The sequence below is a fragment of the Odocoileus virginianus genome, chromosome 29, assembly GCF_023699985.2.
Source record: "Odocoileus virginianus isolate 20LAN1187 ecotype Illinois chromosome 29, Ovbor_1.2, whole genome shotgun sequence".
NCBI lineage: Eukaryota > Metazoa > Chordata > Mammalia > Artiodactyla > Cervidae > Odocoileus > Odocoileus virginianus.
In genome coordinates, this window is record NC_069702.1 from 23837158 (window position 1) to 23909246 (window position 72089).

Below are 72089 nucleotides of genomic sequence, written 5' to 3' on the forward strand. Positions count from 1 at the left end.
GGCAGGCAGGTTCTTAACACTAGCACCACTAATCCTTCCCTATTATGGCCCCAACTTTGGTGCAGGATTATTTTTTTTTCTAACTATTTATTTGGTTGTCCTGGGTCTTAGTTGTGGCACACGGGATTTTCCATCTTTGTGGCGGCACGTAGAATCTTTAAGTTGTGGCTCAAGAACTCTCAGTTGTGGCATGTGGGCTCTAGTTCCCGGATCAGGGATTGAACCCCGGCCCCCTGCATTGGGAGCATGGAGTCTTAGCCACTGGACCACCAAGGAAGTCCCTGATATAAGATTCTTGACTAGGCAGGAATTCAAATTTTTCCAAAGCGCTGCTTCTGATAAAATTAACTCCTGTGTTTGATCTTCAGCTATAGTTGCAAGACTAGGCTGAGGCAAATGAAGCTCCTATGGTACAATTTAAGGAGGTGCTCATACTCAAGGTCATGCAAGTACTGATGAACGACCTTGAGTGTAAATTTTGTGCTCTGTGGACCTCTATCACCACCCTGGCCTGGACCCTGTTCAGCTGTATCTGCCGTTCAGCTGCAGAAGATATGGGTCTTTTTAAATGTTGTTGAGGAGGCCATCTGACTCTTGAACCTTGCCTTAAAATCACTGATGAATATATCCAAGTCTGTCTGTCTGTCTTTTTCTTTCTCTTTCTTTTAGTTGCTAAGTTGTGTCCGACTCTTGCGACCCCATGGATGGTAGCCTGCCAGGCTCCTCTGTCCATGGGATTCTCCAGGCAAGAATACTGGATTGGGTTGCCATTTCCTTCTCCAGGGGATCTTCCCAATCCAGGAACTGAACCTGGGTCTCCTGCATTGCAGGCAGATTCTTTATGGACTGAGCTATGTGGAATGAGTGTTTGTTGCTGTCTCTACCATACCCCTCAAACACCCAAGGCATTGTGCCAACTGGAGCATCCCCTTCCATCTCTACCTTATTCCAGTTAGTTTTAGCAATCCTATAGCTCCAGCATGCCAGGAACTATTACCATGTCACATACTCAGTGCCATACAGACAGTGAGCAATCCAACTTCAGAATCTCATCCTTAGGGTCTGCTTCCTCTACCAACTGTTTTAGTCTGAGTTCCTTAGAAGCAGATCTATGGTGGGGATTCTTAAATGATTAATTGGGTGAGTATTCTTAAGAAAAAGAGAATGAGGGAAGCAAGATAGAGCAGATGAAAAAGCTAAGCAAGAATGCGATTTCACTGGAGTGTCACTTAAGCACAATCCTACAGGAATGCTGAAGCACAAATTGCACCATAAAACTGGTTGCACCTCAAGGCAAGCTGCTGCTGCTACTACTAAGTCACATCAGTCATGTCCAACTCTGTGCGACCCCAAAGACAGCAGCCCACCAGGCTCCTCTGTCCCTGGGATTCTCCAGGCAAGAATACTGGAGTGGGTTGCCATTTCCTCTCCAATGCTTGAAAGTGTAAAGTGAAAGTGAAGTCGCTCAGTCGTGTCTGACTCTTCTTGACTCCATGGACTGCAGCCTACCAGGCTCCTCCGTCCACGTCCATGAGATTTTCCAGGCAAGAGTACTGGAGTGAGTTGCCATTGCCTTCTCCACCTCAAGGCAAGGGGACTGGCCTTTTATGCCCTGAGCTTTTCTTTGGTTAAGGTCTGGCCCAGGTGAGGGGCTGGAAAGAGGGACAAGGGGTAGTGTAGCCTCCTGTGGGTTTCTGTTTGTCCAGAAGCAATTCTCTGGGGAAGGAGCAGCCATGAACTTCACTGGCCAACATTTGAAGCATCTAGAGAATGGGTGCACCAGCCAGTAAAGGAACAGAGCGCCAAGAGGATCAAGAACACTATCCGCCTTAGAAAAATGATCTGTTTGACTGAAACAGAGGGCTTCTGTTATACCTGAGCTTCCCTGGTAGCTCAGAGAGTACAAAATTTGCGTGCAATGCAGGAGATCTGAGTTTGATCCCTCATTGGGAAGATTCCCTGGAAAAGGGAATGGTTACCCATGCCAGTATTCTTACCTGGAGAATTCCATGGACAGAGGAGCCTGGCAGGCTACAGTCCATGGAATCACAGAGTTGGACATGACTGAGTGACTAACACATCAGTACAAGTATACCTGGACTGCCAGAAACAGTACTAGTCACAGGACTTATTTCAGGCTTAACACTGCCATTAGCTAGCTGGAGGACCGCTTTGGCCATGTTGTTTGACCTCAGTTTCTAAATCCTTCAAAATTAAAAAGAAAATACAGCAGACTCAGAGTTTTGCTGTGGTTTCTAACCTCATTGCTTGTGGTGAATGGGATGGCTGTGCTATAGCATCACAGTCACTAAGACTCTCATCTGTGGCCCCCCGGGCAGGGTTACAAGTAAGAGGGGATGCTCTGGCTCATGCAATGGACAGAGATATCAGGACAATGATAAGTTTAGGGACCATGGAACCTGATGGTTAAGTGACACTGATGCTCTCAAGGAAGAAAATGACAGATTCAGTTCAGCTAACTACCAACTTAGTCTGAAAGCTAAAGGGTCTCCCCAGGCAGCCTTTAAAGAAAGATCATTTCCTGCAGTTTGAGAGTAGACTGTGATGAAAACCAGACCCAACATCTGGTTATACAAGAGCAGAATTATAAACTTGTTAGGCAGAGTACTATTCGCCACACAATAGGCCACTTATCAAGAGGTGAGTTGTTGGGATAAGAAATAACGACTTTATCTGGAAAGGCAGCAAACTTTCTTTGGGGGCTTGTGCCCCCAAAGAACCATCTTGCCTGGGTTAGAATTCAGACTCCTTTCGTACTAAAAAGGGAGGGAGTAAAATCAAACATTTCCTGGTACCCATTGGCCTCTGGAGGGCACATGTTAGTTTCTTCTGCCCACAGTGATCACAGGTGGGCCTGGTTTAATGCTCATTACCTGGGAAGCAAGTTTCCCAGAAATGGGCTATTATGTATCATTTAAGTTTAGAGGCAACATCCCTTTAGCGATTAACTGGTAGCAGAACACAAAGGGTTCTTCTCTATTACAAACTTACAGTCCCAGAAAATTGCAAATGCTAAAGTCGGATACTATGAGAAAGGAATGAGTAAAGATCTGTGATAGGAACATCTAGAGGGATGCATTTAAGAACTCCAGTGCCCACATTCCCCTGAACACTCTGGGGATTTGCCCCATGGATCCCTGATGGAGCATATAGGACCCCCACTAGCTGGAGACAGCAAAGGGTTCACCTGAGGCAGATGCCTTACAAGATAATGCTTGTCCTAAATGTTGATCCCATCTCTCCTCATGGCTTCTAGACCAATAATGAGGATCAAGAGCCAGCGTGGCCCAATTAAGGAGGTACTACCCAGGCTTCAGGAGCCAGAGCAAGAGAAGGCTCTGTAGCAAATTCAGATTTGGCTCTTCAGCCCATTGCCATGGGAATAGGTTGGTTGTAACATGGGGACAGGTAAAAGTACCAAAGAGTCAACATTCCCAGCAGTGGTCCTCAATCAGTGAGGAACAGGAGCAGATGGGTGAATACCCCCAGTTTTCTTGTCTCTCAGTAGACAGTGCATCCCATGCACTTTGAGGGTCTCCAGTGGGACTCAACCCCAGTTGCCCACAATAGTAACCCAATTGCTAAAGCACCTTTTATTTGTTTGTTTTACTCACTTCCCTGTCTCATCTTTTCTTTCTTCACTGTGCTCACTGGGATCCCTTCCAAAATAAACCAGAGCTTTCAAATCCTTGTCCTGGCCTCTGCTTTCAGGAACACTCAGTCTAAGACAAAGCTCGCGGTGTCTAGAATTCAATGAGGGAGGGGAAATGGGATGAGGTAAAGTGAAGAAGCAGGTAGGATTGTTCAGGGTTTTATAGTACTCTATTTTATTTTTTATTTGATTTACAGTGTTGTGCCAATTTCTGCTATACAGAAAAATGACTCAGTTATACACATACACATTCTTTTTGTAGTACTCTAAAAGCTTGCATTTAATTCTAAGAGCAATGGGAAGTCAGGATATGTTTAGACAGATAACATGAATAAATTTAAGTTTCTAAAATAAGATTATGCTGGCAGCTTTGAGGAGAATTGTTTCAATGGAACAATAGTGGATGCTGGAGGGCCAGTTACGGAGAAATGACGATGCTTAAGTGAGAAAAGTGGCAGTAGAAAGAAAAGAATGAGCTGATCCTAAATACCTTCGAGTTAAATTCTGCAGGACTTGCTGATGGGCTGGTTATGAGGATCAAGGGAAAAAGACTGAGCCATTCATTGAAATGAAGAAGATGGGACAAGGTACGCTTCAGATTAAATATTTCTTCTCTATTCTTTAACTTTTCTGCCTAAAGAAGTCCAGAATCCAGGAACTTCTGGCCAGATTGAGTAGGGTGGGGTGTAAGAAGTCAATGGGCCTCCCTGGTAAGAATTCGCCTGCCAATGCAGGAGACAGAAGAGATGAAGTTTTGGTCCCTGGGTCAGGAAGATCCTCTGGAGAAGGGAATGGCAACCCACTCCAGTGTTCTTGCCTTGAGAATTCCATAGACAGACGAGACTGGCAGCCTACAGTCCATGGGGTTGCAAAGAGTCTGACACCACTGAGTTACTAACACAACAACAGCGGTAGCAAGAGTTCAGTGGACACTGCCTGAACTTCTTTCACAAGATGGAGAGTTAAGTGGGCTGCAGATACCTGTGTTAACATTTTTTTTTCTGCCCTACTTACTTCCTAGGTATAATGATAAGACACAGTTGCCTTCCCCAAGTTCATATTATTATATAATTACAATTTCTTCAGGACAAAAATAGTTGCAAACTTTAACTTGACTCTTAGCCAGGTTCTTCAGCACAGACTACTGGAAGTACATATTCTAAGAATGGGAAAATAATTACAAATTGCCCATGTTCTCTTCATGCAGGAAGAGGAACAGTCAGCTTCCTGGACAGCACAGATGGCTTGTAAATTATTAACTCTACAGGGCAGAAGGACACTGGAAAACGGTCCAGAAACCACTGCTTTCTAGACAAAACATAGAAGTACTTCAAGCAGTCTGCCTCCCCAACCAGCTGTTTAAGCCTCCCTCTCCGCTAGATCCATGATATTCTGACTTCACAAGAAAGACATAATTCCCTTTTCAACGCTAGGGAAGATAACAGTCCTGTTGGCATCAGCTATAGGCCGACAATCACTAAATGCTTATATTTCAATCACTAGAGATGTGGATTAAATGGATAGAAATTCTAGAGGCTTAGACATAGGAGTGGTAGGCCATGCAAGAAGCTCAGCTTCTGGAAACTTGTAGGCATTCACACGTGTAACTTTCACTTTGGTGGATCACACCACCCGTGGAGAGGTTGGGGAGGGGAGGGCTGCTTCAGGACAACCCCCAGTGAGCTGAGCCCTTCAGGTTCAGTCCCTTTCAGGATTTCTTTGCTGCGTGGTGTAGAATGGCTAACACTGAACTACTAGATGACTAGGAAGAGGCCAAACACCTCCCAAAGTCAAATGTGCGTTCTTACAGAGTAGAATAAACATCCCTCAGTTTAATTCAGTTCAGTTCAGTCGCTCAGTCGTGTCTGACTCTTTGCGACCCTATGAATTGCAGCACGCCAGGCCTCCCTGTCCGTCACCAACTCCCGGAGTTTACTCAAACTCATGTCCATTGAGTTGCTGATGCCATCCAGCCATCTCATCCTCTGTCATCCCCTTCTCCTCCTGTCCCCAATCACTCCCAGCATCAGGGTCTTTTCCAATGAGTCCACTCTTCGCATGAGGTGGCCAAAGTACTGGAGTTTCAGCTTTAGCATCAGTCCTTCCAGTGAACACCCAGGACTGATCTCCTTGAGGATGGATTGGTTGGATCTCCTTGCAGTCCAAGGGACTCTCAAGGGTCTTCTCCAACACCACAGTTCAAAAGCATCAATTTTTTGGTGCTCAGCTTTCTTTATGGTCCAACTCCCACATCCATGCATGACCACTGGAAAAACCATAGCCTTGACTAGACAGACCTTTGTTGGCAAAGTAATGTCTGCTTTTAAATATGCTATCTAGGTTGGTCATAACTTTCCTTCCAAGGAGTAAGCGTCTTTTAATTTCATGGCTGCAATCACCATCTGCAGTGATTTGAGAGCCCCAAAATCACTATAGATGGTGATTGCAGCCATGAAATTATGGAGAATCAAAGATTGTCCTCAATGCAGCCTGAGCGGAGTAGGTGGAGGCAGTGTTGCACATTGGAGGAGGAGGACTGCCCTGAGCAGTCTCCTTTCACAAGTACCCCAGCAGGCAGAGGTCCACAGCTCTGAGCAAGAGCTATCTTGAGGACAGTGACCCTCCATGACCTCTGTCCTATGGGAAAGTGGCAAAAGATCATTTCAGACAAAGATCCTCATCTCTAAAGGAATGGTTTAAATATGGCTTTAGTTGTTTCTCAACCTCCTCCAGAGAGAGTGTCCCTTCCGTAATAGAAGAATAGATTCAAGAGGGGCTGGTGGAGCAGAAGGCTGGCTCTGTCATTGAAATGGGAAACTGGAGTGGAGCTGTCCATGTAATAACTTACACATCCAGTAATGAACTTGGTTAGGGCAGCATCCTGTGTGGATGGCAGCTTCCCTGCTATCTTCTATTCTTACCATTCAACCCAGTTCCCATTTGAATGGTGTCCCATAGCTTTAGTATTTTCACAGTATCCCCCTTAATCTGCTTGGCTGCAATAACATTTTATCACTACTCAGTCTCTGCTTGAGAGAGTTGCCAGGGAGATGTTGTTCCTCCCCCTCAGCTGTCCATGCACACAAAGACAGAGACATTCATCTTGTTCCAACCTAGGTTCCACCTTCCCCATCTTATCATGAGCAGAAACTCTTGGCCACATGTTTCTTGTTACCTGATCATGTCCTGTGTAAAATTCAGATGCCTTGAGTTTGAATCTCCTCTGTTCCTTCTGTACCATCTTTGTTCTTGAATCGATGGAACAATTTATGGAGAAGCAAGATCATCAACATCACTTGAATGTCATCTTAGTGTGACCACTGCATGTTCATGTTCAAAGCAGAACAACCATAAATAGAATATCTGAGGATTCTTGTTTCCGAGTTCATGGAGTATAGATCTATTCAATTTATTTAGATTTTGAATAATTTTAACCTGACATACTATTCCTAAACAGGAGCAAAAGTTATTGCAGTATCTCTTGTGTTCTCTAGGCCAGGCCCTTAACTTGGGGTCTCCCAAAGCAGACCATGGAGGCTAGAATGCAAGTCATTTAAGAGGTAGACAGAACCATGACAGGACCATGGGGAAGGGAAACAGGGAAGAAAAGTAACCAATGAAGGGCACATATCAAGCCAGGTACCACTGAGGGCAACTGGAGAGTAATGCCAAGCAGAAATCTTGTGCCATAGGGGCCACCATAGTTTATAGTGCCCTGGGACCTTTTCTGTATTATTAGGCAAGAGTGCTCCTACTCTGGAGACCAGGAGTTCTGAAATAGTGGAGCGATGAGAAGATGAGATTTGTGAGGATGAGATGCATCATGTTCCCTAGTGAGATATCGGAGTAAAGCCATTTCTGCTTCCAATTCTTGGCTCCTGGTCCAAATGTGCTCCCTGTTGGAGTCACCGTGCCATCTAGAGCTCTCCCGATAGTATGTGCAGTGTATTCTGGAGAAAAGTATCTCCTCTGAGCTGGAGCCTCAGTTCTGCCTTCAGTAAGCCTTTCCAAAGCTCTCTGAGAGAGGCTGATTCTGGGTGGTGCAATGTCGTGTGCCTAGGGAATCCCGTGATCAAGGCTCACTTCGGTATCTCCTTCACTGTAATGGGAGACCTTAGTCAGATACTGTGTTGTGGGGATCAGGAACTCTGTGATACTCTGGATAGTGATGTGGAATGAGGTTCTGAGGGTAAGAAAAGCAAAGCCACAGCAGGAGTGTCTATTCCTATGAGAGTGATTCACACGTTTTTCTGAGATGGGAGAGTTGAAGTGTAATTGATTTGCCTCCAAATGGCTGGCTGGTCTCCTTGAGAAGAGATCTATCTCAGGGACTCGGTGTTGGTCTGTGTTGGCAGCAGGTTGGACATTCAGAAGCAGCAATATCAGCAATGGCCTTATTGAGTGAGAATCCATGTTGCTGGGTCCACTCTTAGCCTCCTTGCCACTGTGGGCCCTCTGTCTGTATGCCCATCATGCTGTTTCTGGGTTGGCAGATGACAACAGCTAACAAACATCAACCAACTGGCAGAGTCATTTTGGCTCGATCTGGGGACAGGGCAAGCAATTATGACTTTTTATTGAGGTAACCACTCTCAGCTTTCTTATCCATTTGTTTGTTCTTCTTATACGTAGTGACCAGTGCCCTGCTTTATTTGCGTGTATATTGCTTCTATGAATGCCTTGTTCTGTCATGCATCTCAGAACTCTCAAGGTCATTTCTGCATGGCTGTCATTGCCTGGCTTTGTAATAATCATGGCACCCTGACTTTTACTGGTTGAGGGCTGCCACCTAGCCTCCTTTGCTTCAGGAGCCCCACCATTCCATTATCGGAAATGAACCAAGACCTTTCAATGCACTGCCTACTCTCTGTAACTGGCTTTCAGAAGAGAGTGACTGTGGGACTTTTTACTGAGGCTGGTGCCCCTCTTGCCAGTAAACTACTAACGACCTTGGTGAAAGAGGGTGTTTTGGGCTGTTCCATGGAACATCATTCCATGTTTCCATGTAGGTCTTTTATCATCACAAAATATATTTAATCCAGTATGCCCATGGGCTGTCCTTAAGCTTTTTTAGTTCCTTCTTTTACTGTCTGTCATTGCAGTTAAGGTGTTTCAGCTTGACTCTGCATGGGTCCTTGCGTTTTCCAAGCTGCTAGAAGCCACCACAGAAGTAAGTTCACCACCCTCTGAAGCCCTTATGAGGCTGTTAAATCCAGTATCAGTGGTAGTGCCACCAAATCAACAACAACAACAAAAACTCTCCCTTATCTTGTCTAATGACCTGGTTCTCTAGATCAAACACTCTCAAGCTTAAATCTAAATCCACGGTGCTCTCCTGACCCCTGCCAGTTCTTGGCTAATTTGTGTAGGCCCATTATCTACCTGGTTGTGTTTTGCTTAATCCCAGGTATCTGCCTGGCTGCCAGAGGAAAATGATAGCACATCTCTGTTGCCTTACGGAGGGTGGGGATGGGCTTGGGATAAGAGTTAACTCTCTTTATAGGAAAGTGAAGGGTGGGCTAGCCACAGTCTGAAGTCTCTAAAGAATTCATGGGATATGAGGAGTAACAAAGTTCCATCCCATACTAATGGTCTCAAGTGCACACAGCCAGGTCTTGACCTTGGTATAGGAGAACGGCCTCTGTTGAACATTCCGTCAACGTTGTACCTCTGTGCTCAGTCGTGTCTGACTCTTTGCGACCCCATGGACTCTAGCCCACCAGGCTCCTCTCTCCATGGGGATTCTCCAGGCAAGAATACTGGAGTGGGTAGCCATTTCCTTCTTCAGGGAATCTTCTTGACCCAAGGATCAAACCCACATCTCCTGCACTGCAGGCAGATCATTAACCGCTGAGCCACCAGGCTTCTCAGCAACTCTAACTATGAAATCCAGAGTTTGGTCATCCACTTCTTTTGCTCTAAGGGCTGTTGGAAGGCACTAAGGGCCTTTGGATGCTTCTGAAGTTCTCTGGACTCAGTCTCACAATTGATTTTTTTAATGGGTTGTTCCCCCATTAAACCATTTAATGGTTGTTTAATGGGTTGACAAGCCTCAGCTTGTCACTCTCTCTGTCTAGTGGCTCACTGTGACTTAGCACCAACCAGACAGTGTTACTGTTGTTTTCATTTTCTTTCATATCTACCCATGCCTGCTTCTCAAATGGTTGGACGATTTCTCTGGCTAGGAGAAATGCCACTAGAGCATTCCACCGAGTCAACTCGGAGAGAACGTCAGCAATTGGGCTGCCTTGCGCACAGACAGGAGTCAGCAGGCTCCCAGTCAAGGGCTAGATGGTAAGGACTTCGGGGTTTTTTGAAAACCAAGCAGTATCTGCAACTCTCTTGTTGTAGTGCAAAAGTAGACAATACGGAAATAAATGCACATGGCCGAGAGCCAATACAACATTAAAAAGCAGAAAACAGGTGGTTATATCATTCCAACTCTATGACTCTGGTAAAGGCAACAGTATGGAGACCGTAAAAAGATCAGTGGTTGCCAGGAATTTGGGGATGAATAGAAGAAGCACATGGGATTTTTAGGGCAGTGAGACTATTCTGCCTGATACTATAATAGTGAATACATGTCATTATGCCTTAGTCGAAAGACATTGAACAGGCTGCAGAAAAAGTAAACCATATTAGAAACTATGGCCTATCTTTAATAAGATTGAGCCAATATTGCCGCATCAGTTGTAACAAATGCACTGCCTTGATGCAAGATGTTAACAATGGGGTCAAGTTCGGGGGAGACGTGAGAGGATTCTGCTCGATTTTTCTGTATACCTAAAACTGTACCTTAAAAAGTCTATTAATTTTTTTTTAAAAAGCCTATTAATTTAAAAATACCTGAAGTTAAATTAAAGATTTTTGCATACAGATTAAAACAACAAAACAGGTGGCAGGTGGAATCTGGCCCTTGGGACTACAGTTTGCCCAACCCCCTCAAGCCCACTCCCACACACACCCCCCATAGGTTACCCATGTGTGTGACGTAACAACCAGCATAAGGTTTGCATTGCCAGCAGGGAAATGAAGGATCCAGTTCCCACCACCTATCTTGCTTTCTCAGACCATCCTTGGTACTATGTCAGTTCAGATACCCTGGGAAAGAGACGCTGAGATGGAATTTGCAGTGTAAGAGGCTTGTGGGGGGGCAGTAACACCTATGAGAAATGAAGGGAGAGGAAGCAGGATTGGCAGGGAAGGTTTTTGCACCACATTACATAGCCAGAGAGATACTGGGCAACTCGAGGGGACTCTGGAGCAAAGATTACCTCCAGAGGAGGTGGCTGGTCATAAATGGCCAGGCAGGCCCTTGTGTTTGCCTTGTACTGATCCACTGGCTGGGACCTACTTCAATATGGGGTTAGATCCCAAAGCACTGCAAAGAGACTGTCAGCAACTGCTCTCCTCAGAGCTCCTTGGGAAGCTTTCTTGAAAGGTCTGAGAGGGCATCCCCAGGATTCGTTTCTCTCTTTTTTTTCTTCCAATATCATTGAGATATAATTGACATGTAACACTGTACTACTTTAAGGCACACAACATAATGATTTGATATGAGTGTCTATTGGAAAACGATTACTGCAATCAGGATTATGTAATATCCATCCTTTTGCACAATTACAAAATTTTTTCTTGTTATAAAAACTTTTATGATCTACTCTCATAGCAGTTTTCAAATATATAACACCGCAGTGCTAACTGTAGTCACCATGCAGTGTATTACATCCTCAGGAGTTAATAATCTTATAAATAACTGAAAGTTTATGCCTTTTTGACAACTTTCACACATTTTGCCCATGCCCTGCCACACCCCCTCCTGTCTGGCAACCACACATCTGTTGTTTCTATTAGGTTTTTTTTTTAACATTCCACATAGAAGTAATATCATACAGTATTTGTCTTTCTGTTTGTCTTTATTTTACTTAGTATAATGCCCTCAGGTCAATCCAGGTTGTCACAAAAGCCAAGATTTCCTTCTTTTTCATGGCTGAATAACAAATGACCCTTGAAAACATGGGTCTGGACTGTGCTGATCTACTTATATGTGGATTTTTTCAATAAATATGTACCATAGTACCACACAATCCATAAATTGGTTGAAGCCTTGGATGGAAAGCCGTGAACAGAGAGGGCTGTTATACACAGCTTTTTTGAAATTAATTTATTTTTTAATTGAAGGATAATTGCTTTACAGAATTGTGTTGATTTCTGCCAAACATCAACATGAATCAGCCATCAGTGTATATATGTCCCCTTCCTCTTGAACCTCCCACCCCATCCCACCCTCTAGGTTGTTAGAGAACCCCTGTTTGAGTTCCCTGAGTCACACACCAAATGCCCATTGGCTATTTATTTTAAATATGGTCGTGTAAGTTTCCATGTTACTCTCTCCATACATCCCACCCTCTCCTTCCTCCCCAACCCTGCCCCCGTGTCCACAGGTTTGGTCTCTATGTCTGTGTCCCCATTGTTGCCCTGCAAGTAATTTCATCAGCACCATCTTTCTAGATGCCATGTATATGCGTTAGTATATGATATTTGTTTTTCTCTTTCTGAGTTACTTCACTCTGTATAATGCACTCTAGATTCATCCACCTCTTTAGAACTGACTCAAATGCATTCCTTTTTATGGCTAGTAATATTCCATTGTATATATGCTTCTTTATCATTCATCTGTCAGTGGACACCTAGGTTGCCTCCATATTGTAGCTATTGTAAATAGTGCTGCAATGAACATTGGAGTACATCTGTGTTTTTCAATTTTGGTTTCCTCAGGGTATATGCCTAGTAATGGGGTTGTTGAGTCACAAGGTGGTTTTATTCCTAGTTTTTTAAGAAATCTCCATACCGTCTTCCATAGTGGCTCTATCAATTTATATTCTCACCAACAGTGAAGGAGGGTTCCCTTTTCTCTACACACTCTCCAGCATTTATTGTTTGTGGACTTTTTGATGATGGCCATTCTGACTAGTGTATACACAGAGTTTTGACTGCAGGAGGTTGACACCTCTAACCCCCATGTTGTTCAAGGGTCAACTGTATTCCATTGTGTGTGTTTCCACTTGCTCTTTACCCATTCTTCTGTCCATGGACATTTCCGTTGTTTCCATGGCTTGGCTACTGTGAATAATAATACAGTGAATATGGGCATGCAGATATTTCTTTGACATAGGAATATCATTTTTTTTCACATATATACCCAGACATCAAATTTCTGGATCATAGAGTAGTTTTTCTTTTTAAATCTCACGTATTTTATTTAAGTCTCTGTGTGATCTTATATCTGAAGTGAGTCTCTTATAGGCAGCATAATTGGATCTTTTCAGAAACTTATTTAGCCATGCTATGTCATTTGACTAGAGAATTTACTTCATTTACATTTAAAGATGTTTTCAATAGGAATGGACTTACTATCAACAGTTTGTTCATTGTAATGTCTTCCTTCTTATTCTTTTTCTCTTCCTTTGTAATTTAATAATTTTTCTGTAGTGGTATGCTTGGATCCCTTTTTCTTTATCTTTTGTGTATTTGTTATTGATTTTACTTGTGGTACCATAAAACTTATATAAAATATATTTGTAACAGTATATTTTAAGCCAATAACAACTTAAGTTTGAACACATAGTATAGCTCTGTAATTTTACTTTTCCCCCCTCCATGTTTTATGTTTTTGATAGTATAATTTATATCATTTAGCCTTACATTTCCATTAACAAATTACTATGGTTAGAGTTACTTTTACTACTTTTTAAGTTTTAATCTTCATACTAGATTTATAAGTGATTTACTCTAACTGTTACAACATCAGAATATTCTAAACTTAACTATATATTTACTTTTGTTTCATATGTTTTTCAGTTACTAGTGTCCTTTAATTTCAGCTCAAAGATGCCCTTTGAATATTGTGTAGGGTGGGTTTAGTGCTGGTCTAGAAAACTATCTTACCTTCAGTTCTGAAGCACAGGTTTTCCATGAAAGGTATTCTCAGTCGCCAATTTTTCCTCGCACTTTGATTATATCATGCCCCCTTCCAGCCTGCAAAGTTTCTGCTGAAAAGATCAGCTGATAGTTTTGTGAGGTTCCTATAATGGACATGGGTTTGGGTGGACTCCGGGAGTTGGTGATGGACAGGGAGGCCTGGCGTGCTGTGGTTCATAGGGTCGCAAAGAGTCAGACAGGACTGAGCAACTGAACTGAACTGAACTGATATATGTAACCAATTGTTTTTCTCTTTCTGCTCTTAAGATTCTCTCCTTGTCTTAACTTTAGTCATTTTAATCATAACATTTCTTAGCAGAGTCTCTTTGTGTTTTCTTATTTTAAATTCTCTGGCTTCCTGGATCTAGATGTCTGTTTCCTTCCCCAGGTTAGGGAAGTTTTCAACCATTATTCTTCAGGTAAGTTTTCTGACCCTTTCTCTCTCTATTCTTCTTCTGGGATCCCTATAACGCAAATGTTGATCCACTTGGTGTTGTCCTATAGGTTTCTTAAACTGTATTCATTCTCTTTATTATTCTTTTTTCTGCCTGTTGATGAGATGAATTCCTCTACCCTATATTCATGTTTGTTGATCCTTTCTTCTACTTTATCTAGTCTATGGTCAAATTGCCTCTATTAAATTTTTCAGTTCAATTATTATATTCTTCAGCTCTGCGATTTCCAGTTGGTACTTTCTTATATTTTCTCTCTCTCTTGAAATTCTCACTTTGTTCATGCATTGTTCTCCTGACATGGTGAGCATCTTTATAACCATTTTTTGGGGACTCTTTATCAAGTAAATCACCTTTGTTTCATTAAGGTCTGTTTCTGGAGTTTTATCTTTTGTTTTGAATGTGTTCCTGTTTATTCATTTTCCTTGACACTTTGTGTTGGTTTTCTCACTTTAAAAGAAACAGCTACTTCTCCCAGTCCGACAGGAATGGGCTCATGTAGAAGATAAACTTTATTAGCCCTAGTTCTTGATTATTTCTCAAATATCTGTGGTTGTTCAAGCTGCCTCCTTTGTTTTAGTGGCTCCCAATATTCTTGAGTGTGCCAAGACCTGTCAGTGTCCCAGACGGAGGATCTCAGGCATCACCTACATGCTGGTTGATTGGAAGTTGGAACCTCAGGCAGCAGTTTCTAAAGTGTGCAAGTAGACCTGTTTCAGAGAAAGACTGGGAGCTGGATGTTTTTGCCTGCTCCCACTGCACTGAGTCCTAGGGAAGATAGCAGGCTAAAAGCTGGTTCTCGCTGGCTACTGTCCGGTGGGACCTGTGAACAGAAGCCCCTCTGGTTACCATAGCCATGTGATCAAAGAGTGCATCTTCCGGCCAAGAGACAGAAAAGTCAGTGCTCCAGACATATGCAAACGCATCTTTCAGGGAGATATTAGTGACCTGTAACAGGGCAGAGAAAGGATCCAGAGATGGCTCCCAGTGGCCTCCCTGGTCTCCAGACAGAATCTCAGTCACCCTAGATGTGTGCTAAATTAGGAGATCAACCCTCAGGCTGTACTGTTTAAGAATGCAAATAGGCCTCTTTCAGGAAAACACTGTGGGATGGGCATTTCTAATTGCTGCCTCTGTACTGAGCCCTGATGGGATGTCCACAGGGAGTCCTCAGGGGCCTGCTAAGAACTGTTTGTTTGCTATCATCTGGTGCACCTCATGGATGCAAGCCCCATTAGCTTCCTGAGCTAGGTATTCAGGGGGCCTCTATAGGACTTCCCTGGTGGCTCAGCTGGTAAAGAATCTGCCTGCAACGCGGGAGACCTGGGTTCAATCCCTGGGTTGGGAAGATTCCCTGAAGAAGGGCATGGCAACCCACTCCAGTATTCTGGCTGGGAGAATCCTGTGGATAGAGGAGCCTGGCAGGCTACAGTCCATGGGGTCACAAAGAGTCGGGCATGACTGAGCGACTTTCACTTTCATCTCCCAGGTGGAAATCTTAAAAGTTGGGGCACTTGATGGGTGTCTAAACCCTTCCACCTCAGGGAGAAACTGAAAGTTGGGAGCTCCCTTCTGATTGCAGGGTGGTATGGTGGGTGTGTTTCAGCCTGTCCTTTTTGATGTAGGGTTTTTTCCTTATTCACCTAATGTGTAGGAGCCACTCAGTTTCTGGATGTTTTTTTCAGAGGGAATTGTTCCATGTGTCTGTGGAAGACGTGAGTTCAGGAGCTTCTGATGTCACCATCTTGGATTGGAACTGTCTACTAAAAATAGTCACAATCTGAAAGTAGAGAGTTTTTATTTTATTTGGTGGGAATGTTAAGGACTCCAAGCCCAGGAGACAGCATCTCAGTAGCTCTGAAAAAAACTGCTCTGAGGAGGCAGGAGAGGGAGTCTGGCTATATAACAGTTTGCAACAAAGGGAGCAGGCAATCTGAACATCAAAGATTATTCTTAAGTAGTGAGAGCTGGACCATAAAGAAGGCAGAATGCCAAAGAATTGATGCCTTCAAACTGTGGTGCTGGAGAAGACTCCTGAGAATCCCTTGGACAGCAAGGAGATCAAACCAGCCGATCTTAAAGAAGATAAACCCTAAATATTCACTGGAAGAACTGCTTGCTGAAGCTGAAGTTCCAGTATTTTTGGTCATCTGATGTGAACAGACAACTCATTGGAAAAGTCCCTGATGCTGGGAAAGACTGAGGGCAGGAGGAAGAGAGGGCATCAGAGGATGAGATGGCTGGACGACATTACTGATGCAATGAACATGAACTTGGGCAAACTCTGGGAGATGTGGTAAGGAACAGGGAGGCCTGGTTGTGCTGCAGTCCATGGGGTCGCAAAGAGTCAGACACAACTGGGGGACTGGACAACAACAGTAAGGAAAACCGGGTATCAAGCTAAGGAATTTAGCATTCTTCTATGTATGGGAAGACGCAAGCCTCTGGCTCACTGAATTTGTTCCTTTCGTACGCACTTCAGCTATCTGGGGCCAAATCCTGTTTCCTGCCACCGCAAAGGGTGGCAGGTGTGGGTCTGCTTCCTGCATCTGCTCACCAGCTCCTCAGCAATCATGGTGAGGGTGGCAGTATCTGCTGGATCGCAGGCATTGTGTTCCCTTTGGGGAGCCCTCATTCACATTGAGAGGCCAGACATCACTGATAGCTGTCACATTTCTTCTGGAGTGGGTTGCCGTTTCCTTCTCCAGGGGATCTTCCCAACCCAGGGATCGAACCCGGATCTCCCACACTGTAGACAGATGCTTTACCATCTGAGCCACCAGGCAAGTCCACCGATATGGCAGGAAATAATTCATTTCACAGAACCCTCTGCACACGACACCAGTTTCTTAAGACAGTCTCCCTCAGCCTCTCAACCAGAATCAACATATAATCCTAGATCTACCTTATAATTGAGGCAAAAACTACCCTTTAAAAGAATGAGAGAAGAGCAGATTGCAGAGAGCAGCAAAGACAGGGTAGACACCAGAATTCACCATTTTTTTCTATTCTTTTACTAATGGAGGAAGCTTAAAACACTGAACGGAGGTTCCCTGAAGTCAAGAATTATCCTCATCTCTAGTCCCTTCTTTCATCACTGAATGATGCCTTACTGGTTTTATAGCTCATGATGTACTTTTCCCTCACCCACTTTTTAAAATTTTAGGCTGTCTTTTCTCCTGAGTGATCCAAATTTCCTGAAGCTGGGGCCTGAGTCTTAGTTTGGGTTTCCCTAAAAGCAGAACCTGAGATAAGAATTTGGGATGACATCCTGTATAAACTGCCCCACACCTGGAAAACAGGAGTGTATAAAGGGAAGCATCAGATAAGGACAAAGGAAGCGCCACCATGAGATGCAGTATCGAAGTCCACGATACAGCTTGTCACCTTTCTGCAAAGGTAGGCTTCTCAATTGTTCCTGAAAAACAACTTAGGTCTTCCAAGCTGCACATAGAAAAGAGTCTGGACTGGCAAAAGCCAAGCCCCTCAGAAGAAGTCCGGGGTGAGCCTGGGGAGCACAGCGCCAGCGTGAATAAGACATAAACAGCTCCTCAGGTCTAAAGTCTTAAGTGGCTGAGGGCGTGTACCACGGGCATCTGGAAATCGCTGTGGCCTACTTGCCTAAACTGTAAATATTCAAAATAGGTCATTCCTTTGGTTTAAAGCTGTTTTGTTGAAACAGAACATAATGGTGCATGTAAAGAATGCCACATTGTCTGGATGTGAGCTGCTCCAGTGGCTTAAGGAATCAGTTCAACAGCTTGGCAAGTTAAGGTAGATGTGGGGACAGGGTATTCTGAAAGCAAAGCACGAGAGACCCTTGATGTATGTTTTATTCAGATCTGACCCCATGACGGGGCTTTCTGAAGTTACTACCAGGATACCCCCAAAGACCCCTGGAGTCACTGATTCCACGGCCAGTTAAAATTTCCCTGTGTCCTCGGGCGCTGACTATTTTGCTTCATTGTCTGGCTCCCTGCCTGGTGCTGGATCCTCCCCCAGGGGCTTTTCCATTTGCCTGACAACCATCTGACTCTGAAACACAAATATCTAAGAAGGTCAAGATCTGGTCTTCCATCTTGACATGAAGAGAGAACAGTACCCACAATGGGCATTGCAGTATTTTGGAGAGGTCTCAAGAAAGATTGATGATCTATAGTTGGGTGTCTGGATTGACACCCCATGAAGAACAGCCAGGCTAGGAGTGGGAGATGGAGCACCAGTTTCTTCAGCTCCATTGCCCTGAGCACAGTTCCGTGTGGACACAACAGTGCAGGTTTATTCACCTAGGTTTCCTGATCACCATCAGGCACCTTCTCACTCAGGAGTGTTACAGAGAGTTTACTTATGATCAAAACCTCTACAGCTTAATGTGTGAACCCATGGGACCTGAAAGAGCATATGGGTGCAGTTTCTGCCTGCATAAAGTAGACTGTAACACGGTGTATGAACAAAGCTCACTGGACTGAATCAGGAGTTCTGGGACCCAGGGCAAGGCCAGCTCTCAGAGATGACTTACTTTGGACAAGTCGTTTACTCAGATGCTCCAGATGAGGTTGTCAGTGTTAGAACATGCCAGCAAGTCACTGATTACCAAATGGAGCTAAATAAAACCAGTTAATAAGTATAAACCACTATTTTTAATAAGTATTGAGACTTCCTTGGTGGTCAGTGGTTAAGACTCTGCACTCCCAATGGAGGAGGTCTGGGTTCCATCCCTAGTCAGGGAAGTAGATCTCACATGCCACAACTAGAGATCCCACATACCACAACAAAGATGGAAGATTCTGTGTGCCATCACCGAGATCCAGTGCAACCAAATATAAATACTAAAAATATATATATTGATATTATATTAATATGAAATGAAAGTGAAAGTATTAGCCTCTCAGTAATGTCCAACTCTTTGCGACTCCCATGGACTGCAGCCTGCCAGGCCCCTCTGTCCATAGAATTCTCTAGGCAAGAACACTGGAGTAGGTAGCCATTCTCTTCTCCAAGGGATCTTCCCGACCCAGTGACCAAACCCAGGTCTCCTGCATTGCAGGCAGATTCTTTACTGTCTGAGCCACCAGGAAATAATTGGCACCCAAGGCCATTAAGTATTAGTTTTTAATAAGTAAAAGCATATTTAATAAGTATTTTAAAACCACTGTTTCATAATTATAAACCACCATTCTAAGTTATTTTCTTAGACTTATTTCTTAGATAGTTTAGTTTCAAACAAAGTTGTTTTCTTAGTTTAGTTTCTAGGTGAATCACCTAAAAGTTCACTGGGTTTATATTTTAGAACCAAAGTTGATATGATATAGTAGGTTGTTTTCTTTCTGTATAACATAGTATCTCTTATCTCATTAAAGTCCTCCCCACCATCACCACCATTTCCATTTTAGTAGACTCCCAAAGCAGTGCATATAAGCCAGGGACCATCATGCTTTTGGCAAGACAGCACCTCCAAAGAAGAGGGACCCATACTGGTAAGATTGCTGAACCACAGTAAGCAATACCCCTCCCAAGACAAGTAAAAGAGGTCACATGCCTTAACCAGAAAACAGAGACCCAAGAGGGTAGGGACAGTCTATGTCTTACCCACCTGTTTCTAGCTATGCTCATTCAGTATATGTTTGGGGCATAATCTATTTTGCAAAAATTATTATTCTTCTTCAGTTGCTAAGTTGTATCTGAGTCTTTATGACCCCATGGACTGCAGCATGCCAGGCTCCCCTGTCCTTTACTCTTTCCCAGAGCTTGCTCAAATTCATGTCCATTGAGTTTGCAATGCCATCCAAGCATCTCATTCTTTGTCACCCCCTTCTCCTTCTGCCCTCAATCTTTCCCAGCATCAGGATATTTTCCAATGAGTTGGCTCTTCACATAGGGTGGCCAAAGTATGGAGCTTCAGCATCAGTCCTTCCAATGAATATTCAGGATTGATTTCCTTTAGGATTGACAGGTTTGATCTCCTTACTGTCCAAGGGACTCTCAACAGTCTTCTCCAGCACCACAGTTCAAAAGCATCAGTTCTTCAGTGCTCAGCCTTCTTTATGGTTCAACTCTCACATCTGTATACAGCTACTGGAAAAACCATAGCTTTGACTATACAAACCTTTGTTGGTAAAGAGATATCTCTGCTTTTTAATATGCTGTCTAGATTTGTCACAGCTTTCTTTCCAAGGAGCAAGTATCTTTAATTTCATGGCTGCAGTCACCATCTGCAGTGATTTTGGAATCCAAGAAAAGAAAATTTGCCACGACTTCCACCTTTTCCCCTTCTATTTGCCATGAAGCGATGGGACCAGATGTCATGATCTTCATTTTTTGAATGTAGAGTTTGAAGCCAGCTTTTTCACTCTCTTCTTTCACCCTCATCAAGAGGCTCTTGAGTTCCTCTTCACTTTCTGCCGTAAGAGTGATGTCATCTGAGAATCTGAGGTTATTTCTCCTGGCAGTCTTGATTCTAGCTTGTGCTTCATCCAGTCCAGCATTTCACATGATGTACTCTGCATGTAAGTTAAATAAGCAGGGTGACAATATATAGCCTTGATGTACTCCTTTCTCAATTTGGAACCAGTCCATTGTCCAAATCCTGTTCTAACTGTTGCTTCATGACGTGCATACAGGTTTCTCAGGATGCAGGTAAGGTGGTCTGGTATTCCCATCTCTTTGAGAATTTTCCACAATTTGTTGTGATCCACACAGTCAAAGGTTTTAGTGTAGTCAGTGAAGTAGACGTATATATTTTTCTGGAATTCCCTTGCTTTTTCTAGGATCTGATGGATGTTGGCAATTTGATCTCTGGTTCCTCTGCCTTTTCTAAACCCAGTTTATGCATCTGCAAGTTCTCAATTCACATACAGCTGAAGCCTCGGTTGAAAGATTTTGAGCATAACCTTACTAACATGTGAAATGAGTGCAACTGTACGGTAGTTTGAACATTTTTTGGCATTGCCCTTCTTTGGGATTGGAGTGAAAGGGGAGCTCAACAAAACCATGTATGCTGGCGCTTTGAAATGTGGTCCCCTCCACATTGCCATTGACAGAACCAGTCTTTCCTCTGGCCCCCCTGGGATTCATACTCTTCTGAGACCTACACCTGTTAGTCAACTCTTGCCTCTTCTCTGGTTTATGTTTTCTCTGCTTTCGCCTTTCAGCCTCTCCTCCCCTTCTTGGGGTCCTCTGTTAATCAGCCTCTGATTGGGCCGATTAGGTTAAAGTGGCCCTTCTCCTCCCAAGAACTCTGTATCTTCACCCATAGTTGTGGGACCCCAGATGTCCTAAGACTGCATGAATCAGTCACATGCTGGTCCTTTCTTCCCAGGAAGCCCTCTCAGAAGCTACCAGTTGCAGCTGCATCCAGTCAGGGCGTCTCAGGGCTCCGTGAGCTCTGCTGTGTGGAGAGACACTGCCATCTCCTGGTCGAAGCCCTGAACCTGGGCCCGGCTGGTGTGTCCCAGCAGTTCACCCTTGGGCTTGTTCCATGCTTCCTGTCCACACTGCTAGCCAGGGTTGCAGAGATACTCCTGACGCCACCTCCCCACATCTTATAAACCTTCCAACTTAGCGAATTAACTGCTGGTATTGCCCTGTGTTGTTGTTGTTCAGTCACTAAGCTGTGTCCAACTCTTCGCAACTCCATGGGCTGCAGCATGCCAGGCTCCCCTGTCCTTCACTATCTCCTGGAGTTTGCTCAAACCCATGTCCGTGGAATTGGTGATGCTAACCATCCCATCCTCTGTCACCCCCTTCTCCTCCTGCCCTCAATCCTTCCCAGCACCAGGGTCTTTTCCAATGAGTCAACTCTGCATCAGGTGGCCAAAGTATTGGAACTTCAGCTTCAGCATCAGTCCTTCCAATGAATATTCAGGGTTGATTTCTCTTAGGATTGACTGGTTTGATCTCCTTGTTATCCAAGGGACTGTGAAGAGTCTTCTCCAGCACCACAGTTTGAAAGCATCAGTTCTTCGACACTCAGCCTTCTTTGTGGTCCAACTCTCACATCTGTACATGACTACTGGAAAGACCATAGCTTTGACTATACAGACCTTTGTCAGCAAAGTGATTGCTTTTTAATACACTGTCTAAGTTTGTCCTAGCTTTCCTTCCAAGGAGTAAATGTCTTTTAATTTCAGGCAGTGACTGGCAGCAGTCACCATCTGCGGTGATTTTGGACCCCAAGGAAAGAAAATCTGTCACTGCTTCTACTTTTCCCTCTTCTATTTGCCATGAAGTGAAGGGACCAGATGCCCCATGGACCCATCTAAAGTCCATATCTCCCTCAGAGTCCAAGTACATCGTCCCCATAGAGGGACATCGACTTTGGACCCTAGACCTCATTGTTTTATCATCAACTGAGCTGGTCAAGTGAGTCATCTGAAAGGGATCTTGAAATGCACAGTTTTCATTTGGCTGTATACTTTGTCTTCATGTGGATTTCTAAACAGTCTCTATTAGTAACCAGGGTTAGATCGGGTTTTTATATAGTAGCTTTTGGAGTTAGATTTCTGATGGATGATTCCATATGAATAGAAAACAATCTCTTGTTAAGTTGTTAATCTGTTTAGTAGATAAACTCCAGCAGGCATAAAAAGCCTACTTTGCCAAAAGAGAAACTGGCTAAATGAGATATTCAACATCTCTATTGAAGATAAGGAGCTGAGACCAAATGTGCTAAATATCCTCTGTCATCTAAACTCTTTGGCCAACTGAACCTGTAGATACCATCCTCTCTCATTCTTCATTCCTAGACTTTCTTGGCACAGGGGACCCTCAAGGGTGGAGCTAGCTCTTTCCTGGCTTCCCTGGTGGCTCAGGCAGTAAAGAATTTTCCTGCAATGAGGGAGACCCGGGTTCGATTCCTGGGTCCGGAATATCCCCAGAGAAGGAACTAGCAACCCACTCCAGTATTCTTGCCTGGAAAATCCCATGGACAGAGGAGCCTGGCAGGCTACAGTCTATGGGGTCGCAAAGAGTCAGACACAACTGATAAACTAATACTCACTCACATGGAATCACCAGCTCTACTTCAGGATGGTAATAGGGAAAGATTTCTGCTCCTTTGGTCAGAAATAACCAGATACCCAAGGGCAGATATAGTCCCTGAAACCAAGCAGGCTCTCAGGAATTAAAAAAAAACTGCCAGACAAATGTGTCTAGAACTGAGTAAAATGAGCCTTTAGCCTAAAGGTCTAAAAGTATAGGAAGTTCTTTCCAGCTTAGAACAAATTATTGAGTAGACTTGGGACATTAAAACTTTGCTTTAGCCTGTGTGAACCTCCAAGTCTATCCCAAACAAAAGAAAGATGGGGATTCATCTAAATCAGAGGCTTTAGTTAATCTGCTTAGTTACCACGATGTTGGATATTAACTTTACCCCATGCTCATTTGATTCTTTAAAGGATTGGATAAACTTTGAACAAGTAAAGCAATTCTCCTCTGCACCCTTAATAGAGATTAATTTCAACTTATCTGCTTCCACTTTCCAAAAGACTAATTGAGAAAAGTGATATTTGTGAAGAAATGATTAGTGGTCAGGCAGCACATCCAACTCTTGTTATTCTACATTCCAGCCTCAGATTGAAAAGAACCCTCATGTACTTGGACGATGTTTTCTTGGCCTCACACACAATCACGTTTGCTGTGTTATATTTTGGTGTCACGCCTTCAGCTTTCATCAAGGGATGTTATTTTTAAAATAGAAAGAAAAAACAAGCCCAGGCTAATGAAATCCCTCACTCTCTGCTCCAGCAATATGAAAGAGGTTGCTCACTGTATCCCTCAGCTCTTGCTCTAAAAAAGTCCTCGTGAAAATTGTCTAACAAATTTGCCTTAGAGAGTCTTGGTGTCCCTTAGGCATCATTTTTCCTCAGTTGATAAGAGTATAATAAATAACTCTTCTGGTACATTGCCAATCAGGAACTTAGAGCCTTATTCAAAGGTCAGAGATGCAGGCACCAATGGGAGGACATGGCTCTGATGGGATTGTTTCCTCTATGGGGTTGGAGACACCAGACACAGAAGGCTAAAACATCTTGCTTTGGGCTGTCCGGAATGAGATGTCAACTGTGGGACTCCTGAGCTAAGTGATCAGCAGAGATCATTTTGGAGGAATCTTTCCCTGCTAGTCTATGAAGTCACTGATATTGAGGCTTGTACACGGTACACCATCAAGGTGCCTAGCTTGTAGCTATGTTACACTCCCCAGAAAGGCCAAATTATTGGCCTGTCCCCCACAGATTTGTTTTGGTTTTGTTTGTTTTTGCCAAATATTGCAGGAAGAGGACACTGACCTCCAGCTAATTGCAAATATACTATCTCACTTGTCCCTGGAATAATTATCTCAAGCTTTTCTCCTCCAACCTCCTCACCTGGCCATTGCAAGCTGCTGCTTTTCTGTTACCGACCCTGATAAACTCATCACTTGTCACTCTGCTGGACACAGCTGTCCAGCTTGGTGGACCCCCATGACAATCTTTCTCCTAAATTCAGGAAGGCAAAACAACAATTACATGTCCCAGATGTCAGTCTTGCTACTCAGTGGCAGGGTCAGAATTCAGACTGACGCCCTTGAGTCTGGGCCCAAGGTAGAGGCTGCTGCCCTGGGCCCCAGCTGCTCAGAAAGAGGTGTTTCCACAGTGCCATTTTGACACCAAGAGGGTATTTGTGCATTCCCTGTCACTGTTATAGTCCCCACATGGATTGCACCCCTACCAGCAGAAGTACTCCAAGCCTCCTTACTCCCCCTAGTCTAAAAATACATCTTGTCCCTCACCCCAGAATTAATGTGGAAATGCCTTTCCTCAGTACCTGGGACTCATGGTGTGGCCTCACAGGATTACTGTGGTGTGGTCTTGTGGCACTGAGCTTCCCTCATAACTCAGTTGGTAAAGAATCTGCCTGCAATGCAGGAGACCCTGGTTCATATTCCTGGGTTGGGAAGATCCGCTTGGAGAAGGAATAGGCTACCCACTTCAGTATTCTGGCCTGGAGAATTCCATGGACGGTATAGTCCATGGGGTCACAAAGAACTGGACATGACTGAGCAACTTTCGCTTTTCACTTGTGGCATTTGTGGTACTTTGACATATTTCCCCAAACCTGGCTCATTCCACATTGACTATGGTTAGATTGTTATCCTACAAAAGGTCTCCTAGAGATGGGCCAAGGTTTCAACAAAACAGAACTCTCAGTATATAAACATGTTTATATGTAAATCCAATACTTCTTATTAAGTATATCATAGTATCAAAATATTATGTGATTTTAAATTGATCATTATACCAACTATGATTTACTTTTTTTTGGATCATCATTTTAATTTGGATCATAATTTTAAAATTAGTACATTGACACAATAAGCAAATTCTAACACAAGAATGAACACTATTAATTTCCATCCTAAACTTGACTGCCATGAACCCCCCAACAGAGAGTATCCTTTCAAAGATATTCCAGGTTTATACAATTTGATTAATAAATTGTTATTAAAATCTTGTAAATTCATGATGAAATTATTGAATTTTCTGTAGTATCATCTAACTTTAATATCTTGGAATGGGATACTTCCTTAGCAAGAGTAGCTGACATAATTATTGGCAACCAGCCTGTAAAATTATACAGATATTATTTATGAACTGGTCAGTTGTGGTAGCCCCATTTTAGATATCCTTTGCTTTTATCACAGTCTTCTTGATTTCATACTTTGGCATACATTTTCCAGAAGATTAAAATCTTAAACTTATCCTTAGGGCTTGATGAGTAAATGAACAATAATTATAAAATATACTTGATTAATAGAGTTCATCCAAAAGTAGAGTGGTGCTCAAAGTTAATTTATCTGGAATCCCTTTAATGTCTCAAGTTGTGCAATATTAAAAAGTAATGTGGGTTGTGATTCTTATCAACATTTTGTTATTGCCTGATTAAATATCAAGCAAGCCCTAGATTTAAAGTGATGCCAGATGATGATTAAAAGCAACCCCACTGTCTAATGAATTCCATAACCATGGGATTAAAATCCCCTCAACGCCAAGTCAATGGTGGAGCTACCATCTTGTCCCCACTCTCTAGGACAAATAACCCTTGGTCTTCCTCACACTGGACATCCTGGCAGGATAAGCAGGGAGATACAGTAGCTCAAGGATTCTTCAGTAGCCTTGCCAAACTTTCCTTAGAGTTGCATTCAGTTTAAGAAGCTTCCATGCAACCTTACTTCTTTCCATGGGAGATTAGACATGCAATGTAGCCTACTGGCTCTCTCAGCTTCATCCAGCTCTCTCTCCATTTTCTCTGATAGGAGTTTTCTCTAATGTCTGACTTCATCCGCATATAGTGGGCTGTGTCACATTCTTCAGGGTGTCCTTCATGTACCTCATGTCCTCGGATCTTGTCCTTATGACCTCAGAGCTCTTTGAGCCAGACTGCAGCCCTCGGGCTGCCACTCTGACCATCTGCTGATGACAGTGATTGTGTCCCCTAGGTTTCTGATGCTCATGCACTATAGCCTGCCTCTACTGTTTCAAAATCTGATCATGCTCTCTGCTCCCAGTGGTGCCAGTCTTATCGTGGAATCTCCTACCGTCAACTCTGGCTCGGGCAGCCACCACCGAACTTCTTGGTGATGCCGATGCCTTTCTCATTAGCTCATACTCAGTGCTTTGGTAGATGGTGTCTCCACCATGTCATCCTATGAAGCAGTTTAGGCCAGCTGAAACTCTTCAAAGGACTGATATCTTTATCTGGTCATAAGGGACTCTGATGCTACCTAGGGTGTGACCCGAGGGAACAATGCAAGTGCCACAGTAATGAATTACCTGGAGGTCTGGACTGACTATTTTGCTGTCTGTCCTCCAACCCCATTCATGCTCGATCCTAGTTGTACCATTCCATCCATCCAATCCAAAGAATTTGTGGGTTCTGGTTTAACCCAGTTTATGAAGGGCAATGTTGGCTGCATCATCACTTGACATACCATGTTAGATGCTCTGTCTACAGCCAGGTCCAATAGTGAGCCAGAAGCCGTTTTTCAAACAGTGTGTAATTCTCTGCTGCAAATAACCTTGTCCAGAACCCTAGTAGACTGGGTTATGATTCTCCCATTGAGACTTATGTGAATTCCCCATGGCATCCTTCTGGCCCGAGAAACTTCCTTTGGGGTAGAGTTCCCCTTCTCCCTAATCAGCCTAGCACACCCCAGCTAGGTTATGCTATGACTGAAATCTAATTGACTGAGTGTAGGTCTGGCAGGAGGTTGGGGCTCTGCACCATCATGAACCCCATTAATTAATCTTTAATAGGGAAAGACTGCCTCTGGAGAGGGAAATGGTAGCCCACTCCAGTATTCTTGCCTGGAGAATCCCATGGACAGAGGAGCCTGGCGGGCTACGGTCTACGGGATCACAGGGAGTTGGAGATGACTGAGTGACGAAGCACAAGGAAGACTGGAAACGTTCTGCAGGATCATGGGTTCCAAGGGATCCAGGAATTTGAAAGTGACCACATTCTGTCCAACCAAAACCTTGACCTTGGTCTTCCATACTTGCCTAGCTGAGACCTGAACCTTCTTCAGAGTTCTGCTACCTTTATGATTAAGTCCAGGGCCTGGTCCTCCATTTACTCTGCCTTCTGGTGGTGACTCAGATGGTAAAGAATCTGCCTGCAAGGTGGGAAACCTGGGTTTGATCCCTGAGTTGGGAAGATCCCCCAGAGGAGGGAATGGCAACCCACTCCAGTATTTTTGCTGGAGAATCCTCATGGACAGAGGAGCCTGGTGGGCTACAGTCCATGGGGTTGCAAAGAGCTGGAAATGACTGAGCGACTAAGCACACAGCGCTGTTGAAAGAGAAAAGAACCTCTTCAAAGGCTGAGTGTGAAAGCCAGAAGCCTTCTTTATAGTATCTAATTATGGATTAAACACTCAACTTTTGGTTATTTTCCCAAAATACTAATTATGTTTAGCAATATGTGGTTAGTATTTCCCCATACTTCTCAAATGCCTGATCCAGTGCACCCATTAGTTCATTTCCTTCCACTTCACCATCAGTGAACTTTTTAACAATTTCAGCCTTTGAATAATTCAGCCTTGTACCAGGATTTATCACTGCCTATCATCAGTGATGGAGTCTATACTAGTTTTTAGAATTGCTATAACTGCAAACTGGGTGACTTAAAACCACAGAAATTTTATTTTGTCATAATTATGGAGGCTAGATGTATTCAAAAGCAGTGTGTCAGCAGGGCTATATTCCCTCTGAAGGCTCCTTGTAAGAATCCTTCCTTGCCTCTTTGAGTTTCTGATGGTTCCAGATGTTCTTGGCTTGTGGTAGCATCACTCCACTCTGATTCTATCTTCAGATAGAATGGCCTTCTCTGTGTCCTCTTTGACATTGGATTTAGAGCCCACCCTAATCTACCATAATCTCATCTCAACCCTTAACTAAAATTATACCTGAAAATACTGTTTCCAAATAAGATCACTTCCTGAGGTTCTGAATGAACATGAATTGGGGGACAGTGTTCATCTCACAGGGTCCTCATGGCCAGCTGGCTGGTGACAATGCTTCTTAGCACTTTCTTGGATCATTCCTAGAGACCCAACTTGCAACAGCTGGGTCCCCAGGGGCATAATATGCTATTATTATGATACAAATAACAGCATATAGGAAGTTTATTAAAGGTTGCTCTTAAACTAAACACATGGGAAGGGCTGGATAGAAAGAAGGATTTAGCATAAAGGGAATTTGGACTGCCCTTGGTTACATAGCTTCCCTGATGTCTCAGACAGTAAAGAATCTGCCTGCAATATAGGAGACCTGAATGTGATTCCTGGGTTGGGAAGATCCCCTGGAGAAGGGAATGGCTATCCACTTCAGTGTTCTTGCCTGGAGAATTCCATGGACAGAGGAGCCTGGCGAGGCTACAGTCCCTGGGGTCACAAGAGAGTCAGACATGGCTGAGTGAGTAACGCTTTCACTTCTCACTTTCTTTTTTTTTTTTTTTAACTTTTCACTTTCATAGTTTTGAAAGGCCTCACCAGAGTTCTCAGGAATCTCTGAAGCTGAGAGGATCCCTTGCTGTGGTTCTGAGTTGGATCAAAGGGGCAGAAGCATTAATGAGTAGGATAATTGGTCATTGAATATGGTCTATTCTAGGGAGACTGTGCTGTCAGACAAAGTGCTTCTATTCAGGCAAGACTTCAAGACTGACAGCTGAACATTCTCAGTAGTGGGTGAAAAGCACTTCACTCCTGAAGCAGGTATCTGGGTAACATAGGATGTCATCCACCGATCGTTGATCAAGGTTGAAAATTAACTTATTTTTATAAAACTGAAATATTTTAGGCTATTGTTTTCATTTCCAGAAAGATACACCAAAAGTGGGGAAAGCCTAAGAACTCTTGAAAAGAAATAAATATTCGAGATGACTGAAGGCAAGTTTTGAGACATACACATTGGAAGCTGGAGGGAACACTCACCCAAAATGGAAGTTCCTCCACCTGAAAACTGGGAGGATGGAGATTGAGCACTGGTGATGGAGGAGTGTAGGGGAAGGATGTGGGAGATGCCTTAGCACCTCTCTCTCTGATCTGTCTCTAAGAAAGGTATGTGTTCTCATCTGTTCTGCTCCTCTATACCATAAGCTTTTCAGGGGCTGGACCTTGTTAGGGAAACCTGCCAGAATCCAGCTTAGCCTACACTGAGTGGATAAATTTAACTTTGGGTGCAATATTCGCAAGTCTTTTTAATCAAAAAGCTAAACTGCATTTCTCTCAACAACTTTATCAGCTAAAAAAAAAAGTAGTCTCTACATCAACCCTTCTATGACCCAATCTATTCTGAACTCAGGTGAAGAAGAGTGGTTCTATTCATAGGTCCCTCCTTCAAACTCCTACATGGTCATCAGTATTAGTGATGAAAGAGACACTTTCTTTTCATTTTCACTTTTGAAACTCTAAAATGTTGCATAGTGAAAGTTGCATCTCAGCCCAATAACCATGTGTATCCACTCAGAGTGAGGCACAGACAATTAAGACTACTCCTGCTTGAAAAGTAGGCAGGGACTGAAGAGGTTTCTCTCATCAGTTTTATAAATCATTTGACACAGATTCTAGGGCAAGCTTCCAGCTATGACTCCAAAAGCCACACCATGGATTTTCTTTTTAGATACAATTGAAATAACATTATAATTAGTTCCAGGTGTACAAGGCAATGATTCGATGTTTGTGTATATTGCAAAATGATCACCACAATAGTCCAGCTAACATCTGTCACTATACATTGGTACAAAGAAGTCTTTTCTTGTAATGAGAAACTTCAAGATCCACTTTCCTAGCTACTTTCAAACAAGGAATACAGTATTACTAACTGTAATCATCATGCTATAAATTACATCTCCATGACTTACTAACTAGAACTGGAAATGTGTACCTCTTGACCCCCTTCACCCATTTCACTCACTCCCACCTCCACTCTGGCAACCACCAATTTGCTCTGTTTCCATGAACTCAGGTCTTTGGTTGGTTGGTTGAAGATTCCACCTGTAAGTGATAACATATGGTATTTGTCATTCTCTGTCTGACTTATTTCACTAAACATAATACCCTCCAGATCCACCCATGTTGTTGTAAATTACAAATTTTTATTTTATGTTTTTTTGGATGAGTAGTATTCCATTGTGTATGTATATGTATATGCATGTGTATATATATGTGTGTGTGTATCTTTTTGAATAACTGTTTTCATTTTCTTTGGATATATACCCAGAAGTGGAATTATTGGGTCAGATGGTAGTTCTGTTTTTCTTTTTTTTTTTTTTTTAATTTTTATTAGTTGGAGGCTAATTACTTTACAGCATTACAGTAGTTTTTGTTATACATTGAAATGAATTAGCCATGGATTTACATGTATTCCCCATCCCAGTCCCCCCTCCCACCTCCCTCTCCACCCGATCCCTCTGGGTCTTCCCAGTGCACTAGGCCCGAGCACTTGTCTCATGTACCCAACCTGGGCTGGTTATCCGTTTCACCCTAGATACTATACATGTTTCAATGCTGTTCGGTAGTTCTGTTTTTCATTTTTGAGGAAACCGCATGCTATTTTCCACAGTGGCTACACCAATTTACATTCCCACCAACAGTGTACACTTCAGTTCAGTTCAGTAGCTCAGTCGCGTCCAGCTCTTTGAGACCCCCACGGACAGCAGAGCGTGAGGTTTTCCTGTTCATCACCAGCTCCCGGAGCTTACTCAAACTCATTTCCATTGAGTCGGTGATGCCATCCAACCATCTCATCCTCTGACATCCCCTTCTCCTCCTGCCTTCAGTCTTTCCAGCATCAGGGTCTTTTCCAATGAGTCAGTTTTTCACATCAGGTGGCCAAAGTATTGGAGTTTCAGCTTCAGCATCAGTTCTTCCAGTCAATATTCAGGACTGATTTCCTTTAGGATGGACTGGTTGGATCTCCTTGCAGTCCAAGGAACTCTCAAGAGTCTTCTCCAACACCACAGTTTGAAAGCATCAATTCTTCGGCACTCAGCTTTCTTTATAGTCCAACTCTCACATCCATACATGACTGCTAGAAAAACCATAGCTTTGACTAGGTGGACCTTAGTCAGCAAAGTAATGTCTCTGCTTTTTAATATGTTGTGTAGACAGTGTACAAGGGATCACATTTATCCACATCCTTGCCAATGTTTGTCTTTTGTGGTCTTTTTCATGATAGCCATTCTGACAGATGTGAAGTAATATCTCATGTGGCTTTGGTTTGCATTTCTCTGATAATTAACAATGTTGAGCATCTTTTCATGTATCTATTGGTCATCTATGTGCCCTCTTTGGAAAAATGTTTGTCCAGGTGTTTTGCCCACTTTAAACTGTGTTGTTTACTTTTTTGAAATTGAATTATATGAGTTTATATATTTTGGATATTAACCCCTTATCAGTAATATCATTTGATAATATTCTCTCCTAGTCCATTTGTTGTCTTTTCATTTTGTTAATGGTTTCCCTTGCTGTGTAAAAACTTTTAAGTATAATTAGGTCAAATTTGTTTTTTTATTTTTGTTTTCTCTGCCTTTGGAGAAAGATCCAAAAAAGGGTATTACTACAATTTATGTCAAAAACCTAGACAGTGTATTAAAAAGTAGAGACATTACTTTACCAACAAAGGTCTGTATTGTCAAAGCTATGGTTTTTCTAGTAGTCATGTACAGATGTGAGAGTTGGATCATAAAGAAGGCTGAGCACTGAAGAATTGATGCTTTTGAACAGTGGTGTTGGAGAAGATTCTTCACAGTCCCTTGGACAGCAAGGAGATCAAGCCAGTCAATGTTAAGGGAAATCAGTCCTGAATATTCATTGGAAGGACTGAAGCTGAAGTTCCAATACTTCAGCCACCTGATGAGAAGAGCTGACTCATTGGAAAAAACCCCAATGCTGGAAAAGACTGAAGGCAGGAGGAGAAGGGGATGACAGAGGATGGTTGGATGGTATCACCAACTCAATGGACACAAGTTTCAGCAAGCTCCACAAGATGGTGAAGAACAGGGAAGCCTGGAATGCTACAGTCCATGGGGTCACAAAAAGTTGGACATGACGAAGTGATTGAACAACAACAAATGCCTACTGATGTTTTCTTCATGAGTTTTATGATTTCCAGTCTTATACTTAGATCTTTAACTTGTTTGGGATACTTTCGTATATGGTGTGAGAAAATGTTCTAATTTCATTCTTTTACATGTAGCTGCCTAGTTTTCTCCTCAATACTTAGTTAAGAAACTGTCTTTCCCCCACTGTATCTTCTTGCATTCTTTTGTAGGTAAAGTAACCGTAAGTGTGTGGATTTATTTCTAGCCTCTCTCTTCTGTTCCACAGATCTGTGTGTCTGTTTCTTTCCAGTACCATACTGTTTTGATGACCATAGCTTGGTAATAGAGCCTGACATTAGGGAGCTTGCTACTTCTAGCTCTGTTGTTGTTCTTCAAGATTCTTTTGCCTATTTGGGGTCTTTTGTATTCCAAACAAATTTTAAATTTATTTGTCCTAATTCTGTGAAAATACACTCAAAATGGTTTTAAAGACTCAATGCCATAAAACTCCTGGGAGAAAATAGATGGAACACTCTGACATAAATCATTAACAATATTTACTTGAATCAGTCTAAGGTAAAAGAGATAAAAGCAAAAATATACCAATGAGACCTAATTAAACTTAAAAGCTTTTGCACAAAGGAAATAGTAGACAAACAGCTCACACAGCTCAACAACAACAACAACAACATCAACAACAAAAATGCAATTTTTAAAAATGGGCAAAGACCTTTTGAGAAATGTCTCTTCAGAAGACATACAGATGGCTAACAGGCACAGAAAAAGATGTTCAATGTCACTATTGGAAAAATGCACGTCAAAACCACAAGGAGGTATTGCCTCATAACTGTCAGAACAGCTATCATCAAAAAGTCCAGAAACAGTAAATGTTGGTGAGAATGTGGAGAAAGGGAACCATCTTGCCCTATTCATGGGAATGTAAATTAGTGCAGCCACAGTGAAAAATAGTATTGAGATTCCTTAAAAAGCTAAAACTATAACAACCATATGATCCAGCAATTCCACTCTTGGGTCTGTATGTGAGAAAAATACAAATGCTAATTTGAAAAGATACACGCACCCCAATGTTTGTGGCAGTGCTATATACAATAGCCAAGACACAGAAGCAATCCAAGTGCCCATCAATATCTGATTGGATTAAGAAGATGTGGTATATATGCAATGAAATATTACTTAGCCATAAAAATTGAAATACTGCCACTTGCAGTAGCATGGATGAACCTGGAGACTGTTATGCTTAGTGAAATAAGTCAGTTAGAAGGACAAAAAGTCTAATCCCACTTACATGTGAAATCTTAAAAATTCATATGTATATGCAAAACAGACTCAGAGATATAGAAAACAAAGTTGTGATTACCAAAAAAGAGAAGGAGGTGGGGAGGGAAATATTAAGTGCATGGGATTAACAGATACAAACTACTATATATAAATATATAAGCAACAAGAACATACTGTATAGCATGGGAATGATACCTATTATCTTGTAATGACCTATTATGGAGTGTAGCGTGCAGTACTAAGTCATTATGATGTACACCTGAAACAACATTGTAAATCAACTATACTTCAATTAAATTTTAAAAACAAGGACAGTAATGGATTGCAATCCATTGAATTATATAAGTACATACTAATATAAACACATTAGAGAGAAGGAAATGCCTGCCCTTACAGTTGAATATCAACTAATTAATGTAAAAGCAATGTGAAAAATACCAAACCATTTGGCAATCATTGCAGGGCTGATTGACTCGAGTGGGGATTATCAATGGATGCTAAGGCTGGTGGGTAGGTATTTGAAATTGGGCCAGGATCCCATTTCTTATTAGAAAACTTACCCCAAAGGACTTCCCTGGTGGTTCAATGGTTAAGACTTCACCCTTCAATGCAGGGGGTGTGGGCTTGATCCCTGGTTTGGGAGCAAAGATCCCACATGCTTCTCAGCCAAAAGTCAAAACATAAAACATAAGCTATATTGTAACAAATTCAATAAAGACTTTGAAACGGATTCACATTAAAAAAAATTTAAATATAAATCTTCCCACAAAATGTTCTCAATGGCTAAACAGGAAATGGCAGGCTTCTCCCCATGTATGTAAATTCACCAGACACCAACTTGAGCAGGTGATCAGAGTTAACATAAACAGTAGTGGGTGGGTCAATGTCATGTGCCTCCTGAGGTGATAAACTGAGAAGAACACAGCATCACTTCTGAATAGTATTTTCTATCAGTGTTGACATCCTAATATAAAGCCACAATGCAACCATTCATAAGTAAGAGAGAGTCTTTGTATTCTAGATTTAGAGGTGAAGGTGCATCATGTTAGCAACTTGTTTTCAAGTGGCTCAGAAAACAAGTAATGGCAATAGATATTCATACAGAGTTGCTTACACAGCAAATACATTAATAATTGGGAAATCTTAATGAAGGGGATATGGCAGTACTTTACTGTCATTGCAACTTTTCTGTACATTTGAAATTTTAAAATTTACTGAAATACCTTTTTAAAAATCATATTTGTAGTATAAAATGGTTTGATGATTGGCATTTTGGCAAGGAATTGGAAAAACTGCATAGATTTCTAGGTGGAAAAGTACATAAAAGTGCAGTTTCTTATGGAGGGCAGCTTGTCACTATCAAATTTTTTTAAATGCATATATGCTTTGACTCAGTAATTCTACTTTTAGGAATTAGTGTATACATCTATGAATATGGGATATACTTCACGTTGCATAAAATGCAAATAACCAAGTACAAAGTTGTGTGAGAATATAACCATTTGTGTGAAAAAGTACCCATGAATACATGTTTACCTATAATTACTGATAGTATCAGAATAGAAAAGAAGCTGGGTGGCTAGGTGAAATGGCAGGCAAGATACTTTGTCTTTCATTCTAAAAGTAAAATAATAGATACAGGAGAGGTGGAGAATTGAGGCTGTTTTTAGAATTCGTCTTAGAGTCTACCTCTTCATGGGAGGAAACAATCTCCGCATCCCTTGAATCTGGACCTTGGCCAGTCGAGTGTGGTAGAACTGACAATGTGCCAAGCCCAAGCCTGGGTATTAGACCCATGCAATTGCCATGAGAACTTGCCCAGGGAATCTGGTTGGAAGATGAAATACATAGAAGAAAGCCAATAACCCCAGCTGAAATCATTCTTGACTAGCCAACACAAGCCAGTCAACCAGAGTACGTCTAGCCAGGACCAAGTGAACTGCCAAGCTAAACCCAGCAGAACCAGCCAGTGGACCCATTGTCTTGTGATCATAATAAATGACCGTTTTAAGCCACTACGTTTTTAAATACATCATTAGTGTAGCAACAGATTATACCCAGCATGAACCCTTTCTTATTGGGTCCTAAGTGAGCCTTGGTGTCTAACATTACTTACCTCCTGCTGGAAATCTAGAAGTTCAAAGGTATACTCAACTTTTCCTTGTCATCTTGGCAACCAGGCATGGGCACATGACTGGGCTCAGTCAATCAAATGCAACTTTGACCCTGCTTTGCTGCATCCACTAATGAAAGTGTCAAAATTCTCCAGTGCCTTATTTCTTGGTGTTGTTTGTTCTAGATATACTGATTGTGGAATTGCCAGCCACATGAGGTCCTAGCACTTATGCCTTTATCTTCAATTGACTCTTGTGGGGAGCTTTCAGCTCTGCCCCTATTTTCCCATTTTCTCAGCCTGATCCTTCTGCTCCTGAAAATAAGAAGGTATTAAATAGCTCATGGAATTAAGTTTATTTTCTGTTTACAAGGGCCAATGGGCCTTTTTGCTTTTAAATGGAACATCATTCATTTAGACTTTTGAAGTTGATTAGTCAGGAATTTGCTGATGTAGACAGTCCAAACTATCACACTGGTGAAGTTAGTAAAAGAAGGTAGGGGAGAATTTTAGGAATGGGGATAGTATTAATGTTCCTCTATGTTATTCTCCTTTGAAACATAAATATCTCAATTACTGTGATACAGTACAAAGCAAGAGAGACATCATTTATTGTTGGCCTTTGCATTGGAAATACATTGTACCAAGACTCAAGTCCTAGCAACATTTTACACTAGGATTGACCAGGATTCAAGCTTTGAACTCTATGTTTAACCCATTACTTCAGGATGGTTTTATAAGTTTTGATTACTCTCACACTGTCCTGAAAAGAAATTTAGAATCCCAAGTTATTAGTACACTGAAATGCCTTCTATTGTCCCTGAAAAAGTGCCTTGGACATGGATATATCAAGTAACTCAGGAAATCTTGAATCAGACAAGAAATTGGCTAACTACCAATTTTCCCATCTCTTGGCTAACTTTGTCTCCCAATTAGTTTGAGACTCAACAGAACTAGGACCCTGGCTAAGTTTCAGCTGGCGTTGATTCAATCTTTAAATCTCTCAAATCTATCCTGTCTCATCCCACAGTTTAGGCCCTCATCTCTCATCTAGATGGTTACTGCAAAGTGAGACAAGATTGGAGGCAAGAGAGACTGAGTTTTTTCAGGGGACAGGCCTTCTGTGATTTGGTTTTTCTCACTTCCCACTGCAACTCCTGCCAATCCCAGGATAGAAAATAGACATTTGTCTGATGGTACCAATTATTTTCAGAACACCAAGCGCTTACATGCTGTTCCCTATGATTAGCATGCCCTCCCTACTTGAAAAATGTCTACTCATCCTTCAATTTTCAACTCAAGCATTACCAACTATGTCCATCTCCAAGCAGAAAAGACTCTTCACCTTCTCTTATGGCCAAGCTATCCATTTAACCTTATCCCTACAGTGGAGTATTAATTTCCTTGTTGTCACTCCCATTGTTCAGAGTTCTTTTGTATCCCCATTACATAGGCTAAAGTACTAGAGTACTCAGATTATGCCTATGGGCAGCCTTGGATAAATAACCATGAAAAGAAGGAAAAGAAAAGGGGGAAAGGAAGAGAGGAGAGAAGAAAAGAATCTGAAGACCCAGGACCTCAATTTTCTATTCCAAAAAAAACTTGTAATGTTCATCTTCCCAACGAAAATGTCCCTGACATTTAAGAACCATACTTAGCAAAAGAGTGACAAGATGAAAATACATGACAGTTACTGCCTTGGATTTCAAAAATTACTCAAGAAATCTATCAATCACATTAATAAGAGTCCTTTCTCCCTTATTAAGTATATAAGCTGAAAGGCTGGCAGTGTTTCATGGAAATTTTATGATCACTGGCGTCAGACATGGTTTAAATCTGGCCTTAGATAAATTTCTTGCCCTCTGTATCTCTCAGTTTCTTGAACTGAAAGGATTGTATTGCACTGCTAGCAATCTTTCACACACACACACACAAACACACACACACACACACACATATCCTTAAATAGTTTTGTAACTTTTCCAGTGAACAGGCTTACAAGAGCAATGAATTGGGCACAACCAAGATTTTCATTACATGGAAAAGTGTTGTTGTTTTTTAAATCACATTGTCCATACTACCCAGTTTTATATAGCATTTAAAGAATACTGAAGTATAACTGAAGGTACGGACTTAGAAACCTGTCCATGTGCTGTTTCATAGGAAAAATATTGAACATATGCAATTATGATCTTATTGATCACCTTGAAAAATATCTGTATATAAAGAGGTACATATATGTAAAGTGCTTAGGGGTACAGTCATCAAGACCGAAGTGTGTAATATATGAAGGAGGAAGAAAGCACTACAAGAGAAAAATAATTTCAATAAACAACTCTATTTTAATTGATACAGTCCATTCAAGATGCCATAACAAAATACCACAAACTGGATGGCTTATAAACAGATATTTTTCACAGTTCCAAAACCTGGCAAGTCCGAGGTAAAGCACCAGCATGGTCACATAGCAACTGCCAACCTAGAAAAGTTTACCCAGCAAAGTTATCCTTCAGAAATGAAGGGTAGATAAAGCTTTTCATAACAACCAAAAGCTGAGGAAATCCATCACCACTATACCTGCCTCACAAGAGATGCTGAAAGATGTTTTTCACATTAATGTGAAAGGATGCTAACTTCTAATGTAAGCTTATGAAAGTATTCGTCACACGCATAGAGGCTTCCCTGGATGCTCAGCGGTAAAGAATCCACCTGCCAGTGCAGGAGGCATGGACTCCATCCCTGACCTGGGAAAATCCCACATGCCATGGAGCAACTAAGCCCATTCACCACAACTATTGAGCCCGCACACCCTAGAGTCCAAGATCTGCAACTACTGCGCCTATGCACCCTAAAGCCCATGCTCCACAACAAGAGAAGCCCACACATCACAACTAGAGAGTAGCCCCCATTCAACACAACTAGAGAAAAGCAACAAGATCTAGTACAGTAGGTCTAGTACAACAAAGGCCCAATACAAAAATAAATACACACACACACACACACACACATCACACTGATAATGCTAAGTATATAGTCAAATTCAACGCACTTTTAATACTATAACCACTTAACTCTAATATGGCAGTTAAAGACCCTTGTGGCTCAGCTGGTAAAGAATCTGCCTGCAATGTGGGAGACCTGGGTTCTATCCCTGGGTTGGGAAGATCTCCTGGAGAAGGGAAAGGCTACCCACCCCAGTATTCTGGCCTGCAGAATTCCATGGACTGTATAGTCCATGGGATCGCAAAGAGTCCAACACGACTGGGTGACTTTCACTCACTGCCCTACCTTCCAGTCACTGCCCTGTCACTGCCCATTCTGGCCATGCCTAATGCCCTTGGGTTGTAATTTGACCAAAGCTCCCAAGGCAGCCCTGCTTTTGGCTAACCCACCTCGGCAGCTGGAACTGGAGGGCCCACTGCAGGCCAGGACTTCTGGTTTTGCTTCTTCCTGGCTGGAGGTGTTGCAAGATGCTGTGCCAAAACAGTTGCCCATTTGGATCAAGTAAAAGTTTCATTACAAGCTCATAGTCAACGCTGAAAACATTTGGAAGTATTTTCTGCATTGCATGCTATTTGCCAAAGGATGGATACCTTGGATTGTATTAATATAAAGAGATTATTGCAATGATGGTCTGAATATTTCCCTATGGTGCAATCCAGTTTATCTCAGTTGAGCATGATGGAACATTTACTACTACAAAGCTGAGTTTCTGGTCTATACACAGATTAATGCCTGGATCTGTGGCAGGTTTAACAGCAGTTATCTGTACTTACACTGTTCACATGGCTAGAATACACCGAACACTCCAAGTGAAAGAGGAACATTCTTATACAGGAGTTAGTCATGCTTTCAAAACAGTTTGCGCAAAGGAAAGTGATTACCGTGCACTTTACAGAGGCCTGATACCTGCTGTACTGGGAATGATTCCATAGGCATGTGTTTGGTTGGTTGCTTGCTTTTTTCCTTCTGGTACCTTTCCTGTGCTCCCTACATTCTTGGCAGAACTTCTGATAACAGTAAGTCCCCTACATACAGACCTTCAATTTGCAAACTTTCAAAGATGTGAGTGTGTGTTCACATGTCCAATCTTGTTAGTTAGTTCCTGGGTCTGGCGTACATTGTCACCTGTGTGCATCTTCTACAAGTGGTTGTGATTGTGTGTACTTCACTATATAGTGCTGTAGAGAGTACAGTAGCAGAGTATCTTTATTTCAAGCCCAGGATGTCTAGAAGCAAGCATAAAAGCAGCGGTGATATAGCTGGTAAGTACTGTACTATAAGATTAAAAATATTTTATTTTTGTGTTTTTAAGTGAATTTGTTTGCAAAGTTTTATAAACCTATCATAATACAGTACTACTATATAGCCAAATATATTAGTTGGGTACAGAGGCTTACTTTGTTGGACTTATGAACAAATTGGACTTACAAATGTGCACTCAGAATGGAACTCGTTCATTTGTAGGGGACTTACTATATCCTAATGTCTTTGTTTTGAAAATTCACAAACTTACATTGCAGTGGTGTTACTGGAATAATAACAGTGTCATAGTATTCTACCCATTTGTTGTAATTCTTTGGTAATTGTAATTAGGAGCTGCTCTTTCAGAATTTGAAAAGTGCCTTACCAGGAAGGTGACTATAAAGTATGTCTATGGACACCATGGAATTCAGAGGGATCGTGGTTTCTCTCTCAATTATACCCACTGTGTTCCTCAAGCAGTGCCTTTTACGATATATGAACTAATGAAGCAGTTTTCTCACCTCAACTAAAAAAAGTTATGATTTCTCAAACTCTTTGAGAGAAAAATGAAATCTTAATTTGTGGGAAGAACATTACTGTCACAGAAATCCACTGGTATTTTAGCACTTGACTTTTTTTGTTTGTCATAAATCAAAAGTGCCTACACTATGCTTTCTGATGCTGAAAGTTATACCTTGGAATATTGGGGGGGAAAAAATTGTAAGCTGACGCTGGCTAATCAATAAGGTTAATTGAAATCATTTTACAATATTATTTGGAAGTAGGGTTAATTTAAAATGGGATTCAAGAGGTTGCCATTAAGTTTACTTAAAATATGAAAACAGAGCTACTACTATATGATCCAGCAATCTCACACCTGGGTATATATCCAGAAAAGACAGCTAAAAGATACATAAACCCCAATGTTCAGCACTGTTTACAACAGCCACGAAATGGAAATATACCAAGTGCCCATCAACAAATGACTGGCTTAAGATAGGGCGGGATGTTTCAAGAGAACAGCATCGAAACATGTATATCTAGGGTGAAACAGATCACCAGCCCAGGTTGGATGCATGAGACAAGTGCTCGGGCCTGGTGCACTGGGAAGACCCAGAGGGATGGGGTGGAGAGGGAGGTGGGAGGGGGGACCGGGATGGGGAATACATGTAAATCCATGGCTAATTCATTTCAATGTATGACAAAAACCACTGCAATGTTGTAAAGTAATTAACCTCCAACAAATAAAAATAAATGGAAGAAAAAAAAAAAAGATACGTTATGTACATATACATACATATGTGTACGTGTATATATACACACAATAGAATTATTATGGATTTCTCAAGTGGCACAATGGTAAAGAATCTGCCTGCCAATGCAGGAGATGTAAGAGATGTGAATTCCATCCCTGGGTCAGAAGATTCCCTGGAGGAGGGCATGGCAACTCACTCCAGTATTCTTGCCTGGAAAATTCCATGGAGAGAAGAGCCTGGTGGGCCACAGTCCAAGGGGTCACAAAGAGTTGAACATGACTGAGCACACACACTTATTAAATATATACACACATACAATGGAATTATTACTTAGACATAAAAAAGAGTGAAACATTGGAGCAACATGGACAGATTATCATGCTAAGTGAAGTAAGTCAGTGAAAGACAGATATTATATCCCTTATATGTGGAATCTAAAAGTGATACAAATGAGTCCACATACAATACAGAAACAGACTCAGATAGAAAGGAAACTATGGTTACCAAAGGGGAAAGGGAAGGAGGAAGGGATAAATTATCAGACACAAACCAGAGCATACAAAATACATAAGCAACAAGGATTTACTGTATAACATAGTGAACTGTATTCAGTGTCTTGTCCTAAGCTAAAATGAAAAGTAATGTGAAATATGTAAAGTCTTCATATATATATTCAGTTTTTCCATATATCTGAATCATTTTGCTGTACACCCAAAACTAGTACAATATTGTAAACCAACTAGAATTTTTTTTAAAAAAGGTTACCTTTTTCTTTATCATGCTATTCCAAGCTTTTACTTGTAATCATGATGTTCAAAGACTGACGTTGGTTCTTATCATAGACGGGCTTGGTTATATCGCAGCAGAATGAAGAGATTGGAAATTTAACTTATATAAAACATAGCTTAGAAGCCAACATTGAAGTATTATTCTTAATATTGCTCTTATGTAATTCTGTTCTACTCAATAAAAGGACATTTTCTCTTCATTTTCTTAATAAAAGTTGTATTGAAAAAGTAGCTGTGCAGAGAGACTTAACATGGTAGCTCAGATGGTAAAGAATCTGCCTGCAATGCAGGAGACCCAGGTTTGATCCCTGGGTTGGAATGATCCCCTGAAGGAGGAAATGTCTACCCACTCCAGTATTCTTGCCTGGAAAGTCCCATGGACAGAGGAGCCTGGCAGGCTACAGTCCATGGAGTAACAAAGAGCTGGACATGACTGAGCAAGTAACCCACACAGACTCAACAATAAGAATTCTCAGGTATTGTGCAAATGTTATTTCGTTTCTATGAGTGATTTAAAAGTATTTTTTAAAAGTCAAGATGTTTCAAGAGAACAGCATCAAAACATGTATATTATCTAGGGTGAAACAGATCACCAGCCCAGGTTGGGTGCATGAGACAAGTGCTCGGGCCTGGTGCACTGGGAAGACCCAGAGGGATGGGGTGGAGAGGGAGGTGGGAGTGGGGACCGGGATGGGGAATACATGTAAATCCATGGCTAATTCATTTCAATGTATGACAAAAACCACTGCAATGATGTAAAGTAATTAGCCTCCAACTAATAAAAATAGATGGAAAAAAAATAAAATACAGTGAATTATCTTAAAAAATAAATAAATAAAATAAAAGTCAATGTATTTCCCAAAGGCAATAAAAATACTGAGTATCTTTGCTCTTGAAATAGATTAGTTATCAATTTGTTTTCATTAAATATTTTGGTATACACCAGATCATCTAAGTGGACTGTGAAGTAGACTATATCCACTAATATAGATATGAACATCAAAGAATGTTTCTAAGGTATTATGTCATGATACATCAAATAATTCTTCCTTGTGAAATAATTTTAGTGCAATATAAACTGAAGTAGAAATGCAACCCACTCCAGTATTCTTGCCTGGAGAATCCTATGGACAGAGAAGCCTGGCAGGCTACAGTCCATGGAGTAACAAAGAGCTGGACATGACTGAGCGACACAAACTCACACAGAAATGTAAACCATGATTTGAATTGCTGTGCTTTGAATTAAAATGGTTTAAAATGTAATGATTCCATTTATTGCATTGAGTTCTTTTTATGTTTTATTATAAGCATGACAAAAATGCAAGGGAGGACAGTTATGATTTAGGCTTCAGAAATAGCAATTTATAGTTTGCTAATGTTAAAAATCATAAGTTTAAAGTCTATTTCGGCTTCAGTTTTTATTTTTTGCATAAAATATTTTTGTCATACCTTGGTAAGAAACTAGATGAACTGGTTTCATTTGCAGACTTGTAACGATAACCCTGTATGTGAGACAGCAGAAGAGACACAGATATATTGAACAGTCTTTTGGACTCTGTGGGAGAGGGCAAGGGCGGGATGATATGGGAGAATGGCATTGAAACATGTAAAATATCATATGTGAAACGAATAGCCAGTCCAGGTTCGATGCATGATACAGGGTGCTCGGGGTTGGTGCACTGGGATGATCCAGAGGGATGTGATGGGAAGGGAGGTGGGAGGGGCATTCAGGGTGGGGAACACATGTACACCCATGGCGGATTCATGTCAATGTATGGCAAAACCAATACAATATTGTAAAGTAAAATAAATAAATTTTAAAAATAAAATAAAAAATAAAATAAATATGTATCTTTGTATGATTTATAAGTGGATCTATAGATAAAAATACATGTGTTCCTAGAACTATTTTGTATATTTTCATTTCTGGGTTACAATGTATCTAAATACTGTTATCAAATCTTGAGATAATTTAAATGTATAAAATAAGAATCTCAGGCTATCAATTAAAGGACTGCAAATTTTTATAATAAAATTTAACATTCTATGTCTGTTACGGAATACATAGGATATTAAAAACAAATTTTACTCAAAATGGTCACAGGACAAATAAATGAATAGCTATAGCTACATAAGTCTTAGTAAAAAATATGCAATATAAAAAAGATGTAATTTGTGAAATTAAAAACAGAATGTGTTTGGGGGAAGTAAAAGGGTAGAGTTTTCATATGCAATCAAAGTTAAGTTGCTATCAGCATAAAAGAGACTATTATATCTATAAAATATTTCGAGGAAGCCTCAGAGTAACCACAAAACAAAAACCTGTAGTAGATAAACACAAGCCTATAGTAGACATACACAAGATAAAGAGAAGAATATCAAAGCATGCCACTATGGCAGATGATCAGTTCAAAAGGAAGATAGCAAGAGAGCAAGAAAGGAACAAATGAAAAACTAAATCACAGAGAACAGTTAACAAGAGGGTAACAGTAAGTCCTGACCTACCAATAATTACATTAGATGTAATAGATTATCCTCCAATCAAAAGGCACAAGGTAACTGGATGAACTAATAAAAAAAGAAAAACTAGACCCAAGCATAAGCTGCCTACAAGAGACTCTTCAGTTTCAAGGACATATGTAGGCTCAAAGTGATTTCATGCAAGTGGAAACTGGAAGAGGAGGGTTATTCTTATATCTAACAAAATGAACTTTAAGTCCAAACTGTAACAAAGAAGGCCATTGTGTAATTATAAAAGGGTCAACCCATCAGGAGGCTGTAATAACCATGAATACATATGCACTCAACTTCAGAGAACATAAATACATTGCTGCTGCTGCTAAGTCGCATCAGTCGTGTCCAACTCTGTGCGACCCCATGGACGGCAGCCCACCAGGCTCCTCCATCCATGGGATTCTCCAGGCAAGAACACTGGAGTGGGTCACCAGTGCCTTCTCCATAAATACATTAAGCACACACTAGTAGATACTGAAGCTGAAGCTCCAACACTTTGGCTGCCTGATGCAAAGAGCCTACTCACTGGAAAAGACCTTGATGCTGGGAAAGATTGAGGGCAAAAGGGGAAGAGGGCAGCAGAAGATGAGATGATTAGATAGCATCACCAACTCAATGGACATGAATTTGAGCAAACTCCACAATAGAGTAGAGGATAGAAAATCCTGGCGTGCTGCAGCCCCTGGGATCACAAAGACATGACTTAGCGACTGAACGACAACAGATATGGAGGAAGAAATAGACAACTTACAATAACAATCAGGGACTTCAATACCTCAATTTCAACATGTGGTAAGTCACAAAACAAGTCCCAGAAAATTTTAAAAGATTGAAATTATACCAGGTATCTTTCCTGTTCACAATGGCATGACTAGAAATCAACAGGGAAATGGGAAAATTCAAACATGTAAAAATTAAACCAGCCCTGAACAGCCAATGTGTCAAAGAGACAAGAAGTTAAGAAAATCTTGAAATGTATGAAAATGGAAACATGGATGTTCAAGTGGGGAAGTTTATATTGAAAAATGCTTACATTAAGAAAAACGTCTCAATTTATTACTTAATGAACTAGAAAAAACAATCAAAGCCCATTGAGAAGAAAATAAAGATCAGGATGAGAATAAATAGAGACTGAAATAGAAATTATCAATGAAATAAGAACTGGTTTTTCAAAAAGAAACAAACCTTTACCTTGTCTAAGAGAAAAAGGAAGGTTCAAATATGATCAGAAATGGGAGATATTACAACCAATACTACAGAAATATAGAGGATCATGAGCAACTATTATAAGCAAAAATATGCCAAAAAACTGTGGCTAACCTAGAAAATTAAGGGACCTGAGTCCCTTGGACTGCAAGGAGATCAAATCAGTCAATCTTTAAGGAAATCAGTCCTGACTATTCATTGGAAGGACTGATGCTAAAGCTGAAACTCCAATACTTTGGATGTTTTGATGCGAAGAACTGACTCATTGGAAAAGACCCTGTGCTGGGAAAGATTGAAGGCAGGAGGAGACGGGGACGACAGAGGATAAGATGGTTGGATTTTATCCAGGCATCACCGACTGGATGAACATGAGTTTGAGCAAGCTCCAGGAGTTGGTGAAGGACAGGAAAGCCTGGCATGCTGTAGTCCATGGGGTTGCAAAGAGCCAGACACAACTGAGCAACTGAACTGAACCTAGAAAAGCTGGATAAGTTCTTAATACACTTAAACAACTGACCAAAACTAAATAAGAAATGGAAAATATGAACAAACCAATAAAAAGGAGACTGAATCAATAATAAACACAGGAAAGCCCAGGACTGATCGCTTCACAGATGATTTCTACCAAACATTTAAAGAATTAATGCCAATCCTTCCAAACTTTTTGGAAAAAATAAAATTTTCTAAAAATGAAAACTCATTTTAGGAGGCTAGCATTACCCTGATACCAAAGTCACATAAAGGCATACAAGAAAACCACGAACCAATATCCCTGATGAATATAGATGCAAAAATTCTAAAGAAAATATTTGCAGACTGAATTCAAGAGCACATTAAGTGGATTGTTCACCATAACCAAGTAGGATTTACCCCTGGGGTGCAAGGATGGTTCAACATAAGTAAATCAATAAATGTAATACAGCACATTAATAAGTGAGAGATGAAAATCATATGTTCCTCTCAATAGATTCAGGAAAAGCATTTCAGAATTTAACATCTTTTCAAGATTAAAAAACCACTCAAAACTTGAGTATATAAGGAACATACCACAACATAATAAAGGCCATATGTGACAAATCCATAGCTAACCTCTTATTCAATGAACAACATTTTAATGCTCAGCCAAGGCAGGTCTCTTTGCAACCCCATGGACTATACAATCCATGGAATTCTCCAGGCCAGATACTGGCTCCCTGATAGCTCAGTTGGTCTATGCCTATAATACAGGAGATCCTGGTTTGATTCCTGGGTTGGGAAGATCCCCTGGAGAAGGGAAAGACTACCCCCTCCAGTATTCTGGAGAATTCCATGGACTATATAGACCATGGGGTTGCAAAGAGTCAGACATGACTGAGCAACTTTCACGTAAGGCAGGTCTGCTATGCTCAAGTCAAGGCCCTGTTTGAAAAAATACTATCCACATTTCCCCATCCAGAATCCCTTGAGGGGGTTGGTTCTGCAGACCCCCTGAATTCTTAAGTATAAAGAGGTGGCCCACTCTTCCCTACTAAGAACTAACACTTCACACTTAAGTACTGCGTCACTAAGACCATCAGGAATGTGTGGATACACGGGAAATCAGCATTGCTGAGAACTTCCTTCTCCTGCAATATTTGATTGTGTTTGAAAGTCAGAGCTGATAGTAGAAGTAGTGACATGGGATCATATATATCCTGGGATCATATATATCCATAGGGCAATAGCCCCTTCTGGTAATCAGAAACTCAGGGTAAATGTCTAGGCTACCGGGCAAGTGGTCTAATCCAGCAAAATACTAGCCAAAGGGGCAGGTAATCTAGAATGTGTAGTAATGAAAGAAAAATGATGAAAATTATGTATGACCTCGGAACCATGTGCAGCAGTGAGGGTTAGAGCTAGTCTACTGACCCTGTTACAGGTTTCCCCCTAAATTGTGACCACCTTGTACACTTCTCACATCTATTTGAGTCTCACCTTAAGTTTATTCTTACCTGTCACATCTTCCGGATGATTCTTGGACTCTATCCAGAAGATGCTATTGGCATTCCACCCAGATTCAGTTGAAGACTTTTTAGCATCTCTGTCTCTCGCAATCTCAGTATGCATTGTATTCCAGTTGTCCACACTCATCTCTCCTGAGGCCTGTCACTGGACTCCAGGCCTGTCACTGGACTCCAGACCTGGACGTGTCTGTGAGTTTGCATCCCTTGTGTTAGCCCTCGTCCAGTGATTGCTGTTCCGCATGGGCCCACAGAGAGAGAGGAACCTCAGTGTAAATCTACCCATATAGACCTGTGTCAGTTTAGTATATGCACTTATAAAGTTATGCATTGTTAACATGAAGCACAAGTTTATTAGGGCATCCTGTATTACATGGGGCTTCCCTGGTGGCTCCGTCAGTAAAGAATCTGCCAGCAGTGCAGGAGGTTTGGTCCCTGGGTCGGGAAGATCCCCTAGAGAAGGATCTTCTCTGGCAACCTACCTTTCAGTAGAACTAAAGGTTCCCACCTTCTCCCTCTCTCATGACCTTATTAACCACTGGCCAACAATTTGACCAATTTCACAGCCCATTCGTGCCTCAAAGGAGTACGTAGGTACCACGAAGGGCAAGGTCAACATTGAGAAGTTTCCTAGAGGGGGTGATGCTTGCCTTTTCCAGAATGAGATGATAGCACCTAATTTATTGGGTCAGCATGAAGATTAGTTGTGTTTATGTACATGGTAAATAGTATACATCTAAAAGGTTTAGCCATTTCTTATTTTGCTTTTATAGCATATTCATCTTATGGCATTTATTTACACGGCCCTCCTATTGAAAAGAATTTGAGTTGAATCTCCTTAGGGTAGTGAACTAGTACACTGAAATGAGGGCTGTTAGGATCACCAGCAGTGTTGAAATGTGGTTCCAAACACCAGCCAGAGAGGCGCCACTGAGAAGATTTCATCCTCCCGGTTCAATTACATGTCTTAAAATCTGCACATATAGCAGCTCCTGAGAATCAAGGTAGCTCTAAGGAGTCCAGTGGTGATTTATCATTCTCTACCCTCCTCCCACTATATTTCTCTTTTACCATCTTAATGTTATTACCCTCTGACCAACAACTTTATGCAGCAAAATTCATAAAGTCTGGGCAACAATCATCATGGCTCAGGTTTAAGAATGACATTAAGACCTTCTGGGCTAGTTGTCTATCAAGGAGAAGATGAAATGATGGTTCATTCATCCTACACAATACTGAGTATTATGTAGTTCATACATACTACACATAACTACACAATACAGTAAGGAATAAGTCAATCTTCATTGAAGAATGATCATGATGTATGGAGTATAAAAGGAGATTACATTAAAAATGTACATTATAATTAAACTTTTGCAAGTTAATTCTTATGCTTCTCAAATCCTTTATGTTCATTTTGCATTTGCTCAGTCACCTGAACCATGACCTTAGGTGACCTTTTGACAACTGAACACCTGTTGAGTGGGATGGGGAGGTGGATAGTGATAAAGGAGGGACTTTGAACCTCAAGAGAGAAATGCATTAAGCTTTTCTACAAAGAAGGTGTTGCTTTTCTAGTTCTAAACTTTTGATATAAAAATATTCATTCTGACTGTTGCCACAGATGTTCACATTTTAAGTATGTTGTTTTCAGATAGGAAGGTAACACACTGTGTGTTTAGGTACTCAACTCCCATTACTGGCAAAATAGAGAAATGTATATCACCTGATTGTAATCCTGGCATCGTTCCCTGTGAGATGGTAACTCAGCAGAATTGCTTAAGGATTTTCAGCATTCCTTGAGCAGTCATCATTGTAAACTTCAAGTATCACCACAAGATGGCAGAAGAGGATTAATCATGGGACGTGGGTGCACGCTAAGCCGCTTCAGTTGAGTCCTACTCGTTGTGACCCCATGGACTGTAGCCCACCAGTCTCCTCTGTCCATGGGATTCTCCAGGCAAAAATACTGGAGTGGGTTGCCATGCCCTCCTCCAGGGGATCTTCCTGACCCAGGGATCGAACCCACATCTCTTATGTCTCCTGCATTGGCAAGCAGGTTCTTTAACACTAGCACCACCTGGGAAGCACAGCTGGTGCCAAAGGCTCAGACCTGTAAGGTTATAGAAATCCTTTTCACTTTCCCCCTGTGTGTTTGGAATTATTCTTATTGAAAAAAACCTTTTTAATCTTGGATCTTATGTACTTAAACGAGATGATGTGTTCATTGTGGTTCAACCAGAAAAACAGCCAGTAGGAGATATATATTAAGATATTGATTTCAAGGAAATGAGTTATACAGTGGTAGTAAGGCAGATCCAAAATCTGTCTAAACTCTGTCCGCAGACATCTTGGGAAATGCCTCAGCTCTCCGATCATTTAAACTGGTTGAATCAGGCCCATAAGATTATCTAAAACAATCTACCTGACCTACAGACAACAGACTGGGGAACTTTAATTACTCTATAAAATCACTTGCTTGTTGTTGTTCATGCTCAGCAATGTCTGATTCTTTGCGACCCCATAGACAGTAGCCTGCCAGGCTCCTTTGTCTATGGGGGTTTCCCAAGTCAGAATACTGGAGTGGGTGGCCATTCCCTTCTCGAAGGGATCCTCTAGACCCAGGATTGAACCCTTGTCTCCTGCGTCTCCTGCATTAGCAGGCAGACTCTTTACCACTAGTGCCACCTGGGAAGCCCTAGCCTATAAAAAGCTTCACAGAAATATCCAGTGTTTAACTGAGTAACTGGGGACTGTAGCCTGGCCAAGTTGACACTCCAAAAGACCAGCATGGTCCACCCCTTGTCAATTTGGTACTTGAGCAACATAGGGGTTAGGAGCAGCCATGCTCCACCCAGTCAAAAATGCACATATAGCTCTACAATTGGCCCTGTTCACTGCAGTTCTGCATCTGCGGATGCAACTAACTGGTGATCATGTAGGACTGTATGCCTGTATTCAGGGCTGTAGTATGTATTTAGTGAAAGAAATCTGTGTGTGAGTGGACCTTCACAGTTCAAACCTGTGTTGTTCAAAGGATCAGCTGTACATCACTTTAAGCTATACTAAATCTTGAGAGATATCACCAAAATGACAATAGAGGAAACTCCACTCTGTCTCCCCAACAGAGATCAACCCATTAGGCAGCTATCCACGAACAGACAGCTCTAGGAGAGCTCTGGGGCCCACTTAGGAGTTTTTAGTAATACAATAGCACAGAAACCTCAATGGTAACTACAAAAATAGAAGGATGCTTCCATCAATCCATCCCTTAGGCTGGTGTTGCCCAGCATGAAGTGCTAAGTCCTCAACTAGAGTTTCCCTTGCTGGGAAAGGAAAGCAGGGTGAACCATCAATTTCTGCAGCCTTTGGGGCACAGCACGAATGTCCCGCTTCATGCCACCCCACCCAGAGACTGGCAGAGCTGAGATGTAGAGACGGCTAGGAACACAGGCAGCGGGTGCTATCAGCAGCAGCCACGCAGCAGGAGCAATGGTGTTCTCAGTGACCTGCTCTGCAGACCAACGCAGCTGACTTCGCCACTGAAGAAGCTGACAGCCAGGAGCCTTTGCAGCCCCTGCAGATTCTACCCCACAAGAAGTGTTGTTGGCTGATGCAGCTACCCAAGTCCCTCCGTGCTCCCCTAGGCAAGGCTGGGACCCACACCAGCAGACACCCAAGGTCTCAGGAGCCACACAAGTGTAAAACGCCAACTGCCTGAGTTCCTCCCTGCCATCACCGGAGACCAGCAGTTGGTTCGGGCTTGTTGCTGTTAAGTCCCTCAGTCGTGTCCCACTCTGCCACCCCGTGGACTATAGCACGGCAGACTTCCCTCTCCTTCACTATTTCCGGAGTTTGCTCAAACTCATGTCCATTGAGTTGGTGATGTCATCCCACCATCTCATCCTCTGTCATCCCCTTCTCCTCCTGCCTTCAATCTTTCCCAGCATCAGGGTCTTTTCCAGTGAGCCAGTTATTTGCATCAGGTGGGCTGTGTGTAAATGAAAGAAACCAACCTGAATCCCCCCAGGACGGCCCCCACTGCCATGCGCACACTCAGGGCGAGCCCTCCAGCTGCACTCCTGAATGCCACCACCCTGACGCCTGTAATAAGGCTCCACAGCTGCAGGCGTGCCCTGATTTGGGGCGTGTGCAGCCACAGGTGAGTTCATGGGAGCCAAAGCCCCCTGAAGCTGCCCGTGGGCCTTCTGTACCTGGCTGGCACCACCACACCCTCCTGTAGCAAGGCCCTCCAGCTGTCGCCTGCACATCCCCAGCCCAACACATGTCACCTGCCTCCACCGCAGTAGGTGTGACCTGGGGAAGACCGACAGCCAGGGGCCCTGCAGCTGCCAGTGAGCCCAGAGCTGGTCCCAGCCCTTGCTGCCCCATCACTGTGGGTTGGTTGGAAGACAGAGGTTTAAAGGCCTGCCGCTGGTGCCTTGCCACTACATGGGCACATGGGGGCTGTGGACCTCAGCAACCAAGAATGTACCAAGCACTGGCTCTGCAATGAGTGCTATCTACTCTGGTCCCTGGCTGCCAGACATGGAAGTTCCCTTAGAGCTCCGACAGTGCTGCAGCCTCAGAGAGTCTCTGCAGTGCTCGTCAAGGACCCATCAGTGATGCTGTAGATCCCAGCACCGCAAGCCAAAGAGGTATCAAGCAGCAGAGGAATATGTTCCAGACAAAGAAATAAGATAAAATCCCAGAAGAACTAAGTGACGTGAAGATAGGCATCTACTCCCAAAGAGTTCATGTTAATAAAGACAAAGAACTCAGGAGAATGAGTGCAGAGTGAGAAGCTAGAAGTTTTAAGCCAAGAGTCAGAAAATACAAAGAATAACTGATTTAAGAATATAATAACTGAAATGAAGTACACACTAGAAGGAATCAATGGTAGAATAAATTTAAAAAGAATAGATAGAGTCATGGAAATCACTACCACAGAACAGAAAAACAAATGAATGAAAAGAAATGAGGACAGTTTAAGAGACCTCAGGGACAATATCAAGGGCACTGATGTTTGCATGAAACAGGTCCCGGAAGGAGAAGAAAGAGAGAGCCTGAGAATATATATGAAGACGTAATAGCTGAAAATTTCCCTAATCAGGGAGAGGAAACAGTCACCCAAGTCCACGAAGCACAGACAATCCCATAGAGGATGAACATAGTAGGAAGACAGTTTGGCTCCCAGAATTGAGAGTTAGGAGCTTGACCTGTACTATTCTCCATCTCTCCAAGAGACAGATCTTGTCATTTCATGAGTCAGAATTGTTACAGGCATAACTGACTGATCACCAAGAAGCTGGGCTACTTTTACATGATGGGAGCAGGGAATAATGTATATTAAGCCCAGGTGACCCTCTTGACCATCTCCTCAGACTTCCTTCCCTTGCTTCACTGTAACTCAGGTACGGTCAGGCTTGATGAGGATCTAATAGTGAGGGTTCAGACCCCACTGATGATAGTTAGGGTCACACCACACCAGTCTTCAGATGAGATGATAGCCAAGAGTAAAGAGAATTTTGAGGGCAGAAGGGAGAAGACAGGTATCAGTTGTGACCCAAGATCAAGCCCCCCAAAGAGAGCTATATTTCACCCCACTCACACCCTCTGAAAGAGAGGCCTTGGGAAGCATGATGGGCTGCTCTATGGACCTGGTAGAGAAGTGGATCTGTGAGCACAAGGGGGCCCTGGTGACCATTAGAGGCACACCCCCATGGGTGGTTTCCAACCAATTACTGAGTGCAGCAGGGACTCTGGGGAAGGTCCATCCCTGGGAGACCTGGGTCTCCTGTGGGGTCATTTCTGGTCTCTTAGTTACCACTGATGACACCAAGGCACTTCGTATTGCAACACAGTCTAGCTCATGTCCTATCCAACATTTATTCCCTCTTTCCTTCACAGGGTTAGACCTGCTTTGTAATGGATGACTTCAACAGATACTCTGGTTCCCCCTAAATTTCCACTACAGGCTTGTTTGTCACCACAAAAAAAAAAAAGTTTCCAAATATCAATCCCCTCTTTGCATCTACATAGCACAGAATGCAAAGCAGTATAAACATTTAGATCCCACTTAAAATACTAACAAATATAAGATATCTTTATATTTGTATACCTTATGCCTGAAGATGCCTCCAAAGCTGCTCCATTCAGAGAGACGACGATCACCAGGGGAAGGAGGTAGCAGGGATATTCCTAAATGACCTCATCACTGTGGACATTCATTTATCCTGCCGTGAGCGGGTAAGTCTGAGATAAGGGTACTTCCTTCCCAAAGCTCATCAAGAATAAAGATTAGGAGATAGGGGAACAATTTGCCAAGTTTCCTCATGTTTTCTTGGGTCCATTTCTTTTCGAATCTTCTGCTCTTGCCTTCTCATGTTCCACCATATGCAATTTCATTTTTCTGTTGACCCAGACGAGCTACATCAGGGATGGTTGTGAGCTGTCAACTTGTGGCAGCCATCAATATCTCCATCCTGCCTCAAAAAGAGGCAGATCACTGGGTATCTGAAATTTAAGTCGCTACAGGACTCAGCCTGACCAGGGAAGCCTGGACTCAGATCTGTTTCTGCAGATGGGAGGCTCACTGGATCCAGGTTGACTGTTACCTAGGCAACTCTATAGATCGATGCTAGCACAAGGGTTGATGTTAATACCCATGAGATTTCTCAACTAATCCTCTCTTTGGCATACTTTTTTTTTTTAAGCTTTCTCCTGCCTTGCTGTAAGTTTTATCATTTCCAGATAGAAAACCCAGAAGTGGTCATGGATTACTAAATTTCCTTAACTTGGAATATTGATGACAGTTTCCAAAGCACTACTAACTACCTTGTCTCTGTCAGGAAGCATTTAACAAAAGAGGCCGGGGCTGAGGAATCCAGGCATTTCTCATTACGGTGATAAGTACCCTCTTCCTTTTTATAAGCCATACAGTAAAAGGTGATTGTTTGCAACTCTCTCTTTGATAAGGATCGTCTTATGTTTTGTAAGTCTGGAATTTTAATCTTTTATCTTTGCTGAGAATAACCACCTTGTAAGACAGTATATATGCTCACGCCGTGTTGATTAAAACACTTTTGCTCCATCAGAGCTTGGGTCCCTGTGTCTTTCTTTCTTTCTATTCTTTCTCTCTTTCTCTCTCTCTGTCTATTTCTGGCTAATTCCTTGGAACGCTGAGACCCGCTGAGCTCACTTTCTAGCCCAGGCTTCTAAGACCCTCTCGAGAAGGCACACTGCGCCTTGACCCACTCGAGAGGGTGCCTGGTGCCTACGTGCGGCAGCGCAAGCCCTAAGAACAGGACTCTACTGGCTTTCCACGTAAACCAGGAGATATCAGTCTCTTTCTCTCTCTTACTTTCTTATCTGGACCACCAGGTTCCGGTCCATTAAAGGACCAACAGTCTCAAAAATGGTACCTATGTTGGTAAACTCAACTGTAAGCAGGATAGCCATATGGATATAGAACTTTTTATATTGGCCTTAGAATAGAGTTTCCAGCCTCTGGGGGGTGGGGGGGGGGGTTCTTTCTCCCCTGACCCATTGTGACTTAGTCTGAAAAGCCTTTAAAACACATTTCTACGACTTAAATCCCCAAGTTTAAGTTGCAAATTGGTTTTAACACTGCAAACAATGGAGGAATCCAGTTTACTCTAATACCCACATCTTTGTGACGGTCCACTAAACTCTATCACTTAGAATTGTTTTGCTTGCAAGTGATAGAAAACCCCAACTATAATTTCTTTGAGTCAGGAATACACTGGCTTACAAAATGAAAAGTCTAGGTGTTTTGTCCGCTGAGGCTGAATCAAGACGTCAGTTTTTCCAAGAACCAGACAGCTTTCTTTCCTCATCTGTCCTCAGCTCTCAGTGGTTTTCACATTCACTCCTCAGGGTCCACACGGGGACCCACATAAGACCCCAGGCTCCCACTTTCCAGGAAGCTCTCCCTTTCTAACGGCAAGTGCTCTAGCCTTCATTATCATTCAAATATATTTTCCAAAAGTCCTTCTCAAAAAACAAAGTGGACCTTCCCAGCAATCTCTTCTTGGATAATAGGGGCTGATTAGACAGCATATCCCTCCCTGGGTTAGTCATTGTGGACATCATCCATGGGAGGGAAAGCTGACACTCCAATGAGCTGAAGCTAGTCAGACCCATGACCGAGACAGATGGAGACTAGATTGAAAACCAACTCACAACTTAGACCAGATGATTTCCTAAAACAAAGTCAGGGGTATATGCGGCTAAAAATGAGGGAATAAACATGGAGGAATGATCTGACAAGTCTCTTCTCTAAAACACAAGCTCAGTAGGATGGCTGGCCTCTGAGTTCACACCTCCTATCTCCCTGAGAAATGACCCCACTCTGAAAATCCCAGGTCTAACTTTAACATTAACTCTCATCCTAAGGGCTTCCCAGGTGGCCCTAGTGGTAAAGAACCCACCTGCCAATGCAGGAGATGCAGGAGGCACAGGTTTGACCCCTGGGGTCAGGAAGAGTCCTCAGAGGAGGGCATGGCAACCCACTCCAGTATTCTTGCCTAGAGAATCCCAGGGACAGAGAAGTCTGGTGAGCTACAGTCCCTGGAGTTGCAAAGAATCAGGCACGACTGAAGTGACTTAGGATGCATGCATGCATCATCCTTTGAGACCTGTTAGTTAGCCTTCATGATCAAGGGCAAGGAGACAAAGTCTTAACTACCATTTGGTATTGGTTTACCTACTCAAAGACATGAAGTTCAGCTTTATGATCTATTTCTAAGTTAACGTGGGATGGGGGCAACACAGTTCAGCAACACCTCCTAAGGAAATTGTAGATAAACTACAATAGTTACTCTGAGTTTTCTCATTCACACAGCCCCAAAGGTGACCCAGTAACAAAATCTGCAAAACATCTAAGGCAGAACAGTGCTTGCATTGCATTTCCAATAAGTTTCCCAACTACACATCCAGCCATTTGAGCAGTTTTACAGAAGACTTACTGAGTTTAAACCTATCACACAAGGAGCTGAGGCATAGAACTAATAGGGAACATGTCTCAATTTCAACTACAGCTGGATCATAAACCATTAAACCAGTTGATAACTCCTGATCCCCTGGGCCGGAGGAAAACGTGAAGATTCAAACCTTCCCTCAGAGGTAAGTAGGTTTCCAAACCTCTTTGGGGGAACTCAGCAGTTAGTAACACAGCCCTAAACTTCTTACACTTCATGCCCTATTCCAGTGTCTACAGATCCGTGTCCATACCAAGAGGGCCCCTGTAACAGACATAAGAGCCAGATGAGAGCTGGGAAATAATAGTTCAGGCACATGGAAAGGGAACTGTGAGACAGATACAGCCAAGGCCACTTCCTCTGTTCTCCCACCCTGCACTGGGTCCCTAGGAATCTCCTGGGAACCCTGAGGGCAGAGCCTAGACTTGCACTCAGGCCTCTGACCCTCTTGCCCGCCAGGAACAGGAAGAAGGACTTCTCCCTAACCATGAGGCAGGGTCATGTCCCACATGCACCCATCACATAGAGATGCTGCCCAAGGTTCTCCGACCTCCTTCAGGGAATGAGCTGCCTCAAGTCCTGTGAGGTCATCACATGTTATACCCAACGTGACTGTGCCTTCAGAGGGCCTTGATGTCTCCCAGGAAATCTGATATTCTTCTCAGCTCCAGACCAGACAGAAAAAAAAGGCATTTAGTCCCATCATGTCATAACTGACTGTGCGCTTCCCAGAATAGCTTCTGATATGTTAAATCGAGTACTTAAAAAACACAACTAACCCTTGACTCTTTCATTCTTCACATACCTTCTCTGCCAAGATTTAATTTGTGCTAAGGACCACAGATCTCAGACTTTAGGTCGTGGTGCACAAGTAGGTAGTATTCATAATGGTGGCGGATGAGATTGTCACATTCCAGTGCCACATGCGTGGATGTCATCAGTGGCCACTCAGTCCTAACAACCAGTAAATAACTGAGACTGAAGAGGAAAAAAATAGACAATCTTTACTGGATGCTCCCAAGAGGGGAAGGTCCAGGGCAAACTGCAGCCCCCTAGATTGGAGAGACAGGTAAATGGAGGGAGCTCCTGCTAACATAAGCAGGGACTCAAGGGAAAAACCCAGGGAGAACTAGCAGGGGAAGGAAAACCTGAACTATACTTGATCAATTTCTGAAAGTTCAGTGCAGACACACCTGAGATTTAAGAAATCCAGTGGGACCCAGCCATCGGAGGCCTTCAGAATATCATGAGGTTTCCATGGACAAGTCCATGGGGTTGCAAAGAGTCAGACGCAACTGAGCAGTTTTCACTTTCACTCTCCTCCACAGGACCTCAGCTGGGTTCCCACAGCAAAAATCTGAGTACAATCTGCTCTTGTGTCTGGCAGCGAAAGGAGAAAAAGCCATTTAGAAAGGTCAGTGCATTCTGTTAATAAGACCTACCTTCAGGGAACTAGTACACCAGATTCTCACCTTCACATGAGAATTTATGTGACCCAGAAGGGAAATACCCAACTCCAACTCACTCAAGCAGCTTGGTCCACCCTCAGAGGGAGAAAAACTACTGATTAACTCTTGTGAAGGTCATAGTTTCAAAGCACAGAAACTGAAACCCTTAGACCTCGTCCTATGATAAGGGAATACCTCCCATGTTACCCGACTAATCAAAGTTCTACTCACAGTATTTTTACCCAATACATCACGCCTTGCTATCACACACACAAAAATTGCAAGGAATAGCAAAGACAAAATGGTAGAAGAAATAACACATTATCTTTTATATTATATCTATTATACCCCCCTTTTCTTCTGTCAATCCCCTGCAAGGCATGGTTTACACCATATGGGCATTCCTCAGAACAAGCTTTCCAGAGAAAAATATACTCATAATGGGCAACAAGTGGGCACACTGGACTTCAAAGTAGAACAGAATCCTGAGAACTTCAGCAACAAAACCAAATCATTCTTAATTCTACAGCAACACTAAGATAGGAGGCAGTGTTGAAATCTTAAATTCTATCAAGAAAATGACTTCGTTATTACAAGAAAAACAGAAATGACTTTCAAGAATAAGCTCAAAAACTATAACATACAGCCAGAATCCTGTTCCAGCAAGCACTTCCTTTGGAATATACTACAGAAAAATCTTCAGAGCCACCAAAATGACTCTGAGATGCCAATATTTAGACTACAGATGGTCTCCAACTCATTAATACTACAGTCAAACTTGTATTCAGTGGAAACCACAGAATGAACCACTTTCCCTAGTCCCTGGAAGAAGAAAATAATGAAGACATCCCGTAGTTGCTGAGTCAGTCAATTAGCTGTACCATCTCCACAGAATGGATGAGGTCACAGTTCATTTACATAAATATCTGAACCTGACCCTGTCGAATTTATATACCTTGAGTCTGCATACCACAGATATATGCCCATCCCTGTGATGACCTGGAGAACCACCTCCTGAAGTTACAAAGCCTTAAGAGTGGTGGCTTCCTGAGCAGACAGTGCAGATAAAACAAGCCCCAGACTAAGCTGGGAGGGACCTTTCAGAGATACTCAGCCTCAGGTTGAACAGGGTCACCTAGGCTCAGCACAGTTCAACACTGTATTTCCTGTCTTCGCCTGACTGTTATCCAGGATCTTAGCGGTTTAGCCTCATGTCCACTGGGGATATGATTCAGTATCTGCAATACCATAACCAAATTATATTCTATTATTTGGTATTTGGGTTATGAATATAGTACTGTAGCTCTCTGGAACAAAAGATAGATGCAGGACAGGTTTTCTCACCATTTTACCCTGTGAGACGCTAGGAGAGGAAGCCCTTCCTGTCCCCACAACTTCAGGCCCTGCAGGGTTAGTGATTCTGAACCCCCAAAGAGGAAGACTTCCACCAGGAGGGACAGAATAGGATCCAGAGACCTAAAGCCACAAGTGGTCAGGCTATGGGCCTCAGGCAGGAGGCGAGTAGACCAAAGGAGCAGTAAATAAGGCAGAGATCACTGACCCTGAATATCATGAAGAAACCAGCTTCTGTTCCACAAAGGGGGACCAGGTATAGACTTGTTGGGGTTGAGTGGCTCCATTAGTGAGACTGGTCACAAGTACACTTACGCAGGAACCATCATGTGATTAGACAAAGTAGCCAAGTGCTTGGATGCTCTGTGGATATGTAATATCTGTGTCCTGATATGAATAAGCAGAGGTACTGGCAGAGGATAAAGATGTGTAGTTACACATATAAAATGTGTAGTTAAAGAGGGAGATGAGTATCTATTGCAGTCTAGGAACTCATCATGGCAGCTATGGGAAAAGTGGCTTCTCACACTAATCACCTTATTGTCAATTTCCTTGTACAGGTTGATTCTTCAAGACAGTGGCCAGTCAAGAGAAGAGAAATGCATTCACTATGGGGCACAAGTGGTTCCAAATAGAAGAGTGGTTCCAAAAGTGAACCAAGCAGACTGAGCTGACACTCACTCCTCCTGCTGAATCGCTCAGCCCACCCAGAGGAAACCTACAGACACATCCACATGCCAGTTTTTCCTGCGCGTCTGTTCTGCCACAGGTCAATGTTGTACAGGGCAGGCCAAGAGTCTTTTAGTAACTGCCCCAGCAAGAACCCTCAGTCAGTGAGGAGAAGCAGGTGGCCTTCCCTTTCAGAGTCTGCCTAGATCATTCCTCAGAATTGTCCCAGCAGAGGTGGCCCAAGTGATCCCCAGTAGTCATTCCACTCACGTGTGTGTAGTGGTTGACCTGCCTTCCCTGATTCACTTCCGTAACTCTGGATTTCCTGGCATCCCCTTCCAGGAATATGTCTTGCACCCAAATACTCATCTCTCCTGGTTGCTTTTTAGGAAACCTAACTAAGAAGTGAATCTGAATTGATTGATTGTAATTTTAAAAGGCTTTAACCCAAATGTAATTCAAGTAATTGATATATTTATCTGGGGCTCAAAGGTAGAGAGCATTTGGCCATTTAGAAATCAAGGATGCTGTATTTTTACTAGCCTCGTAGAAGAATCATAAGCCTGCTAAGCCTATCTGCTTCTTGCCTGTTGCATCCAAGTAATCAGTCTCATATGTTCATTTGGAGAGAAGGGCAATTTTAACCCTGAAGATCAAAGAGATCAAACTGATGTAAACAGAAAAATCATTCAGAAACCAGCACAACATGAATGCTTAATTATACAAAGCTAAGAAGATGGTCAGGCTACAGAGGAAGAATTTCAGCATCTGTCTTTAAGTCCTAATGTTTTGTATCCAGATACAAGAATGGAAAGTAACAGATCTAGTCAGTTCAGTTCAGTATAGTCACTCAGTCGTGTCTGACACTTTGTGACCCCATGAATCGCAGCACACCAGGCCTCCCTTTCCATCACCAACTCCCGGAGTTTACTCAAACTCATGCCCATCGAGTCGGTGATGCCATCCAGCCATCTCATCCTCTGTTGTCCCCTTCTCTTCCTGCCCCCAATCTCTCCCAGCATCCGGGTCTTTTCCAATGAGTCAACTCTTCACACGAGGTGGCCAAAGTATTGGAGTTTCAGCTTCAACATCAGTCCTTCCAATGAACACCCAGGACTGATCTCCTTCGGGATGGACTGGTTGGATCTCCTTGCAGTCCAAGGGACTCTCAAGAGTCTTCTCCAGCACCATAGTTCAAAAGCATCAATTCTTCGGCGCTCAGCTTTCTTCACCGTCCAACTCTCACAACAGATCTAATAGCACCTCAAATTACAACCAGACGTTTGAAGAGGTAGGAAATAAGGAAATCTCAAGAAAATCTCACAGGTCAAAGGAGAGGAGGATCTAAGAAGGATCACGTCCTTCTTCCAAGAGTAGCCGCAGACTCTCTGGCACACAGATCGGTCCTTTCAGTCTCCATAGGAAACAAGCTCTGGATTTGATCTCTACTGCAGTGGGAGTTCCCGGCATGTATCCCACAGGAAGTGTCTGCTTAGCTAGTGGACCTCAGTGACTCCTTCATGAGCACCTGTTCTTTCCAGGTAGCGACTGATTCCCACTCCCTTCTGTGGTAGAAGAATGGCCCCCAAGAGGTCTACATCCTAACTCCCCAAAGCCATGAACAGATTAGGAGACATGGAAAGAGAGAACTAAGACTGCAGGTAGAATTAAGGTTGTTCATCAGCAGAGCACAGAACAGGGAGATTATCCTACATTATCCCAGCTGGAAGGTACTGTCAGAGTCCTAAAACCAGAAGAGGGAGGCAGATGAATCAGAGTAATGGAATAAAGAATCTAGACCAAAAAAAGAATCTAGACCAGCCATCACTGGTGTTAAAAACAGATGGGGCCAGGAGCCAAGGAACTCAACACCTTTGTAGCTGGACAAATCAAGAAAATGGATTAATCTCCCATCTAAAACCTCCCAAAAGAATGCAGCCATGCCTACTTTTTTCATTTTAGCAAAGTGAAACTCTCCTCAGACTTACACACAAAATACTATTTGTAGTTTGGTTCTAGTTTGTGGAAATTGAAGTGTACACATAGAATATCTAGAAGGAAAGAAAGGAGGTTTCTTCTAGATGAGAGAATTGGGTTGTCTGCAGAAAGAATAGGGGAAAACTACATGGTTTCAACCCTACACAGGATAAGCAAAGTGAAAAAAATACAAGAAGGTAGACAGCTAAATAGACCAAAGCAAGTGAGTTGAGAGAAATGTGATACACTCATGTCTAAAAGTCCTAATATTAAAAAAATATTACAAATAAAATGTTTAAGGTAAAACGTCAAAGGCCTGGCATAGGTCATTTTTAAGTACCTATTAAGCACTTAAAAAGTACTCAATTTCCTTGTAAGCAGAATAGTCTCATTTCAAATTGAAGGACAGAAAAGATTAGAGAATGATGCAGAATACTGGCTTGTTTGCAGGAACTCTTAAATGCCCTGGTAATAGGAATGTATGAGAAGTTATTAAAGAATTGGAAAGTGCACCTACATTTTCAACATTCCACTCAAATTCCTTCAAATACTCACCCAGATATAGTAGAGATCAGGTAGAGTCTTTCAGAGAAAAACACAAGGACACTCAAAGCTTCCACAATCATACCAGACACTACACTGCTATGGGAGTAAAACAGCTTTCTCAGAAAACACTTCCAGCAAAGATGAGGACCTAGTGCTCTTGAGGGGTTGGAGTGGCTTCCCCAAGGGTAAGAATCTAGTATCTGTTAAGTAACCAAGAGCAGTTCAGTTTACAGCTCATTCACTGTACTGTGGATCATTCTCCCTATAGGAGTCTCCATCAAGTGCTTCTACTTTTGAAAATAGTTGTCTCTGCACAGAGATCAGATCTCCTCTCCAGATCTTCTCTTGGTAGAGAAAACCATCACTCCCCAGTATTCCCTGCTAGGAAACCCAAGAGTTCAATCAATCAGTTTTCCCACAGTGGCTACACCCACCACCAAATTCTGCTGATTACACCTATTCAGTGGGCCATCACTTCTGTGGATGCTGCTAATGTTCTGCTGTAGTCTATGTGAGCACTGCTTCTCTTCTTAATCTTTTCTGCTTCTGTCAGGTCCTTACTGTTTCTGTCCTTTATCATGCCCATTCTTGCATGGAATGTTCCCTTGATATCCCCAATTTTCTTGAAGAGATCTCTAGTCTTTCCCATTCTACTGTTTTCCTCTATTTTTTTTGCATTCTTCATTTAAGAAGGCCTTCTTATTCCTCCTTGCTATTCTCTGGAACTCTGCATTCAGTCAGGTATATCGTCCCTTTTCTCCCTTGCCTTTTGCTTCTCTTCTTTCCTCAGCTGTTTGTAAAGTTTCCTCAAACAACCACTTTGCTTCCTTGTATTTCTTTTTCTTTGGGATGATTTTGGTCACAGCCTCCTGTACAGTATTACGAATTTCTGTCCATAGTTCTTCAGGCACTCTACCAACTCCAATCCCTTGAATCTATTTGTCACCTCCATTGCATAATCATGAGGAATTTCATTTAGGTCATACCTGAATGGTCTAGTGGTTTTCCCTACTTTCTTCAATTTAAGCCTGAATTTTGCAATAAGAAGCATATGATCTGAGTCACAGTCAGCTCCAGGTCTTACTTATACTGATTATACAGAGCTTTTCCATCTTTGGTGGCAAAGAATATGATGTTGGTATTGACCATCTGGTGATGTCCATGTGTAGAGTCATCTCTTTGGTTGTTGGGAAATGGTGTTTGTTCTATTGACAAAGTTCTATTAGCCTTTGCCCTGCTTCATTTTGTACTCCAAGGCCAAACTTGCCAGTTATTCTGGCATCTCTTGACTTCCTACTTTAGCATTCCAGTCCCCTATAATGAAAAGGACATCTTTTTAGGGTGTTAGTTCTAGAAGGTCTTGTAGATCTTCATAAAACCATTCAACTTCAGCTTCTTCAGCATTACTGGTTGGGACATAGGCTTGGATTACTGTGATATTGAATGGTTCACCTTAGAAACAGACAGAGATCATTCTGTCATTTTTGAGATTGCACCCAAGTACTGCACTTTGGACTCTCTTGTTGACTATGATGGTTACTCCATTTCTTCTAAGGGATTCTTGCCCACAGTAGTAGATATAATGGTCATCTGAGTTAAATTCACCCATTCCAGTTCATTTTAGTTCACTGATTCCTAAAATGTTGATGTTCACTCTTGCCATCTCCTGTTAGACAACTTCCAGTTTACCTTGATTCATGGACTTAACATTCCAGGTTCCTATGCAAATTGTTCTTTACAGCATCAGACTTCACTTCTATCACCAGTCACATCCACAATGAATGGGTGTTGTTTTTGCTTTGGCTCCATCTCTTCATTCTTTCGGTAATTATTTCCCCACTGTTCTCCAGTAGCATATTGGGTCCCTACTGACCTGGGGAGTTCATCTTTCAGTGTCCTATCTTTTTGCTGTTTCATACTGTATAGAGGTCAGGAAGCAACAGTTAGAACTGGACATGGAACAACAGACTGGTTCCAAATAGGAACCTTTTCCTATTTGTACGTCAAGGCTGTATATTGTCACCCTGCTTATCTAACTTATATCCAGAGTACATCATGAGAAATGCTGGGCTGGATGAAGCACAAGGTGGAATAAAGTTTGCCAGGAGAAATATTAATAACCTCAGATATGCAGATGACACCACACTTATGGCAGAAAGTGAAGAAGAACTAAAGAGCCTCTTGTTGAAGGTGAAAGAGGAGAGTGGAAAAGTTGGCTTAAAACTCAACATTCAGAAAACTAAGATCATGGCATCTGGTCCCATCACTTCATGGCAAATAGATGGGGAAACAGTGGCAGACTTTATTTTGGGGGGCTCCAAAATCACTGCTGATGGTGACTGCAGTCATGAATTTAAAAGACACTTACCCCTTGGAAGAAAATCTATGACCAACCTAGACAGCATATTAAAAAGCAGAGACATTACTTTGCCAACAAAGGTTCATCTAGTCAAAGCTATGGTTTTTCCAGTAGTCATGCATGGATGTGAGAATCGGACTATAAAGAAAGCTGGGCGCTGAAGAATTGATGCTTTTGAACTGTGGTGTTAGAGAAGACTCTTGAGAGTCCCTTGGACTGCAAGGAGATCTAACCAGTCCATGCTAAAGGAAATCAGTCCTGAATATTTATTGGAAGGACTGATGTTGAAGCCAAAACTCAAATACTTTGGCCACTTGATGCGAAGAGCTGACTCATTTGAAAAGACCCTGATGCTGGGAAAGATTGAAGGCAGGAGGAGAAGGGGACGACAGAGGATGAGCTGGTTGGATGGCATCACCAACTCGATGGACATGAGTTTGGGTAAGCTCCAGGAGTTGGTGATGGACAGGGAGGCCTGGCATGCCACAGTTCATGGGGTCGCAAAGAGTCAGACATGCCTGAACGACTGAACTAAACTGTACTGAGCGACTGAACTAAACTGCACTGATCTGCTCATGGGGTTCTCAAGGCAAGAATAGTGAAGTGGTTCGCCATTTCGTTCTCCGGTGGTCCACACTTTGTCAGAACTCTCTACCATGACCAGTCTGTCTTGGGAGGCCCTACATGGCATGGCTCATGGTTTCATTGCATTAGACAAGGCTGTGGTCCATGTGATCAGTTTGATTAGTTTTCCGTGATTGTGGTTTTCATTCTGTTTGCCAGTGCAAAGATTGGGATCATGAGGTCAGTTCCTGAAAATATCCAACTATCTAAAGACCCATCCCACCAGATCCCCTGGAACACAGAGTGCCTCACTCTCCACCCTGAACTACCCCAGGGGGTGTTGAAGGTCAACAGCTGCAGCGGCAAGAGGGTTCAGTCTCCACAGAGGCAGATTGTTCAGTCACTGGCAAGTGCTCTTGGCAAGTACCAATTTGCACTTGACACTGTGGTCCCTGTCTGGATGCTGGCTGCCTACACAGCAAAACCAGGCCCTGCAGCCTCCTCTATAACAGGCTCCCAGAAAGAACCACTATCCTTCTTCAACCAAGTGGCCTAAGAAACAACAGTCATCTCCCAGCCAATCCATGTTATCTCTTCAGCACCAAAAAGCCTGTAAGCCAAAGGGATTCAGAAGTGCAAACCTTGTTTTTAAATAAGCTACAGATCTCCCCTGGGGTTTAGCTGATCCCCTCACCTGCACTTCCAACGGGGAGGAGAAAGGAACTCAGAAATCTGAGGAATTTATCCAATGGCAATGTCATAGGGGGTCAGAAGCTTCAGCGAGTCTAGACTCCACAAGACTTCTACTCAGAAGACTAGTTCACATGCTCTAACCTGTTTCGACCCATTTAGTCACATAAGCCAGATGAGGGGGGGTGGTATACAAAGAGATACCTAGATACTAAGTACAATATCTAAGGGTCAGATCATGGTTTTCTGTTGGCAAAAGTTGAAAGGTAAGTTCCTTTTTTTTTTAACTGAAAAAAGAGAAACCTCTGTTAGTATCACTAGTAGTGGTTTGGCAAACAGAGTTATGTTACACTTGGTGGGTGAATACTAACTCTAATACCAAAGCATCTTTCATCCACACTACAAGTGTGGCAGCCTTGACAATATATCGCTGGGTCTTCCTACTTAAGGGAGCGTAGTTGACCCACAGCTCCAGCTGCTGCTCTATAAAACAGCTTCATGTGAAAGATATGGGGAATATATACTGATTCCTGGGCAGTGGGCAAAGACCCAGCCATCTAGTCAAGGTCTAGGTGGAGAAGGACCGGAAGATTAAACAAGATGTAGGAAAGGGCATGTGGACATACAAAGTATGTAGATTTTCATATCCACTACAAAGTACCTGTCACAGAAGAGGCATGCTATGACCAGACAGAGAAAATGTCTCTGCCTGGTGACATCAGCAAGCCTTCAATGGGCAAATGAATGCAGTGGTCATGATTGCAGACATGGGGGTACTTTAGCACCAAACAACATAGAACGTGACATTCTGCCATTCCCTCTGAAAGTCAAACTTGTCAGGCAATGTTTGAGCTCTCAGTGTGGCAGGATTTGTAAAGACTGCCAGCTTGTAACTTGGTAGCAAGCTAACTACTTCAACTACATGGAGGCCTTTCCATTATAGAAAAGCCATATATGAAGCCACCCATGAATGGATTCCTAATCTTGGTGTGGGTTAGTATTTCCTGCCTGTACAGCCTCAAGCAGTACCACTCTCTGGGAGCTTCTGCAATGCCCCATCCACAGGCATGGATTAAAGAATCCACCTTACCAGTTATCACTTCAGAAAAAAGAAGGTACAGAGTGGGCCCCTGATCATGGAGTTCATGGCCCTATCACAAAATATAGCACTCAGAAGAAGCTATCCTTTAAGTAGAAAATTGAAAAAACTTCAGAAAGCTTGGTAGATGCACTAACTTAGTTAACCTAAGTTGTAAGTTTAGGATTGTCCTTTAGGAAACAGTCTTTACATTAAAGAGCATCTATGTGCTCTTGTATCCCTACTAGAAAGACCTTTAGGGTCCAGTAATCAGGAGGTAACACCTTGACCTGTCTACTACCCCTCACTCCAAATAACATAAAGGGGCATTTCATGAGTCATTGTCGCTGGCAAAACTGACTGATCAAGAGGCTGGGCTACATTTACACAATGGGAGCAGTGAGTAATGTGTATTGAACAAGAGTGATCCACTTGACCATCTCCTCAGACTTCCTTTCATTCTGTCACTGTAGCTCAGATACAGTCAGCTCTTCAGGCTTGACAAGGGTCTACTAGTGAGGGTTCACACCCTACAGATGATATTTAGGGTCACACCACACCAATCTTCAGATGAAGTGAGAGCCAAAACTCTCTTCATCAGAGAGCTTTGAGGAGAAAACAGAGGAGTATCAGTCGTGACCCAAGATCAAGCTCCCCAAGTGGAGCTGTATTTCACCCCAGTCACATCCTCTGAAAGGGAGGCCTTGGGAATCATGATGGGCTACTCTGCAGACCTGGTGGAGAAGTGGATCTGTGAGCACAAGGGGGCCTCTGATGACCACTGGAGCCATACACCCATGGGCTGTTTCCAGCCAATGACTGAGTGCAGCAGGGACCTGGGAAAGGTCCATCCCGTGGAGATCAGGGTCTCCTGAGGGGTCATTTCTGGTCTCTCAGTTGCCATTGATCATGCCAAGGCACTTAGTATTGCAACACAGTTGCTGACTTCCTATCCAACATCCTTTCCTCCTTACCTTCAATGTTAGACCAGCATTATGGTTATGGCACCTACAGATATTCCAGTTCCCTTTAAATTTCCACTGCAAACCTGTTTCTCAACACAAAAAAATTTCTCATCCCATCTTGGCATTTTCCTCTCAGAGAATGCAAACCCACAGTAGAATTCTTCAGACCTCACTAAAATCTTAAGCAGCATATACAGGACAAAGCTGTATCTGAATATATTATACTTGAAGATGCCCAGTTACTGGGACGGTGACCACCTAGGGCAGGGAGGTGTGGGTGTAACTTCTGAATGATCTCATCACTATGGATATTCATTTATCCTGTATGGTGGGGTGCCTGAGATAAGGATACTCCTTTCCCAAAGTTCCTCAAGGATAAGGATTAGGAGACAGGGGAACAGTTGGCCAAGTTTCCACCTCACTGTTCTTGGGTTCGATCCTTTTGGGTTACTCTGTTCTTGTCTTCAGTTTTCACCAGGTGCCACTTCATTTTCCTATTGATCCACATTTGCAGCCACCCCAGATGTAGTTGTCAACATGTGACAGCCATCAACATCCTGGTTGTGCCTCAAAAAGAGGCAGACTGTGGACATCTGAAATTTAAGTGGCTAGAGGGACCCAGCCTGACCAGGGAGACCTGATCAGAGCTATTCCTTTAGATGGAGGCTCACTGGATCCAGACTGACTGATAGCTAGGCAACTCCACAAGAACACAGCTAGCACAAACCCTGGTGTTAGTAACCATGACATCACTCAGATCATCCTCTATTTGGCATCTGTTGTTTCTATTTGGGGGCTTCCTAGGTGATGCTAGTGGTAAAGAACCCTCCTGCCAATGCAAGAGGCTTGAGACATGTGAGTTCGATCCCTGGATTGGTTGGGAAGATTCTCTGGAGGAGGACATGGCAACTCACTTTCTATTTTAAGATTTTCTCTTCCTCGCCTCAAGTTTCGTCATGTCTAGACAGAAGTCCCAGAATCAGGGATGGCTTCCCAAGCTTTCTAGACTTGTATTATTCAAGACACACTGTCTTTGTAAAAATAGCACCATTATTTGTAAACTCAGTTATAAGTAGGATAGCCTTATGAATATAGGCTTTTTAACACTGGCCTTGGACAAGACTTGCCAGCCCCCACTTAGGGGCCTTTTCATCCTCCCCCTGCCCCATTGTGCACTTACTCTGAAAAGCCTTTAACATACATTTCTACTACATATCCCAAGTTTCTTAAGTTGCAAGTCGGCTTTCGTATTGTAAACAATGGAAGAATACAGTTTATTCCAATACCAACATCTCTGTGATGGTCCACTGAACCCTGTCACTTAGGATTATTTTGCTTGCAAGTGATAGAAAACCCCAACTATAATTTCTTTGAGACAGGAATACACTGGCTTACAAAATGAAAAGTCTAGGTGTTTTGTCCACCGAGGCTGAATCAAGACATCGGTTTTTGCAAGAACCAGACAACTTTCTTTCCTCGTCACTCCTCAGCTCTCACTGGTTTTTCACATTCACTCCGCAGTGTCAGCCTGGGGGATCCACACAGGACTGCAGCTCCCACCTTCTGGGAAGGCTCTCCCTTCCTAGCAGCAAATGCTCTAGCCTTCATCTTCATTCAAATATATTTTCCAAAAGACCTTCTCAAAAAACAAAACGCACCTTTCGAGCAATCTCTCTGGGTTGTAGGGGCTGATTAGACAGCATATCCCTCCCTGAGTTAATCACTGTGGACATCATGTATAAGAGGGAAGTGGGACTCTCCAAGAATTGGAGCCAGGCAGACCCTTGACTGAGACTCATTGGGACTGGAAGGAAACCAGGGAACAGATGGTTTCCTAAAACAAAGTCAGGGGGTGTATGACTGATAATGTGGGAATAAATGTGGAAGAAGGATCTAGTATGTCTCCTCTCTAAAACTAGCTCACAGTAGGATGGCTAGCCTTCTGAAGTTCACAACTGCTATCTCTCCTTGAGGAGATCCCACTCTGAAAATCCCAGGTCTAGCTTTGACATTAACTATCATTCTTTGAGACCTGTTAACCTCCATGATCAAGGTCAAGGAGACAAAAAAGTCTTAACTACTTTTGGTGTTGGTTTACCTACTCAAAGACATGAGGTTCAGTTTTGTGATCAATTTCTAAGATGACTTTGGATGGGGTTATCATACCGCAGCAATACCTCCTAAGGAAATTATAGATAAACTACAGTAGTTACTATAGGTTCTCTCATTCATATGGCCCCAAAGATGACCCAGTAATGAAATCTGCAATACATATAAGGCAGAACAGTGACATTCAGCCACTTGACCAATTTCAGAAAAGACTTGAGTTGAAACCGATGAGACAAGGAACTCAGGCATAAAGGTAACATAAAATTTCTCAGTTCCAATCACAGCTAGCATCATTAAAACAGCTTGACCCCATGGGATGGAGGCAATTTGAAGTTTCAAACCCTCCCTCAAAACTAAGGTTTTCAGCTGTCTTTTGGGAACTCAGTGGTGGTCTAGGAGAAGACTTAAGTTCCATGCCCAATTCCAATGTCTGCAGATCCAAGTCCAGCTCAAGAAGATCCCAGTAACAGACATAAGGGCCCAGACAAGACCTGGCATATAGAATATCTCAGACAGTAGTAAAGATCATTTGAAACAGATACAGCTCACAGCCAAGGTTGCTTCCTCTGTTCTCCCAATGTGCACTGGTCCCAAAGAATCTCCTCCAAACCCCTGAGGGCAGAACCTTGACTTGCACTCAGGCCTCAGACCCTCTTGTCCACCACAAACAGAAAGGAGGACTTCTCCCTGACTGTGAGTTAGGGTCATGACTCACATAGGTACCCATCACATGGGGTTGCTGTCCAAGGTTCCCTAACCTCCTTCAGGGAATGAGCTGCCTCATGTCCTATAAGGTCATCACATGTTACACCCAACCTGGCTGTACCTTCAGAGCAGCGCGCCTTTCCATCTCCCACAAAAGCTGGTCTTTGACTCAGTCCCTTCCCAGAGAGAATGAGAGGCACATAGTCCTATCATGTAACAGAAGCTATTCTGGGAAGAACCCTGCCTGATATGTACAAATATTTTCAAAGAAAGTCATCTCTCTGACTTGTCTACTACCCATCACCCCAAATAACACAGAGGGGCATTTCATGAGTCCTTGTTGCAGGCAAACTATTGGTCAACTATTCCTTCTTTGGTTCTTCACATTTCTTTTATTTCAAGGTTTATTTTCTGCTGAGGAACACAGATCTCAGACTTTTGATCATGGACCACAAGCAGGTAGTGTATTGAGGATGGTGGAAAAAGGGACCCCCACATTCCAGGGCCACATGCATGGAGACTGGAGGTGGCCACTCAGT

General features: G+C 42.5%; 1 pseudogene; it reads left to right on the forward strand.

Annotated features, from left to right (window-relative positions):
• Positions 1–17454: 17454 nt before the first annotated feature.
• Positions 17455–40032, forward strand: LOC110137966 (solute carrier family 25 member 16-like; annotated as a pseudogene).
• The last annotated feature ends 32057 nt before the right edge of the window (positions 40033–72089 follow it).